Source organism: Scyliorhinus torazame, chromosome 5 (assembly GCF_047496885.1).
Source record: "Scyliorhinus torazame isolate Kashiwa2021f chromosome 5, sScyTor2.1, whole genome shotgun sequence".
In the NCBI taxonomy this organism is placed as follows: Eukaryota; Metazoa; Chordata; class Chondrichthyes; order Carcharhiniformes; family Scyliorhinidae; genus Scyliorhinus; species Scyliorhinus torazame.
In genome coordinates, this window is record NC_092711.1 from 156,751,434 (window position 1) to 156,819,633 (window position 68,200).

The 68,200-nt window shown below is 47.5% G+C and overlaps 1 protein-coding gene and 2 long non-coding RNA genes across 3 annotated transcripts; 2 read left to right on the forward strand and 1 right to left on the reverse strand.

Moving 5' to 3' along the window:
- Positions 1–25,490: 25,490 nt before the first annotated feature.
- On the forward strand, positions 25,491–32,718 carry LOC140420234 (uncharacterized). The gene is made up of 2 exons (XM_072504267.1): positions 25,491–25,641; positions 28,376–32,718. Exon 2 carries the CDS (start codon positions 28,743–28,745, stop codon positions 29,916–29,918), a length of 1,176 nt encoding a protein of 391 aa, XP_072360368.1. The 5' UTR covers positions 25,491–25,641; positions 28,376–28,742; the 3' UTR covers positions 29,919–32,718.
- LOC140420251 (uncharacterized) lies at positions 32,144–34,724 on the reverse strand. The gene is made up of 2 exons (XR_011946241.1): positions 34,513–34,724; positions 32,144–33,657 (listed from the first exon to the last, which is right to left on the reverse strand). It is a non-coding gene; the product is annotated as an uncharacterized lncRNA (long non-coding RNA).
- Positions 34,725–34,865: 141 nt separating this feature from the next.
- LOC140420253 (uncharacterized) lies at positions 34,866–46,865 on the forward strand. The gene is made up of 2 exons (XR_011946243.1): positions 34,866–35,530; positions 41,613–46,865. It is a non-coding gene; the product is annotated as an uncharacterized lncRNA (long non-coding RNA).
- The last annotated feature ends 21,335 nt before the right edge of the window (positions 46,866–68,200 follow it).

Genomic DNA, 68,200 nt, shown 5'->3' on the forward strand with positions numbered 1-68,200 from the left:
AATTTGAGCAAATAATCTGTTTCAGTGGAGCGTTTATCCATGCTGCTGGTCTCCCGCTCGCTGTCTCACTGCTCCGTTATCCTCCTCGCTGATCGAGCGATCGCTGCTCTCACCGCTCCGTTATCCTCCTCGCTGATCGAGCGATCGCTGCTCTCACCGCTCCGTTATCCTCCTCGCTGATCTAGCGATCGCTGCTCTCACTGCTCCGTTATCGTCCTCGCTGATCTAGCGATCGCTGCTCTCACTGCTCCGTTATCCTCCTCGCTGATCGAGCGATCGCTGCTCTCACCGCTCCGTTATCCTCCTTGCTGATCTAGCGATCGCTGCTCTCACCGCTCCGTTATCCTCCTCGCTGATCTAGCAATCGCTGCTCTCACCGCACCGTTATCCTCCTCGCTGATCTAGCGATCGCTGCTCTCACTGCTCCGTTATCCTCCTCGCTGATCTAGCGATCGCTGCTCTCACCGCTCCATTATCCTCGCTGATTTAGCGATCGCTGCTCTCACTGCTCCGTTATCCTCCTCGCTGATCTAGTGATCGCTGCTCTCACCGCTCCGTTATCCTCCCCGCTGATCTAGCGATCGCTGCTCTCACTGCTCCGTTATCCTCCTCGCTGATCTAGCGATCGCTGCTCTCACCGCTCCGTTATCCTCCTCGCTGATCTAGCGATCGCTGCTCTCACTGCTCCGTTATCCTCCTCGCTGATCTAGCGATCGCTGCTCTCGCCGCATTTTTCTGCTTACTGCTGGTCTCCGCAACGTTTAGGGAAAAGGGAAAATAAGAACATACAAGAATTAGATAAGCTCTGGAAAAGAACAGGAAAGAATCGAGAATAAAAACACTTGGGACCAATTTCAAGGGATTTAGAACCTATTCCGGATTAATTGCAACCAACGATTGGCAGCAAAACTGTAACAGAACAGTGCTCCCCTTCTAGAGATTAAATACTTCAGGCACCGTCAGTGTTTATTCGTACAAGAAGGAAAAGCAGGACAACTCGTTGAGCTCCCAGGATGATAAAAGAACTGAAGTGTAAGATGAAGCAGAAATAGGGTGGCTAACGTCAGCTTAATAATCAGGTGAAAAGCAAGATCATGGCTGATCTGATTGTAACCTCAACGCCACATTCCCAGCTGCCCCCAACAACCATTCACGTTGCTACTTGTCGAGAATCTATCCAGTTAGCTGTAAATATATTCACCGACTCTGCTTCCACTGCCTTTTGAGGAAGAGTGTTCCAATGACACATCCCGCTCGGAGAGAAAATACTTCTTCTCAAATCTGCCTTAAGTGGGCAACCCCTAAAGTTACTTGTATCCTTTCGAATGAACAATGATACAATTCTGTTCAATTCATCAGCCAGCTCCTTATTTTCCATTATCAATTTTTCACTCATTTTCTAGAGGACAAAAGCTCACGGCATTCACACATTTCACAGAGCAAACCCCAGACAGCACACAGCCATGTGGCCAAGGAGACCTGCACAGTGATTCAGGGATGCCGACCTCACCAGACTGTTGAACATGGTGGAGTCCACATAGGATAAATTGTTCCTCCAAGTGGTTGGAGGGTCAGCCACAGGTCAGCCAGTGCCGCCTGGGAGGCAGTGGCAGCGGCCATCAACTCAGGGGGTGTCACCAGGAGGACCGACACCCAGTGCCGCAAGAAGATCAACGACCTCCATCGGGCAGCAGGGGTGAGTTAGCATCCGCCACCTCGCACCAGTCTCACACGCCACCGCGGCTGCACCCCCTTATCCTCACGGCCCTGTGGTTTGCACAGCACCCCCACCTCCAGTACACCTTGGCACCAACCTGCGCACCCCACCCATCATCAGCAGCGGTGCCCATGCCTGTCACCCGCCACAGCTCCCCCTTCCACTGCCACTGAAGCTTTTATGTGGCTCACATTGCCCTCTCTGTCCCACAGGAGAAGTTGGCCCATAACAATTAACTCTTATTTTGTAAGAGTGTGCAGAAAGAATGATTCACTCCAGGAGTGACATCATAAAAACTACGGCTTGGCTATTGTTAAACAAAACTTTATTCTGAATCAGAATATTAAACTAGCTTTAACTTTAAACCTAAACTGAACAAGGTGCTGGGATGGCACTGCCGAGCCAGCAGGAGCACTGCCTGGTTGCCAGGGTTGCAGTGCAAGGGTGCCAGCTGGACAGTGCATAAGGCGAGAAAGGGCCCAGATGTTCAACCATCTTGTGGATTTAGTAAAGAAACATTACGACCCTAAACTGTCCGTAAACCTGTAGCGTTACCGATTCTACACGGCTGGGACGATCCCTGGGAATACCAGGACAGAATTCCCAATGAAAGCTCTCATGTGCCACACTCACCAGCAACTCGACATTCAGCAAGGACATTCTGGCATCTCTAGACAGACACAAAACCCTAGAAGTACTGGGCAAACCTTCCGGGAGGACGACAAATGTCAGCCGCAAGATTGCTGCAAGTGTGGCCAAAAAACATGAGCCAGTCAGAGCTGTCAGAATGAGCAATACTAAACTGCATCATCATCCCTACGGTGTCCCTGATAAAGATTACACTCTTGGTCAATGGCCATTCCCGAGAAATAGAGGCGGATACGGGAGCTGACGTCTCCACCGTCGGGGAATAAACATTCCGACATCTCCGGATGGGCATCTTGCCCCGAGCCCTGCGAGACTCCAGGGCCACGTTGGCCATATATACAGGGGAACCTTTGAAGGTTATGGGGATCACAATGACTCCGGTTACCTGTGAGCAGCAGACAGCCTCGATACTACGATCCTCGCCCCGGCCCCAACAGTGTCTAGGAAACTGGACCAAAACCCAATATTTTAGTTTATTTTGTAAGAGTGTGCAGAAAGAATGATTCACTCCAGGAGTGACATCATAAAAACTACGGCTTGGCTATTGTTAAACAAAACTTTATTCTGAATCAGAATATTAAACTAGCTTTAACTTTAAACCTAAACTGAACAAGGTGCTGGGATGGCACTGCCGAGCCAGCAGGAGCACTGCCTGGTTGCCAGGGTTGCAGTGCAAGGGTGCCAGCTGGACAGTGCAAAGTTGACTGCATACCAGGGATAAGGCCAGAGGGCGACCCTGCAGCTACCCTGACCACCCTGGAGTCTCTGATGACCCCCCTGGGTGCCGTTCCGCCTGGTCCACCCCAGGTTGTCTCTTCCAAGGGGCGAGAGGGAGCTTGCCCATAATATGAGGGTGGAGGGAGGGTTTGAAGGGAGGGGGAGTACAGGGCCCGTAAGTAGGGAGTGGGTGATGGGTGGGGGTCCTGAAAGGGAGACAGTGCTCTTCAAAATGGCAGCCCGATCTCTGAGTTCAGCTCCCAGTGCCAACAGAAATTCTGGGCATGATCTTCCGGCCTCATTACACCTGTGCTCAAGCGTAACGAGGCCGGGAAATAGTGGGCGAGGCCAAAAACAGTAACCGCGCCAGGTGCCAAACAGTTTGCGATGCAACCGGCCTGCTCCCGTCGGTGAATTCGGAATCCCGCCGTAGCGTGGCAGAAACCAACTATCACCGATTTAAGGCCCATTTCCATACAATTAACGAGAGCCACCTGTCATCCAACGGCCTCCTGTCATTTCCCGGCCTCCCCAGCAAGTGGTCACGCCGGCGCCCATTGACACTCCTTTTTCAAAACGTGCACCTGGCAGAAGGGTTTCCGTGGGGAGCCGAGAAGGGGAGAAGCAATCTTTGTGCACAGGAAAGAGACCGGGGAGGGGGGGGCTGGTCTTGCCACCCCAGTACTCGGCGGGGGGTGGGGAACCCTCGGCTGGGGGTGGGCCACCATGGGAGGGTGGAGGGGAAACGCTGGGGGGGCAATCCCTCGCAGCGCCACCATGCCAACCCTTGAATCCCAATCCCATGTGTCGTGCCAAGTGGCGCCATGTAGCATGTGGGAGTCATTGCCTCGTATTCCAATCGAACCTTGATGCCCGGAGACTGTGTGGGGGTCAACACCACACACGCAGCAGCCAACATCCGAACACCCAGGGGCTGGGACACAGCTCCCGGGAGATGATCACGGCCGGTGGGTGGGTTGGTGCCAGGGGGAGGGGGGATTGTCTGGAGAGACGGGCAAAGTGTCCGGGGGTCAGCCCGCATTGCGGAGGAAAGTGACAGAGGCATCAAAATGTTTGTGCAGAGAGTTGTTTAATGTGCTGCACAATATCCCATTTCCGAGAGAGCCCCCCCCCCCCCCCCCCAACCCTCCCGACCCCACTCCCTCATCACCCTCTACCTGGCCCCTCCCCCCTACCCCAGTGCCCTCTGATCCTCAACGTGCCTGGCCCTCCGAGCTCTACCTCGGCGAATCAACTGGCGAGCCGGCATTCGGGGCGGAAAGCACTATTGGGAATGGGATATTGTCCAGGGCCTCTGCGGATCTTCTCTTCAACTTCGGCTTTCCAACTTCTGACGCGAACTGCTGAGCGTTCAACGATGTTCCTGGTGTCTGAAGCGACTTGACTTTTTTTCAGTCCTTTCTTCACTGCATTCTCTCAACAGAATGTGTCAGTAATGGTCTCCGAATAGACTGCTCACTCTCAGTGTCACGCGGGAACTGCAAGCGTAAACGTCCGGTTAAATTGTAGGTCTCTGAGACCAACAGCGATTCCAGGTCAATGTTGTCCATTCCTCTCGCTGTGGTATTGTCCATTATGTCTCCCTCAATGTTGCTCAGCAGTGAGTCATTCTCACCGCTGCTCGGGAATTGCACGAATAAAAATCCGGAGGACCTGAAGCTCCTAGCGTCCGACGCGGATTCTAGATCGATACTGTCCATTTCTTCATCATCTATGAAGAAGATGGGGTATTGTCCACAGTGGCTCCCTCAGTGTTGCTGAGCAGTGAGGTTTGGTCCTCTGGATGATGATCGATGGCAACAGAGGAGACCTCACCGGCAGATCTGTCTTCCACATCACTACTGACATTGACGCTATTTTCCTGCAGTTCAATTTGGCATTCAATGTCATCAAGATTAACAGCTGGAGTAAGAGATTCAACCATTGGTTCAGGTGCGCTGCTTGTCCACGTCGATCATTTTACAGTCTCTCACACCTTCGCTGATCTCCAGGGAAACTCCCAGATCCTGCTGGTCATTCTGGCCGCTTGGTACCAGGATCACCCTCCTCCACAACAGCTGACCTTTGATCTCTGACATGAGGGCCTGGAGGTTCAGCTCCTCTTCTGGCTGTTCGGTTCCAACTTCGATCTCCTCTGCAGACACAACAGCAGCTGAGGTATTTTGACTGTTGACACATTGTGCCTGATCTCCACCGGGGATAATTTCTACAGTATTCACTTCATCAATCTTTGCGATAGAAACGGAACAAACTGCTCCGTGTATCTTACCATTTGCCCAACAATATATAATCCACGTAGTCACGATCATTGTTCTGAGTGCTTGGATAAAATGTTCACTCTTAGCAATCGTTTTCTGTGTGAGCAGTTGGCAGGTAGAAGACCAAATCAATGGTAAAGATTCTGTCAACAGCGAGTTAAACTGGGTAACTATGGAAACAGGTGATGCGGGATGACGTAAACAAACACGGTGGGTACCGTGACATCACAGAACTCTGTCACAATAGCATCATACCCGACAGTGTGATGTCACAGGGACCACAATTCCCCAATTTAGAGAATCAAGTCAGGAAGCAAAGAACAAGGGGCAGAATTCTCTGTTTGAGAGGCTAAGTGTAGACACCAGGACTGAATGGGAGGTGTTCCCCGATCCTGATGGGGGCGTGACTGCCGGAGCCGTTTAGTACATGCTAATGCGGCAGCATTCACACCACGTGGCACTAATGCAATTTCAAAGCAGGCCCCGAGATTCACGGATACAGAGCTCGAGCTTTTACTGGATGCCATGGAGGAGACGTGGGGCACGCTGTTCCCCGAGGTGGGAAGGAGGTTGTCACCCACAGATGTCAACCGGGCCTGGGCGGAGGTTGCAGAGGCCAGGATCGGATGGTCAGTAACTCGGGACCGAGTGGTTAGTGTCTACCTATATTTTCCAGTTATGGACACAGCGTACTCCCTATCGCCCCCCAAACTCCCCATCCCCCCATACTCCCCATCTCCATACTCCCCATCCCCCATATTCTCCATCCCCCCATAGTCCCCATTCCCCTCCGTACGCCTCCCCGCCCCCCCCCCCCCCTTCCCGCGATGAACGAAGCACGCAGCTCACAATGCCTCCTCTGTATGAGGCAGGAGAAGTTGGCCCACAACAGATGGGAGAATTGCCAGACAGGCGGTGGGGTGCCGGATATCAGAGTCCTCACATCCTACGAGGAACAGGCCCTGGAGGTTGCGGGGGATGACCTGTCACCCGTGAGTTGTTAATGCCATACAGCCTGACCCATCCCTCCCACTGACCACATATGTCCATTCTCCTGCAGGCTCCTCATCTGACGGTGCCGGCCCATTCAGGGTGGTACCCCCCCCCCCCCAACCCGGGTGTATCGAGACCAATGACCTTCACAATTAGATTACCACTTTGCAGTGGATTGAGCCAAGCCTCACCTTGATGGCTCATCACCGCACTGAAATATATCCAATCACATCCCAGTCTTGACTTGCGAGGAAGTGCAGCCGGGTCCGATGATGAAAATGGAGTAATGGCCTGTGGCAGTGTGACTGTTCTCAGTGTGGCTCCCACTTCTGAACACTTGTGCCCCTCCCTCTGTCAGATCTGGACAAGCTGCCTCCTGTTCCAATGACCAAGTCTCTCTAACACACTGCTGCTGCCTCACAGAGCCAAGGACCCGGGTTCGATCCCGGCCCCGGGTCATTACCTGTGTGGGGTTTGCACATTCTCCGCGTGTCAGTGTGGGTCTCATCCCCACAACTAAAAGCTGTGCAGGGCAGGTGGATTGGCCGCGCTCAATTGCCTCTTTAGTGGATTTTTAAAAATGTCTCTCTAACATTCTCCAACCCCTGATTCTATCCTCAGCTCTTGCAACCCTCCCCATAACTGCAACTTGATACAGAGCCAACGATCCTCAACAACTGCGTCAGCTTCTTCAGCCCTTATTACACTCCCTGGGCGGAATTCTCCATAGCTGACACCAAAATTGGGATCGGCTACAGGGTGGAGAATGGCTTCCGACGCCGGAGTCAGGGCAGGCGCCGGTTTGACGCCGGTTCACGATGCTCCGCCCCCTCCAAATTGGCACCATTGGGACGTGTAGCACACAGAGTCGCAAGGCCGTTGCCACATCATCAGCCGGCCCACCCGCGACGATCCGTCTCCGATGGGCCCAGTTCCAAACGGCACGGGCCACGTGTGGTCCCAGCGGTCGTGAACCTGGTGTGCCGGCTGCGAACAGTGTCCTGCGCCGCCACATTGGGCCAGGATCCGTGCCGCTGGCCGGGGGCGTCTGCTAGGGCTGGAGGGAGTGGTGGGGGGGTGGCCAGGGGGTGGGCTGTGGGGTTGAGGTGGGTGGGTATGCAGTCCAGCACGGCCGGCGGCATGTTTTCCAGCACGCCCGGTGCAGCTTGTCAGCCCTGCGCATGGGTGGCCCGGGACCCGGCCATTCTCCAGCCGGTTTCTGCACGATCCATGGGTGCTCCACGTGACGCTGGTGCTAGCCTCTCCCCGGGACCAGAATCGTTGAGGGGTTCGTGCCAATTTTCCCATCGTCAAAAATCTGCAGATCCTCCGTTGGCACCGGCACTTAGCCTCAGGAATGGAGAACTCCGCCCCCTATCTCTATTACCACCTCCAGACCATCGATCTCTGTTCCCAACTCCAACCACTACAACCCTCCCAATCAATTAACATTTTCACCCCTTGATCCCTCCATTTCTCTTTAAGATTCTCCAAACCTACGGCCCTTCTGATCTGCGTTTGTCATTCAGAGGCTACAACCTATATCCTCCAACTCCTACAACCCTTCCTAGCTCTGTAAAATCCGTCAATCCCTATAACTGTCTCTATTTCTGTAATCTCATTCAGAGACTAGAACGCTCTCTATCTTTGTAATATTCTGCACCTCCTACAACCGGTACAACATCTGCAATACTGTAAGAACACCCCCAGTTGTTTTAAGCTCTTCCTGCTTTGTGTATTCTCTTGTAGCTCTCCTCTGAGATAGCACATCCTATCTCAGCAATCTCCTTCAGATCCTATAACCCTACAGTCCCGACAACCCTACCTACCTCTGTAATCTTCTCCAGCCCCTCCAACCTTCCCTACCTCCCGTAAAATCGTCTAATTCCCCACAATGCACACAGTGCTGTAATCTTCCCCAGCCTCTAAAAATACTCACTATTGTTGTATCTCCTCAATTGCTTTCAAATGCTCCCCTTTGTCTGAAATCCCCAACAGCCATAAACCCCTCTCCATCCCAGTAACTGTCTTCGGTCTCTTAATACCGCCCAATGTCTGTAACCTTCTTGTCAAGCGCCCAGTATTTCATCCTTTATACTCCGTGCATGGTTTGGGTCCTGTTAGGCGGCCTTAAGGGCTCACGGAGTTGGGGGCAAGATGGTTAGAGGAGTGGTTAGAATAGTAATCAGAAACTGGGCATATGGAGAGCATTTCCAAGTTGGCAGACAGGAAACGTTCCGTACCACAAGAATCTGCTGGGTATCGGCTATTTACATTTATATTATTACTTAGAAAAAGAGACAGAGTAACGTATGTGTGATAAACCTCACGAGGACCACGGGGGATCGCTGATTGATCTCCCCATGGGATTTGTAGAATACAAGTTCCCGTGGTGAGTGGGCGGAGGCTGGCCCCACTGGGGTTCGTTCAGATCTTTAAATGTAGCCCCCAGAACCAGACCGACAGTTGCCGATAGTCCAGGGCTGGGATGTTTGTTTTGTGCTGTGATAGCGGTTTTATTTTCAGTTTAAAATGAACCCGTTTGGCCTTTCACTCCGCTCGTCCTGTAATTATTACAATGTGCAAGTTTTCTGATGATACAAAGCTCAGTGGAAAGGTAAGCTGTGGGTGGGTATGGAAACTGCAAAGAGACATGGACAGGTAAATGGAGTGGGCAACAAGATAGCAGATGGAGTATCATTTAGGAAAGTGTGAAGTTATTTACTTTGGTTGTCAGAAAAGAACAGTAATATATTTGTGAAGAGATGAGAAATTTGTATGTTTTGATGTTCATTGGGACTGGGGAATGCTGGGACAAGGAACACAGAAAGTTAGCGTGAAAATACAGCAAACAATTCGAAAGGTAAATGGCATGTTGGCCTTTGTTGCAAGGGAATTGGAGTTCAGGAATAAAGATGTGCAGGACTTTTATAGATCACATCTGGAGTACTGGGTGCAGTATTAGATTGCACATTTAAGAAAGTGTGTATTTGCATTGGAGACCATAATCATCCAATCACATCGTTGATACAACACAGAAGACGGCTATTTGGCCCATCATGTCAGTACTATCTCTCAGAATGGACATTTCAATTAATGCCATTCTCCTGCCTTCTCCCCATAACTTGGCAAATTGCTGCTTTTCAAATAACAATCCTTTTGATTGCATCGTTTGAACCTGCATCACCACATTCTCAGACAATGCATTTTAGACCTACTCTCTGCGGGGGAAAAGATGTTCTCATTATACTTGAATCTTGTAAAACTGTGAACCCTGTGCTATCTAAGTGAATTTTACTTTGATTCACTGAAGGTGGTGTGAATCTTATGGATTTTCTCATTATACTTAGCTCACCAACAAAGTGTCAGTAAATTGGTCCTTGTGATGCGGGTCTGAGTGTGTATTGGGCCTATATTGGGCAGATGATACTAAGCTAAGGAGAATAGTGAATTGTGAGGATGACGCTGAGCGACTTCAGAGGGACATTGATAAGTTGGCCAAATGGGCAGACACCTGGCAGTAGAACTTCAATGCAGTAAAATGTGAGGTAATGCATTTTGGTTGAAGAAACATGGGGAGACAATATAAGCTCAATGGTACAACTTTGAGGGGAGTGCAGGAGCAGAGGGACCTTGGGGTTAGAACATAGAACATAGGAAAATACAGCACAGAACAGGCCCTTCGGCCCACGATATTGTGCTGAACTTTTGTCCGAGGTTAAGAACAAATTAATCTACATCCCCTCATTCTACCGTAATCCATGTACCTATCCAGCAGCCGTTTGAAGGTCCCTAAAGTTTCCGATTCAACTACTTCCACAGGCAATGCATTCCATGCCCCCACTACTCTCTGGGTGAAGAACCTACCTCTGACATCCCCCCTATATCTTCCACCATTCAGCTTAAATTTATGTCCCCTTGTAATGGTTTGTTCCACCTGGGGAAAAAGTCTCTGACTGTCGACTCTGTCTATTCCCCTGATCATAGAATCATAGAATCATAGAAGTTTACAGCATGGAAACAGGCCCTTCGGCCCAACCAGTCCATGCCGCCCAGTTTTTACCATTAAGCTAGTCCCAGTTGCCCGCACTTGGCCCATAACCCTCTATACCCATCTTACCCATGTAACTATCTAAATGTTTTTTAAAAGACACAATTGTACCCGCCTCTACTACTACCTCTGGCAGCCCATTCCAGACACTCACTACCCTCTGAGTGAAGAAATTGCCCCTCTGGGCCCTTCTGAATCTCTCCCCTCTCACCTTAAACCTATGCCCTCTAGTTTTAGACTCCCCTACCTTTGGGAAAAGATGTTGACTATCTACCTTATCTATGCCCCTCATTATTTTATAGACCTCTATAAGATCACCCCTAAGCCTCCTACGCTCCAAGGAAAAAGTCCCAGTCTATCCAGCCTCTCCTTATAACTCAAACCATCAAGTCTCAGCAACATCCTAGTAAATCTTTTCAGCACTCTTTCCAGTTTAATAATATCCTTCCTATAATAGGGTGACCAGAACTGCACACAGTATTCCAAGTGTGGCCGTACCAATGTCTTGTACAACTTCAACAAGACGTCCCAACTCCTGTATTCAATGTTCTGACCAATGAAACCAAGCATGCCGAATGCCTTCTTCACCACCCTGTCCACCTGCGACTCCACCTTCAAGGAGCTATGAACCTGTACTCCTAGATCTCTTTGTTCTATAACTCTCCCCAACGCCATACCATTAACTGAGTAGGTCCTGGCCTGATTCGATCTGCCAAAATGCATCACCTCACATTTATCTAAATTAAACTCCATAATTCTTATAAACCTCTATCAAGTCGTCCCTCATCTTTCTCCGTTCTAATGAGAAAAGGCCTAACACCCTCAACCTTTCCTCGTAACACCTACTCTCCATTCCAGGCAACATCCTGGTAAATCTCATTTGCACCTTTTCCAAAGCTTCCACATCCTTCCTAAAATGAGGTGACCAGAACTGCACACAGTACTTCAAATGTGGCCTTACCAACGTTTTGTACAGCTGCATCATCATCTCACGGCTTTTAAATTCAATCCCTCTGCTAATGAACACTAGCACATCATAGGCCTTCTTCACAGCTCTATCCACTTGAGTGGCAACTTTCAAAGATCTATGACCATAGACCCCAAGATCTCTCTGCTCCTCCGCATTGCCAAGAACCCTACCATTAACCCTGTATTCCGCATTCATATTTGTCCTTCCAAAATGGACAACCTCACACTTTTCAGGGTTAAACTCCATCTGCCACTTCTCAGCCCAGCTCTGCATCTTATCTATGTCTCTTTGCAGCCGACAACAGCCCTCCTCACTATCCACAACTCCACCAATTTTCGTATCGTCTGCAAATTTACTGACCCACCCTTCAACTCCCTCATCCAAGTCATTAATGAAAATCACAAACAGCAGAGGACCCAAAACTGATCCCTGCGGTACGCCACTGGTAACTGGGCTCCAGGCTGAATATTTGCCATCCACCACCACTCTCTGACTTCTATCAGTTAACCAGTTTGTTATCCAACTGGCCAAATTTCCCACTATCCCATGCCTCCTTACTTTCTGCATAAGCCTCCCATGGGGAACCTTATCAAATGCCTTATAAAATCCACGTACACTACATCCACTGCTTTATCTTCATCCACGTTCTTGGTCACCTTCTCAAAGAATTCAATAAGACTTGTGAGGCAAGACCTACCCCTCACAAATCCGTGCTGACTATCCCTAATGAAGCAGTGTCCAGATGCTCAGAAATCCTATCCCTCCATACCCTTTCCATTACTTTGCCTACCGCCGAAGTACGACTAACTGGCCTGTAATTCCCAGGGTTATCCCTATTCCCTTTTTTGAACAGGGGCACGACATTCACCACTCTCCAATCCCCTGGTACCGCCCCTGTTGACAGTGAGGACGAAAAGATCATTGCCAACGGCTCTGCAATTTCATCTCTTGCTTCCCATAGAATCCTTGGATATATCCCGTCAGGCCCGGGGGACTTGTCTATCCTCAAGTTTTTCAAAATGCCCAACACAACTTCCTTCCTAACAAGTATCTCCTCTCCAACAATATGGCCCCTCTCATTTGTAAATACTGAAGAAAAGTACTCGTTCAAGACCTCTCCTATCTCTTCAGACTCCATACACAATCTCCCGCTACTGTCCTTGATCGGACCTACCCTCGCTCTAGTCATTCTCATATTTCTCACATATGTGTAAAAGGCCTTGGGGTTTTCCTTGATCCTACCCACCAAAGATTTTTCATGCCCTCTCTTAGCTCTCCTAATCCCTTTCTTCAGTTCTCTCCTGGCTATCTTGTATCCTTCGAGCGCCCTGTCTGAACCTTGTTTCCTCAGCCTTACATAAGTATCCTTCTTCCTCTTAACAAGACATTCAACCTCTCTTGTCAACCATGGTTCCCTCACTCGACTATCTCTTCCCTGCCTGACAGGGACATACATATCAAGGACACGTAGTATCTGTTCCTTGAACAAGTTCCACATTTCAATTGTGTGCTTCCCTGACAGCCCATGTTCCCAACTTATGCACTTCAGTTCTTGTTTGACAGCATCGTATTTACCCTTCCCACAATTGTAAACCTTGCCCTGTTGCACACACCTATCCCTCTCCATTATTAAAGTGAAAGTCACAGAATTGTGGCTACTATCGCCAAAATGCTCCCCCACTAACAAATCTATCACTTGCCCTGGTTCATTACAAAGTACCAAATCCAATATGGCCTCTCCTCTGGTCGGACAATCTACATACTGTGTGAGAAAAGCTTCCTGGACACACTGCATAATCACCACCCCATCCAAACTATTTGATCTAAAGAGTTTCCACTCAATTTTTTGGAAGTTGAAGTCACCCATGACTACTACCCTGTGACTTCTGCATCTTTCCAAAATCTGTTTCCCAATCTGTTCCTCCACATCTCTGCTGCTATTGGGGGGCTATAGAAAACTCCCAACAAGGTGACTGCTCCTTTCCTATTTCTGACTTCAACCCATACTACCTCAGTAGGCAGATCCTCCTCCAACTGCCTTTCTGCAGCTGTTATACTATCTCTAATTAACAATGCCATCCCCCTAATCTTATTGAAACATCTATAACCAGGAACCTCCAACAACCATATCTGCCCCTCTTCTATCCAGGTTTCCGTGATGGCCACCACATCGTAGTCCCAAGTACCGATCCATGCCTTAAGTTCACCCACCTTATTCCTGATGCTCCTTGCATTGAAGTATACACACTTCAACCCATCTCCGTGCCTGCAAGTACTCTCCTTTGTCAGTGTTACCTTCCCCACTGCCTCACTACATGCTTTGGCGTCCTGAACATCGGCTACCTTAGTTGCTGGACTACAAATCCGGTTCCCATTCCCCTGCCAAATTAGTTTAAACCCTCCTGAAGAGTACTAGAAAACCTCCATCCCAGGATATTGGTGCCCCTCTGGTTCAGATGCAACCCGTCCTGCTTGTACAGGTCCCACCTTCCCCAGAATGTACTCCAATTATCCAAATACCTGAAGCCCTCCCTCTTACACCATTCCTGCAGCCACGTGTTCAACTGCACTCTCTCCCTATTCCTAGCCTCGCTATCACGTGGCACCGGCAACAAACCAGAGATGACAACTCTGTCTGTCCTGGCTTTTAACTTCCAGCCTAACTCCCTAAACTCGTTTGTTACATCCACACCCCTTTTCCTACCTTCGTCGTTGGTACCAATGCGCACCACGACTTCTGGCTGCTCCCCCTCCCCCTTAAGGATCCTGAAGGCACGATCCGAGACGTCATGGACCCTGGCACCCGGGAGGCAACAAACCATCCGAGAGTCTCTCCCGTGCCCACAGAACCACCTGTCTGTACCTCTAACTATTGAGTCCCCTATAACTACTGCTCTCCTAATATCTCCCCTTCCCTTCTGAGCCCCAGAACCGGACCTCGTGCCAGAGACCCGGTCACTGCAGCCTACCCCTGCTAGGTAATACCCCCCAACTGTATCCAAAGCGGTATACTTATTGTTGAGAGGAACGACCACAGGGGATCCCTGCACTGACTGCTTCCTCCTCTTCCCACCTCGAACTGTTACCCAGCTACCTTTGTTCTCAGGTGTAACTATGTCCCTGTTGCTTCTATCTATCATCCCCTCAGCTTCCCGAATGACCCTCAGTTCATCCAGCTCCAGTTCCCTAACACTGGTCTGTGAGGAGCTGGAGATGGCTGCACTTCCCGCAGGTGAAGTCAGCAAGGACACCGGTGGTCTCCCTTACCTCGGACATTCTGCAGGAGGAACATTCCACTGCCCTCGCTGCTATCAACTCTACTTAGTCTCCCAGTAAAAATGAAAGAAAAAATAGCTTACCTGCTCACAGCACTGAGTCTTTTTTTTTTAGGTTAGAGGAGGCGGGAGGGTGGGAGACACTACACATGTAATGTCTCTGGTTTCCTCACCTTTCAAATTTATTGGGTAATACAACCTTCCCAGGTCTCCCCACGGCCGACTTCCGGTTTCCTGCTCCGAAAAAGTAAGTTAAAAATCAAAAACACAGCTTAGCTTCCAGCTCTCCCCTCCAAAAATCGCTCCCCTCTCTGCCCGCTCTGCTGGAAGAATGAGCTTCCAGCTCATTCAAGTCCATAATTCTCTGAAGGTGGCAAGGTAGGTTGAAACAGGTGTTAAGAAGGCTTATAGCTGGTGCGGCGCATGGGCTAGAGGCGGGCCCAAGAAAGGGAATGGCTGACCAGCGGGGGGCCTTTGCCCCTTTGTGTGGGGGGCCCTTTGCCCCCCAACTAGGCTGGTCACCTGGAATGTCCAGGGGCTAAATGGGCCGGTAAAGAGGGCACGTGTGTTTGCGCATCTGAGGAGACTGAAGGTGGACGTGGTGATGCTGCAGGAGACACATCTTAAAGTAGTGGATCAGGTCAGGTTGAGGAAAGGTTGGGTTATCAGGTTTTCCACTCAGGGCTGGATTCAAAGACAAGAGGGGCTGCGATTCTGATTAACAAGCGGGTGGCATTTGAGGTGGGGAGGATAGTCTCGGATGTGGGAGGCCGATATATCATGGTTAGTGGCAAGCTGCACGGGATGAAGGTAGTGCTGGTCAACGTATACGCGCCACATTGGGACGATGGGGATTTTATAAAGAGGGTGCTGGGGAAGATTCCAGACCTGGAATCGCACAGACTGATTATGGGTGGGGATTTCAACACGGTTATTGATCCATGCCTGGATCGGTCATGCTCGAGAACGGGCAAGGTGCCAGCAATGGCAAAGGAGCTGAAAGGGTTCATGGAGCAGATGGGGGGGGGGGGGGGGGGGGATCCATGGAGATTTAGGCAGCCGAGGGCCAAGGAATTTTCTTTTTTCTCCCACGTACACAGGGTGTACTCCCGAATAGATTTCTTTGTTGTGGGCAGGGCTCTGATGGCGGGGGTGGTGGACACAGGTTATTCGGCGATTACGATCTCAGACCATGCTCCGCACTGGATGGACAGGTCACTATGGATAGCAAGCAGCACGCGCAATGGAGGTTGGATGTGGGGCTGTTGGTGTGCGAGAGGTTGAGGAAGTGCATGCTGAACTACCTGCAGGTAAACGACACGGGGGAGGTCTCAGCAGCGGTGGTCTGGGAAGCGCTGAAGGCAGTGGTGAGCTGATCTCGATCCGGGCTCACAGGGACAGGACGGATAGGGCAGAAACGGACCGACTGGTAAAAGAGATTCTGCGAGTGGATAGGAGGCATGCGGAGGCTCCAGAGGTAGGGTTGTTAAGGGAACGCCGGAGGCTGCAGGCGGAATTTGGTTTGTTCACCACAGGAAGGGCAGTGCAGCAGCTCAGAAAGGCGAAGGGGGTGATTTACAAGCATAGGAAGGCCAGTAGGATGCTTGCACAGCAGCTCAGAAAGAGAGAGGCAGCTAGGGAAATAGGGAAAGTTGTTGACGGGGATGGGAACTCGGGGACTCGGCAGGAGTGAGCAAGACCTTTTGTGACTTTTATAGTAGGTTGTATAGGTCGGAACCCCCTGCGGGGCCGGATGGGATGAGGCACTTTCTGGATGGGTTGACTTCCCCGAAGGTGGATGGGGAGCTGGTAGAAGGGCTGGGGGCCCCGATCAGGCTGGAGGAGATAGTGGAGTGTTTGAAGGGCATGCAGTCGGGTAAGGCCCCGGGACCGGATGGGTACCCAATCGAGTTCTATAAAAAGTTCTCCAGAATATTGGGGTCTGTACTGTTGAAGGTCTTTAATGAGGCTAAGGAAAGAGGGGTTTTACCCCAGACAATGTCACAGGCCATGATCTCGCTCATTCTCAAAAGGGACAAAGACCGGAGCTGTGTGATTCTTATAGGCCAATAGCCTTGCTGAACGTGGATGCCAAACTTCTGGCCTCTAGGATTGAGGACTGTGTACCGGACGTTATAGGGGAGGACCAGACAGGGATCGTTAAGGGTAGGCAGCTGGGGGCCAAAGTATGAAGGTTGCTAAACGTGATCATGATGCCCCTGGAAGGTAGGGAAGTTGAAGTGGTGGTTGCGATGGACGCGGAAAAAGCCTTCGACCGGGTCGAGTGGGATTACTTATGGGAGGTGCTGGAGCGGTTCGGGTTTGGAAGGGGCTTTGTTGACTGGGTTAGATTGCTGTACCAGGCTCCGGTAGCTCGTGTATGGACAAACAGGACGACTTCAGAATATTTCAGGCTACACCGGGGGAAGAGACCGGGATGTCCCCTCTCCCCACTGCTGTTTGCGCTGCCGATAGAGCCGCTGGCAATTGCTCTGAGGGCCTCAAGGGGCTGGAAGGGGTTGTTCCGGGGTGGGTGGAGCACAGAGCCTCGCTGTATGCGGATGACCTACTGATGTATGTCTCAGACCCAATGGAGGGGATGGGGGAAATTATGGGAATCTTAGGGGAATTCGGCCGGTTTTCGGGGTACAAGCTAATATGGGAAAGAGCGAGTTGTTTGTGGTTCAGGCGAGAGGTCAGGTGAGGCGACTGGGGGAACTGCCGTTTAGAGTGGTCGGGGACAGTTTTAGGTACTTGGGTATTCAGGTGGCGAGGGATTGGGACAGGCTACACAAATTGAACCTGGCCCGGTGGGTGGACCAGATGAAGGAGCATTTCCGAAGATGGGACACGCTCCCGTTGTCTCTGGTGGTCGGTCAAAATGATGGTCCTCCCGAAGTTCCTTTTCGTTTTCCAGTGCCTCCCCATCTTCATCCCGCGGTCCTTTTTTAAGTGGATCAATATGATTATGGTGGGCTTTGTGTGGGGGTGGCAAGCCGCCGCGGGTGAAGAGGGCAATGCTCGAGCGGAGTCGGGTGATGGTGGGCTGGCGCTGCCGAATTTCAGCAATTACTACTGGGTGACTAACATAGCCATGGTTTGGAGGTGGGGGGGGGGGGGGGGGGGTGAGCCGGCGTGGGTGCGCATGGAGGCGGCTTCATGTAAGGGCACAAGTTTAGGGGCATTGGTGACGGCGCCGCTGCCGTTCCCGCCGGCGCGGTACTCCACCAGTCCAGCGGTGGTGGCAGCCCTGAGAGTCTGGGGGCAGTGGAGGAGACATGTGGGAGCAGAGGGGGCATCGGTGTGATCCCCAATCTGCAACAACCATCGGTTTGCCCCGGGGAGGATGGACGCGGGGTTCTGAATTTGGCGGAGAGCGGGGATTGAGAGGATGGGTGACTGGTTCTTGGAAGGTAGCTTCCCAAGTATGAGGGCGCTGGAGGAGAAGTTTGCATTGGCTGGGGGAAATGAATTCCGATATTTACAGATACGGGACATTTTGCGGAAGCAGGTACCAACCTTCCCACTCCTGCCGCTAAGGGGGATTCAGGATCGGGTGGTCTCTAGAGGATGGATAGGGGAGGGGAGCGTCTCGGACATATATAGAGAGCTTATGGGTTCAGAGGAGACGCAAACCGAGGAGCTGAAGCAAAAGTGGGAGGAGGAGCTAGGGGAGAGATAGAGGAGGGCCTCTGGGTGGACGCGTTAGGAAGGGTCAACACTACTGCAACGTGTGCCAGGCTCAGCATTATCCAATTTAAGGTTGTTCACCGGGCTCACATGACAGCAGCCCGGATGGGGTGGAGGGCAGGTGTGCGAAATGCGCGGGGGGGGGGGGGGGGGGCAGCGAATTATGTCCATATGTTCTGGGCATGTCCAAAACTAAGGGAATTTTGGCTGGGGTTTGCCGATGCCATGTCCACAGTATTAAATATGAGGGTGGCAATGAGTACGGAGGTGGCGATTTTTGGGGTGTCGCTGGATCCGGGAATCCAGGGGGAGAGAGAGGCGGATGTTCTGGCCTTTGCTTCCCTGGTAGTCCGGAGGTGGATATTGTTGGCATGGAGGGACTCAAAGCCCCCGAAATCGGAGACCTGGCTTTCGGACATGGCTGGCTTCCTCTGCCTGGAGAAAATTAAGTTCGCCATGAGAGGGTCTCTGCTGGGGTTCGCCCGGAGGTGGCAACCATTCATCGACTTCCTCGCAGAGAACTAATCGTCAGCAGAAAGGGGGGGGAGGGGGTTAGGTTCGCGTAGGTTCGGGGGGTAAGTAATGGCAAGACCTGTGGGAGAGGAAGGTGGAATTTGCACCATGTTTATATTTTTCTTGTTATGTATATTGTTGATTTTGTTGTTGCTGAAATGCAAAAAAAAAACCTCAATTAAACGTTTGTAAAAAAAAAATTTTTTTTAAACTTTGTATTGGATGTGAGTTGTCAAGTCTTTGACATCTTCTGGATTATGCGCAAAAGCTTGTTGAAAGGGTTAATTTTCCTGCAGAAACAAAAATGGACGTATAATGGGTGGATACCTTGGAATTATGCCATTTGCATCTCAACGTTTTTTAAAAATGTCACTCAAATGGACTGGGAGTAAAAGTTGGATTGCTGCCAAATTCCCTTATCAAGTGTCTTCGAACAATGTGTTCTCTCCATGGATTTGTTTTTAATCAGAGTTACTTTCCTTAAAAACACCTTACACATTGTCTGAAGTTTTAATTTTCAAGCTAATTTTAAACATTTATTTTAAAATATCAAACACAATTTATTGAACATATGACTGAACCAATCTTGCGCTGAATGAACTTGGTTTTCTGTATATCAATTCATCGATTCTGTTAAAGGGAGTACTGCTAACAAGATTTGTTAATTTCCTAAAATTAACAAAGCAACATTCAAAATAATGAGTTTTCTCAAGTTAACAGTTCTTGGCAACTTTTACGATACGTGACTTGGGGCGTATCCCTGTAGCCAGGGGGCGGGCCTTCATCATAGGAGACCAGTTTGTAATCATGAAATATGAAACTCGCAAAATGGCCGTCTTCAACACGAGAAAGGAATTTCATATCTCTTATGGACAGATTTGTCGGTAACGGAGGAGGAGAGGCGGTTTCTGACTGAGGTCTGGGTAGGATCAAGTTTAAAGCTGCAGACAGTTCTGGTTTTAAACCAGTGACAAAATGGGTTTTTGATAGATCTTTTAAATGGTTTACAACCTAGGTTGTTGTCTTTATCACTTCATCTCCAAGTTGTTTGGTGCTTAATGGGTTAAGTTGTTTGCCATGAGGCCACTTTGTTTGCCATGAGGCTCGTTGCTTAACCGAATGGGCTTTTCTTGTTTAAAAATCTCACAGTCTATTAAAGCTGCCATGAGAAGCTTTTGGATTGGTGCCAGCAGCATTTTGTGGTCGGTCTCAAGAGTAAGAATTAGGTTTGTTCTGTGGTAAAAGTGTCCTTGACAGATAGTTCATTTTGCTAGACTCCCCCTGTGGAACTTCGATCAGTGTATTCATTGTTTTCATGTCAGTAGCAGCTTGCAATAATATAGGATTTGGTTTAGATATCACTGGTATATCTTGGGCCTTAGTTAAAATCATTTCAACTCTTCCCGTTGGTGTCGCTGTTTGCTTTGGAGAGTTCAGCTGATTTATTAAAGACAGATTTGAAGGCTTTTGAGCTGTTAATTTGTCTGTCAGTAATTTGTTCTGACATTTCATGGTGTCCTTGTCATTTTCCAGCATACATTTTTCCTCAAATAACTGGCAATTTTGACTTTTAAGACCATCATTTTCTGATATTAACTGTTGAAGTTTGGATTCTGAGTCAGTATCTTTCTTTTGGAGTTCATCAATTTGAAATGATTGTTGTTGAACTTTAAAGGTTTCATTTTCCAATAATGTTTTAATCTGATCACATTGTTCAAGTTTAGATTTTGCATCGCGTAATTCTTCAACAACTGCTGCTAGTTGGTCTTTAGTGAACTTAAGGTCATGATCGAATTTAGCTTTTGCGATTGTCTCTTGATGTTTTTGGAGTTGTGCCATTACTGCAAAATACCATTTCATACGTTTTCCTCCATTTAGACGTGTGGTTTTTCCCCATGCCTTCTTGATATTATCAAGGAACCACTGTCCTATGGGGATATCATATTTTGATTCAATCTTTCTTGCAACTTCAGACAGTCCATATTATCGACAAATCAAAGATCTAAGATAACCCAATATATCGTCAATAGAGACATCCGGTACAGCGCGACCTCCCTTGGACATTGTGGGAACTTGTTCTCTACCATTTGAAGGTCCTGAATCTATTTTAGGAGTCATGTCTGCCATAAACTCAGCCTTACTTTTTGGTCGCCAACTATGTTTGTGTATCTGTGTACACTAGCCCGACTATTCTTTCAGTCCTGTTTTATTTTAGTTTTAACGACCAGCACCCGATTGAATTAACACAGTCTATAAAAAGGTCCTTTCTAGGGGTCGAAGCACTGCTTGAGGCGGCTTTAAGACTTTTAATGGGTGAAAAAGATATTTCTTACCGCAGTCTAGCCGTTTTTATTTGGGTCTTCCGTCCTTCTGGTCTTTCTTCAGTCTTCTGATTTCATCCTGGCTGGCTCCTCCCCTTTTGCCAAACGACGCCAGTTGTAGAGACCTACCATGTGGATTTGGTGGCACTTGCGACACTAAAACTCAGTAGAAATTTGAGTTAAAATTTATTGGGTGCAAACAAGAATCGTTTATTGCCTCTATTTGTTTACAATTGAGAACCACTTAAATCTTATTCTCTAATAAGTCCGGCTAGCAAAAAGGACTTAAAAAGAAGCAACTTGTACACAATTTAACTTTGAAATAATACAGAAATGGTTTCTTGCTTACGGCAAATCAGATTGCATTTACTTCAACAGTTAGAGTGGAAAAGTGAAAGTATAGAGACAGCGAATAATTTAGATCAAAGTATCGATGATTCATGAATAAAGATGGCCATACGGACCCGCACGGTTATACAAAATCATATCAGTCTTTAGCCATCTACACCCCTATGTAATCCCAATTGGTTTAGGTTAGAATCAAATGAGTTTGATTTGACGATTAGCTGTCAATCTTCAATGTGCAACATTAGCTTTAAATGTTTCATATCTGAATACTTGTGTATGTTATGGAATGCGATTCTGTGCGATTATCACAACCAGTTTAAACTAGACTTAGAATAATAGAATTTACAGTGCAGAAGGAGGCTATTCGGCCCATCGAGTCTGCACCGGCTCTTGGAAAGAGCACCCAACCCAAGGTCATCACCTCCACCCTATCCCCATAACCCAGAATCCCCACCCAACACTAAGGGCAATTTTGGACACTAAGGGCATTTTATCATGGCCAATCCACCTAACCTGCACATCTTTGGACTGTGGGAGGAAACCGGAGCACCCGGAGGAAACCCACGCACACCGGGGAGGATGTGCAGACTCCGCACAGACAGTGACCCAAGCCGGAATCGAACCTGGGACTCTGGAGCTCTGAAGCAATTGTGCTGTTCGCAATGCTACCGTGCTGCCCTCGCTATTTTGCACATTGTGGACACTAGTGTCAGACTTCTGCTGACTTTGCTATTTTGCACATTGTGGACACTAGTGTCCGACTTCTGCTGACTTTGCTATTTTGCACATTGTGGACACTAGTGTCCGACTTCTGCTGACTTCGCTATTTTGCACATTGTGGACACTAGTGCCTGCCCTGTCCTTGGAATGATACCTGGTACGGCTTGTGTTTTAATGTCACACTGTCTTACAAATGTATTTGTTAGAACAATGGAGCTCAGTAAAAGTGCTGTTTTGATCTATAATGGAATTATGCTGTGTCGTGCTGTTTTGTGTCTCTGTTCTGTTGAAGCTATATGTTTTGAGATGACCTGAGGTTATGAGTGTTGAAATCCTTAATTTAAAATGGGTATTTAAAACTGGGGCTTAATATTAACGTTAACTAGCTATCTTTGAACTATCAGGTGTATTAGAAAATAGTTGGTTTCTACAGAAGCCATGTTAAACTCTAACGTGTGACGAGATCTTTATTTCAGAAATTAATACTGTATAAACGTGAATGCTTCGACGCTGCTGAGTGAGCATTAATTGTTGAAATAAATAAATTCTTCAATAATTTTGACAAGAAAGAGAACATTAAATTGTGCCAATATCTGGCTCAACCACAAGGCTATTTGTTGAATCCAATCAAGATGAGTAAGAAATAAAGCTATTGTCTTTCACAAACTGTCTTTTTGAATCAATGTACCTTGGAGTGACCAAATATATTAATTAAAGATTACTGTTTTATTTAGCCACCAATCAGTAACAGCTGATTGATCCTTAATTCAGTTACAATGAATGAATCAATAATGAATCAGCAGTTCTCGTAAAAGACTGATTTTTATTTGCTGTAAAAATGCAAAAGCAGGGCAGCAGAGTAGCACAGCGGTTAGCACTGCTGCCTCACAATGCCAAGGTCCCAGGTTCGATCCAAGCTCTTGATCACTGTCCGTGTGGAGTTTGCACATTCTCCCCGTGTTCGCATGGGTTTCGCCCCCACAACTCAAAGATGTGCAGGGTAGGTGGATTGGCCACGCTAAATTGCCCCTTTGTTGGAAAAAAATGAATTGGGTACTCTAAATTTCTTAAAAAGCTTAATTGCTGTATATGTAAAGAATGTTTTGGGCTGCATGGTGGTGCAGTGGTTAGCACTGCTGCCTCACGGTGCCGAGAACGGGTTAGATCCCGGCCCAGGGTCACTGTCCATGTGGAGTTTACACATTCTCCCCGCGTCTGCGTGGGTCACACCCCCACAGTCCAAAAAGATTGTGCAGGATAGGTGGATTGGCCACGCAAAATTGCCCTTAATTGGAGAAAAATAGTTGGGTAGTTTAAATTTATAAATTTTTAAAGAAGGAATGTGTAATGAAGGTAAAAGTACTGGCAAGAGAGACCTTCAAGGTCAGATTAACCTCATCATATGATATTGTAAAATAAGGGATTATATAGAAGCAGATAAAAGGACAGTATGAAACAGTTCTATTGTATTTCTGCCTAAGTTAATGAGAGAAGGAGGTGTCAGTAATTGGGGATCCAATTCAATTAATCTAGTGACCAAATTGACCAATTGTCATGTTATGAGGTAATGGTCACTTTGGTGATAAAAGTAGAGGTTCTGAACGCCTTCCTTGCTGGCCAAGTACTGAAGACTCCTGAGGCCGAGTTCCAAGGAAATGACTGTCAAAGAAGGAGCCAGAGAGGGTTACGCTTCTACAGACTGATCCCCCACATGAAGTTGGAAAAGTCAATGCCTTAAAGTTCAGTAAACCTTTTTCTTTTCATAAACTTATTTTTGTATTTACTATCCAGAAAATTCTGCCTTTGTCTTAATTGATTTAAATGCTGTCCAAACTAAAGTGAATTTATTAAATGGTAAGTTGGGGGTGGCTGAAATTAATTATGTTCTCGATGACAAGATCAGTATCTTCAATTAAAAACCTTGCATTTCTATAGCACCTTTCACAACCATAGGGCGTCCCAAAGTGCTTCACAGCCAATTAAGTACTTTGAAGTGTCATCACTTTTTGTAATGTAGGAATCGTGGCAATCAATTTACACACAGCAAGATCCCACACACAGCAATGTGATAATGAGCAGGTGATCTGTTTTTAGTGATGTTGATTGAGGGATAAATATTGACCAGGACACTGGGGTAACTCCCCTGCTCTTCTTCAAAATAGTGGCCGTGGGATCTCTAACATCCATCTGATAGGGATAGACAGGGCCTCAGTTGAACATCTTATTTAAAAGAAGGCTGTTCTGACAGTGCAGCACTCCCTCAGTGCTGCGAGGAGGAATATTGGATGTAATTTTTGTCCTCCAGTCCCTGGACTGGGACTTGAATCTACAGCCTTCTGACTCAGAGGTGAGAAAACTGCCCACTTAGCCACGGCTGATACTATAGACAATACAAAGTTAGAAAGTGAAAGCTACCCTTTAAAGCCCCCATCCTTTGCCTCCAGTGCCTAAATGTAATAATAAAAACCCCAGTATAAATAACATGGATTTGACTGACAAATGTTGAGGTGTTGGTTTCGAGTCGCAAGGTTTGACTTCCCATTTGAGCTTCGGGCACCTTTCTGTCTCTCTGTTGCTCATGTCAATGACAGACAGCGATGGAGCTGAGGACTGAATTTAACTGAGAATAACGCTCCAGTTGGCAAATTTCCATGAATGTCACACAATTTATGTAAAGGGCTAAATCCAGATTTAGAGAAGACAGATTTTTAATGGGTTGAAGGGTAATGGAGAACTGGCAGTACGGTGGAATTAAAGCCAGGATGAGCACAGCCATGATAGAATTGCAGAGCAAACTGGTTGGGCCAAATGGCCTAATTCTGCTCCTATATCTTATAACTTATGAAAGGGGGAGACATTGATTTGCTCCCAGATGTTGCCCAGAGGAGGAAGTTTTCGTCTGACACTCATTGTCGAACCTCCACGTTATGACATCACAAAGGAGCTCGTCCTCTAAACCAGCCAATAGGAATAAATCCGTTCCGCAGTGCCGTCACTGCATTTGAGCGCACAAGCCCGGCGCGCGGCCACCGCCCAGGGTGCCGACCCCCCCACCGTCTGTTCCCTCTTCCCCCAGCACATCGTCGAGACGGTTTCCAGGCAACCAGCTGACAGCTCCGGCCAGAGCGAGAAGCCCCTCCCCCAACCCAGGACTGCGCATGTCTCGGGGAGAGGGGAATCTGCGCATGTGCAGGGTGAGCTCAATCCCGCTGGCTTTACCGCTGACTTGTGCCCAATGGGAAGATTGGAGGACCGGAAGGACTCTGTTTCTCCGCCAATCAGAGCTCCCCCATTGTCTCAATGCGGAAGCTGGACATGGAGGTTTCTGCCGAGCAAAGCCGTTGTTCCTCCAACCCTGAATGAGCTTGAGCCGCACACAGACCCCTGTCTCCAACATCTGTGAGTAAAACACTTTCTTTTCTCCCCCTTTCCATTTCTTTTCTCATTCTGACCTTCAATTGGTCACTTGCAGCAACTGAAGGGAAAGGAAGTGATTCCAGGGAGGGTGCAGACTCTGGAAAGCTTGGCCCAGGTCTCTCTCTCTCTTCAAGACATTGACATCCTTTGCTCCCTCAGCTTGACACATTTATTTGTCTGGCTAAAAGGATGGTCTCTTTCCTAATGTTCACAATTAAAGGGCTGGTTTCCCCAGGAGATGGCTGACATTTAAGGGGACAGTAAGCAGGGCAAATCCAACTCAGCCAATTACTTCTCTGTGGGTCTACTGTCTATCATCAGCAAAGTGATGGAAGGAGTCATCAAAGTTGCTATTAAGTGGCACTTATTCTGCAATAACCTGCTCCCGGACGCTCAGTTTGAGTTCCGCCAGGGTCACTCAGCTCCTGACCTCATTACAGTTTTAGTTGAAACTTGGACGAAAGAGCTGAATGCCAGAAGTGAGGTGAGAGTAACTGCCCTTGACATCAAGGCAGCATTTGACCGAGTATGGCATCAAGGAGCCCTAGCTAAACTGGAGTCAATGAGAATCTGGGGATAACTCCACTGGTTGGAGTCACACCTGGCACAAAGGAAGATGGTTGTGGTGATTGGAGGTCAATCATCTCAGCTCCAGGACATCACTGCAGGAGTTTGTCAGGACAGTTTCCTCAGCCCAACCATCTTCAGTTGCTTCATCAATGATCTCCCTTCCATCATAAGGTGAGAAGTGGTGATGTGCAGTCATCCACAATGTTCAGCACCATTCTCAACTCCTCAGATAATGAAGCAGTCCATGTCCAAATTCAGTAAGACCTGGACAATATCCAGGCTTGGCCTAATAAGTGGCAAGTTACATTTGTACGACACAAGTGCCATGCAATGACCATCTCCTACAAGAGAGGATCTAACCAACACCCCTTGACATTCAGTGGCATTTCCATCGCTGAATCCCCCACAACCAATATCCTGGGGGTTACCATTGATCAGAAACTGATCTGGAATAGCCATATTAATACTGTTGCTCCCAGGGCAGGTCAAACGCTGGGAATCCAAGGTGTGTAACACACCACCTGAAGCCCCAAAGCTTGTCTACAAGCACAAGTCAGGTGTGTAATGGAATACGCTCCACTTTGCTGGATGAGTGCAGCTCCAACAACATTCCAGAAGCTCGACACTATTCAGGACAAAGCATTCAAACCTTCCATCACCGAAAAACAGTAGCAGCTGTGTATACCATTTACAAGATACACTGCAGTAACTCATAAAGATTCCACAGACAGCACCTTCCAAACCCACAACCACTACCATCTAGAAGGACAAGAGCAGCAGATACCTGGGAACCTCACCACCTGGAGGTTCACTTCCAAGTTACACACCACCCTGACTTGGAAATACATTGCCGTTCCTTCACTGTCCCTGGGGCAACATCCTGGAATTCCCACCCTAACAGCACAGGGGATGTAGGGCAGCATGGTGGAGCAGTGGTTAGCGCTGCTGCCTCACGGCGCCGAGGTCCCAGGTTCAATCCCGGCTCTGGCTCACTGTCCGTCTGTAGTTTGCACACTCTCCCCTTGTTTACGTGGGTTTCGCCGCCACAACCCAAAGATGTGCAGGGTAGGTGGATTGGCCACGCTAAATTGCCCCTCAATTGGAAAAAATGAATTGGGTACTTTAAATTTATAAAAAACAATTTTTTTAAAAACAGCACAGGGGATATATCTACACCTCCAGGCTGCAGCAGTTCAAGAAGGCAACTCACCACTACTTCGGAAGGGCAACTGGGGATGGGCAATAAATGCTGGCCTGACCAGCATTGTCCACATCCCGTAAATTGATTTTTAAAAATTTACTATCGGACAGAAATATGTCTAGTGTTGTTATGTGGTATGTATTATATATATTATTGATGGTTCTGTAATAAAATACATGGATTATTATTTCTAGTTTTGTAAATAGTACTGGACCTACATTATATATTTCCAGTCATACAGTCATTGCAGCACTGACAGAATCCATTTGGGAACTCAAGTCCATGCTGACTCTCTGTACAGCAATCCAGTCAGTCCCATTCCCCCTCGATATCCCTGTTCACCTGCAAGTTTATTTTCTTCAAGTGACCATCCTATTTTATTTTAAATTATTGATCATCTGGACTTCCACAACCCTTGTGGGCAGTGAGTTCCCTGTCATGACCACTCCATGACTAAATAAAATTCTTCCTCAGAATTTCCCCATCTCTAATCAGTAAATGTACTTATATGGAGATTCTCTACGGTTGTACAGGTTTTAGTGAGTTGAGATTTGTTGATCAGCACCTTCACGAAAATTGGGAGGGAAAGTAAGTGAATACAGGCTGTATATTACACACATTTTTCATCCAGTAATATAGACATATATCTGTCTGGCAGCCTGCATGAAGATTTCAGGTCTCTGTGTCCAGGACAGGAAGCAGTGCACTCTTGAGGTTGGCCTGGTTAAAGTCCTGGATCTGTCAATCAGCCTGAATCATCACCTTCAGGAGAATTGGGAGGGTGAATATTAGATACAGCAGAGTGAGAATGCAGGGAGAGTGTGTGGGTTGGAGATTGAGAGCATTTCAGGGAAAGAGAGAGGAAAGAATGTTCAATAGAAACTAGAATTGTCTGTTCTGAGTTTCTATCCTGTACTGACAATGATTTGTAAAATCTGATTGCAGGAAGTTCGAACGAGAGGAGTTTGAGGCGGATATCTCAAACTAAATATCACGTCAAGAACTGACTGAGTCACTCAATTCTTGGGAACCGGAGATCATCGGCCTTTGAATCTAGAAGGAGAAATGTTTGTCTATTCTGTCTACTTCAAGAGATTTTAAACATCAGTGTGTCTGGAAAAGCACTGAGACACACACACACACCCGTGTGAGACTGTTACAGAGCACTGACTGTGGAAAGAGCTTTAACCAGTGACACAGCCTGAAAAAATACTGCACCATTAACAGCAGGGAGAGACTGTACAGGTGTTCGGTGTGTGGACGGGGCTTCAACTGATCGCCCAACGCAGTGAGACGCAAGATCACCCGGACCATGGAGAAACCATGGAAATGTGAGGATTGTGGGAAGGGATTCAAAGGCCCATACGGGCTGGAAAGGCATCAACGCAGTCACACTGGAGAGAGGCTGTTCACCTGTTCTGTGTGTGGGATGGGATTCACAGCCCCGTCCAAGCTGGCAAGGCATCAAAGCAGTCACACTGGTGAGAGGCCTTTCACCTGCTCTCAGTGTGAAAAGGGATTCACTGACATTGGCAACCTGCGGAGACACGAACGAGTTCACACTGGGGAGAGGCCTTTCACCTGCTCTGACTGTGGGAAGGGATTCACTCAGTTATGCAACCTGCAGAGCCACCAGAGAGTTCACACTGGAGAGAGGCCTTTCACCTGCTCTCAGTGTGAAAAGGGTTTCACTGACATTGGAAGCCTGCGGAAACACGAACGAGTTCACACTGGGGAGAGGCCATTCACCTGCTCTCAGTGTGAAAAGGGATTCATTAACATTAGTAGCCTGCGGAAACACGAACGAGTTCACACTGGGGAGAGGCCTTTCACCTGCTCTCAGTGTGAAAAGGGATTCATTAACATAAGTAGCCTGCGGAAACACGAACGAGTTCACACTGGGGAGAGGCCTTTCACCTGCTCTCACTGTGAAAAGGGATTCATTGACATTGGCATCCTGCGGAGACACGAACGAGTTCATACTGGGGAGAGGCCTTTCACCTGCTCTCAGTGTGAAAAGGGATTCACTGACATTGGCAACCTGCTGAGACACCAGCGAGTTCACACCGGGGAGCGGCCATTCATCTGCACTGTGTGTGATAAGGGATTTACTCAGTTACCCCACCTGCAGAGACACCAGCGGGTTCACACCGGGGAGAAGCCGTTCATCTGCTCTGTGTGTGATAAGGGATTTGCTCATTTATCCAACCTGCTGAAACACAATGTCACTCACACCAAGAGCAGGCCCTTCAAATGCTCTGACTGCAGGAGGGGTTTCAAAAGCTCACAGCTACTGATGTCCCACCAGCGCGTTCACTCTGAGGAGAGAACGTTCAGCTGCTCTCGATGCACGAAGAGGTTTAGATCCTCATCCAACCTGATGAAACACGAGCGAGGTCACACCGGGGAGAGCCCGTTCACCTCTCCGACTGGGAAAAGTGTCACTCGGTCATCACTTGCTGAGCCACAGTGTCACTCACAGCAATGAGAGACCCTTTAAATGCTCCGACTGTGGGAGTGGGTTTAAAAGCTCTCAGGTACTGATGTCCCACCAGCGCATTCACACTGAGGAGAAACTGTTCAGCTGCTCTCACTGCGACAAAGAGGTTTCAAACATCATCCACATTGCGGAGACACCAGCGAGTTCACACTGGAAAGAAGCCATTCACCTGCTCTCACTGTGGGGAGGGATTCACTCAGTCGTCCAACATGCTGAGACACCAAAGGGTTCACAAGTGATGTCGGGTTAGATTCTGCTGTTATTCCTGCTGTTAATCACATCCAGGACTGAACCTGGAGTGGGTGGAGGGGTTTGTCTCCTCGTCAACTCCTGGTGCTAGCACGTGGTGACCCTGGCGAACTACTGCTCTCCGGATCTGGAATACCCGACTGTGAAGTGCCGTCCATACTACCTTCCACGGAGTTCACTTCTGCCATCATCATGGCGGTCTACATCCCACCCCAGGCGGAAGTGAAGAAGGCGCTTAATGAATTGTAACCGCTATCAATAACAATGAAGCAGAATATCCGGAGGCCTTGTTCATCGTGGCCGGGGACTTTAACCAGGCCAACCTCGAGTGCACTGCCAAAATTCCACCAACACATCTCCTGTCCCAACAGGGGCCCCAACATCCTTGACCACTGCTACACAAACATCAAGAGCGCCTGATGATCCATTCCCTGACTGCACTTCGGAAAATCGGACCACAAGACGGTGCTCCTTCTCCCGGCATACAAGCAGAAACTTAAGCTGGAGAATCTGGCTATGAAGGTTGTGCAAATGCTGGTCTGAGGCAACAGAAGAGCTCCTTCTCGACTGGTCCATATTCAAGAACTCAGCAGTCAACCTAAATATGTATCCCAGCACCATCACAGACTTCATCAGCAAGTCTGTAGAAGATTGTATGTCAAAGAAGGTAGTACGTACGTTACCCAACCCGAACCCATGGTTTAATCGGGAGATTCACTCCCGACTGAAGGGCACGTCTGAGGCATTCAAGTCCGGCAACCCTGACCTATACAAAAAAATCTAGGTACAACCTCTGCAAAGCCAACAGGGATGCCAAGCGACAACAGAAGAGTTGTCCGGAATAAGCGAGAATCATGGACTCTCATCGATTGTGGCAAGGCTTAAACAACATAATGCACTAAAAAGCAAAGCTGAGTAGAATCTTTTGCAACAGCGCACCCCTTCCTGACAAACTCAATGCATTTGATGTTTATTTCGAGCAGGAAACCAACAAACCTTTGTCATCTGCCCCAGCTGTCTTGGGCACACCCATGCCCACCGTCACAGCCTCCAAAGTCAGTTTGGCCGCCTTGAAAGTGAACCCTTGGAAAGCGGCGGGTCCTGACTGAGTCCCTGCCATGCACCCAGATCCTGCGCGGGCCAACTGGCGGGTGTGTTCGTGAACATCCTCAACCTCTCTCTACTCCGTTCTGAGATTCCCACCTGCTTCAAGAAGACCACCATCATACCAGTGCCAAAGATGAACCAGGCAGAGTCTTTAAATATTTTGAAGACGGAGTTGAATAGATTCTTGATAAGCAAGGGGGTGAAAGGTTATCGGGGGGTCAGTGGGAATGTGGAGTTGAGGTTACAATCAGATCAGCCGGGAACTTATTGAATGGTGCAGCAGGCTCGAGGGGCCGAGTGGCCTACTCCTGCTCCTAATTTGTATGTTATCACATCCTTTATAATAGATTGTAGCATTTTCACTCCTACTGATGTCAGACTAATGGGTCTGTGGTTCCCCATTTTCTTTCTCCCTCCTTAAATATTGGGGTTACATTTACCACCTTCCAATCTGCAGGAACCATTCCAGAATCTATTGAATTTTGAATGATGATCACCAATGTATCCACTATCTCTCCAGCCACCTCTTTCAACACTCTGGGATGTGGAGCAGCAGCTGCCCATATAGTTAAGTGTGTAATTGTAAGGTTGAATTGAGTAGTATCTGTAATATGTAACTGAGTTTAGTGTTGGGGCCTTACTTAATAGACAGGTGACTGGGGATGCGGGGCAGGTATTGGTTCTAAGTCTGTGATCTACCACGCTTCGCGTTCAGGATCAAGAGGAGGGATATGTGGCCGCCTAAAGTGGCGTCTGGCAAAGGATGCTGGGAAAAGTGGCCAAGTTCAGGGACAGACAGGCTGCAGCTTCCAAATAGACAAAAAGCTGGTTTGTCTAACAACCGAGGAAAAAGGCCATTGAAAGGCCATCCCGGGACAATGGGCTTAAATGGAAATTGACAAAGTGGCAGATTTGGTGGCGTCAGTTTTCCTCATTTGGGAAGGCATACGTGCCTCGGACACCAACGGACATGGCCGGTCAGGACAAGCCCCGCAAGGTAGCGGATTTAATTGAACATTATCGATCAAGGTGATCAAGCCCTGATCGATTGATTGGGCCTTCACCTGGGACCGCCCAAAGGGGCTCAAACTCCTGGGGATAAAAGGTGCTGCGCAGCCCACCATTCGCTCTCTCGACAGCAGCTCTCAACAGTAACCAACAACAGTGACCCTTCACCGACCGAAGAGGAAAACCATCCACGCCATCGACGGAAGGACCCGAGCCGAGGATAACAACGACCAGCAACAGACTTTCAACACTGCCAGACTGCGGACTCCAGATAAGGCCATGTCTGCCCCGTACTTGCCAGTCACTTGAAAGTTAAGTTAAGGTCTTGTGTGCATTAGCTTAGAGTTCAACTTGCATGTGTGTGTGATTAATTAACAGTAACAATTGTGTGATCGTAAATAAAGTATATTATTGTCTGATACAACTTATGGTAATTTGTCCAGCGTATAAGGGTTAGAGACACACTATGGTTTTGGTACAACAGATCCTTGTGAAATTTGAAGCCATGTATTCGCAACAAGGCTCAAAGAGCAACAGCCCACTGCAGGCAAAGTCGGGAGATCGGCCAGTCCAGCAGAAAGAAACCCTCCGACCCTCCCCATTGACCAATTGTCAGAATGAACAAAATGCAGTCCTGGATGTAATTGAAGCAGAAACAATAACAGCAAATTCCAACCCTTGTAATCACTTGTGAACTTGTTGGTGTCTCAGCAGGTGTGATGAATCACTGAATCCTTTCCCACATTGAGAGCAAGTGAACGGCCTCTCCCCAGTGTGAACTCGCTGATGTCTCTGCAGGGTGGAGGAATCACTGAATTCCCTCCCACATTGACAGCAGGTGAACGGCTTCTCCCCAGTATGAAGTCCCTGCAGGCTGGATATCTGAGTGAATCCCTTCCCATAGAGAGAGCAGGTGAATCCCCAGTGTGAATGTGTCGATGAGCTTCCAGTGCAGATGGGGCCTTGAATCCTTTCCCACAGTCCACACATTTCCATGGTTTCTCCATGTTTTGGGTCTCCTTGTGTCTCTCGAAGTTGGACAATTGAAGCCTTACCCACACAGGGAACACATGTACGGTCTCTCCCCGCTGTGAATGCTGCAATGTTTTTTCAGGGTGCGTAACTGGTTAAATCTCTTTCCACAGACAGTGCTCTGGAACACTCTCACTCGGGTGTGTGTGTGTCTCGGTGCTTTTCCAGTCACAATGGTGTTGAAAATCTGTTGATGCCGACAGCTCAAGCAAACATTTCTCCTTCTAGATTCAAATGCCGAAGATATTCAGATCCCAAGGAATCGAATAACTCTGTCAGATCTAGATGTGACGTTTGAGATTTCTCTCTGAAATTCCTCCACTTCTAATATCTTGGAAAAACAATTTACAAAAGTCAGCACTGTCAGTACAGGATAGACATTCAAAACAGACAATTCTGGTTCCTATGGAACATTCTTCCCTCTCTCATTCCTCAAAAGCTGTAAATATCCATCCAACACACTCTCCCTCCGTTCTCCCTCCCAATTCTCCTGAAGGTGCTGATTGACAGATCTATGCTCACTGCTTCCTGTCCTGGACACAGAGATCATAACAAATAGGAGCTGCAGTCGGCCATTTGGCCCACTTGCCCCATCCTTTAATGAGCTCAATGGCCAATCGACCTCAGCTCCATTTACCCACACTACCCTCATATTCCTTGGTGACTTCAATGTTTTTGGGGGGGGGGGTGTCACAATCAAACCCAGTGACTACCTGCATGTACTTTGTGTCAGGTTGAGGTCAATGCCACCCCCCCCACTCCCCCCACTTTTCATCCCAGTCCCAGGAGATTAGATATTGGGCTCCAAACAATTCCCCCGTGCTGGAGAAACTGCTCTATCTGCCATGCAGGCAGATGGCCCAGAAATGCACATGTCCAAGGGATGGGGGCCCTTAATTGAAAAAAAAAAAGACTGGGCTCTTTAAATTGAAAAACTAAATCTGTCTAACTCATCCTTGAATATATTCAATGATCTCTAGACTCCACTGGTCCCTGTGGAAGAGAAATCCCGAGATTAACAACCCTGTGAGGTAACAGATTACTGAAAATATATGATGTAGTTACAGTACAATATTACATTACTAGAAATAATAATAAATGTACTTTACAGAACCATAAATAATATATCTAATCTGTACCATATAACAACACTAGACCTATCTCTGGCTAATATTAATTTACTGACCCTTAAATGTCAGCCATCTCCTGGGGAAACCAGCCCTTTAATTGTGAACATTGGGAAAGAGACCATTCTTTTAGCCAAATAAATGTGTCAAGCTGAGGGAGCAAAGGATGTCAATGTCTTTAAGAGAGAGAGAGGGACCTGGGCCAAGCTTTCCAGAGTCTGCACCCTCCCTGGATTCACTTCCTTTCCCTTCAGTTGCTGCAAGTGACCAATTGAAGGTCAGGATGCGAAAAGAAATGGAAAGGGGGAGAAAAGGAAGTGTTTTCCTCACAGATGTTGGAGACAGGAGGACGTTTCAGTCTGTGTGAAGCTTCATTCAATCTTCATTCACACAAAGGCAGTGCTCTGATTGGCTGGAGGACCAAAGTCCTTTTGGTCCTCCCAGTTTCTCAATAGCCAATACCTGAGCAGGAAGGTCAGAGGGTGGACTCTCCTCTGCACGGCGCAGTTCCCTACCGCCCTTGGACATGCGCAGTCCCGGGCTGGGTGGAGATGGAGATCACTGGGCTAGTTCTCGCTCTGGCCGGAAGCGTCAACCGGTTGCCTGGAAACCTTGTCTGCTGGATGTGCAGGGGAAGGGAGAGGGGGAACAACAGGAGGGGTCGGGGCTCTCGTGCCCGCCCGCCGGGCCTGCGCACTGGAACCCGGAAACGTCACCGTGGAACAGAGTGATTCAGGCAGGGCTTCTTTGGGACGTCACAATGACCCAGAGGGGCGTTCTCAGCACTCTGAGAGCAACACCCTGGTCACAGAAACAAAATACTCCGGATTGGACAGGAGCTCAGCGTCGGGAGGTCAAATACCCGCCCACCCCACGTGCGCCGAGGTCCGTCCCCTCATTGTCTCCATGACGGAGATTGGCCAATGGGAAACTGTGGACGACTGGACAGGCGCTGATCCTCCAGCCAATCAGAGTCTGGGGCCTGTGTCACTGGCTGCACGAAGCTTCCTTCACTATCTGCCCAGCAAAGCTGCTGCTCCTCCAGCTTCACACAGACTGAAACTTCCTCTCACGTCTGTAAGTAAAACCCTTTCTTTTCTCCCCATTAAATTTATGTTCTTATTCTGCCCTTTATTGGTGACTTGTTTAAATCCCCAGGCCCAGATGAGATATTTCCAGGTTGCTGTGGGAAGCAAGACAGGAGATTGCAGACACTGACAATTTTCAAATTTTTCTGGCCACAGGAGCGGTGCCAGAGGACTGGAGGACCGATAATGTGGTTCCATTGTTCAAGAAGTGAAGTAGGGAAAATCCAGGCAATTGCAGACCAGTGAGTTTAACTTGAGTGGTCAGGAAATGATTGGAAAATATTCTGAGGGACAGAATTAATCTCTGTTGCGAAGGCAAGTACTAATTAAGGATAGTCAGCATGTCTGTGTGGGTTTCACCCCCACAACCCAAAGATGTGCTGGTTAGGTGGATTGGCCACGCTAAATTGCCTCTTAATCGGAAAAAAAATAATTGGGTACTCTAAATTTATTTTTAAAAAGGCTAGTTAGCATGGCTTTGTCAAAGGAAGATTATGTCTTATAAAGACCTACCCAAACAAAGACTGTAACAGGTTTCAGAGCAGCAATAGCAGTGCCTCTGGTTCTGCACCAGAACAAGGAGATGGAGCTGAGGTTGTGGACAGGGCACGTTCTGCACAATGTCCTCTGCCAATTTGGAGACTTGGAGCCAGACCTCTACATGCTGCTTGACAGTGAAGAGGAGACTGTCTGACAAGCCAGACAATCCACCCAGCATCTCAATATACACCCTCATCAGTGCCTATTAAAATCCTCATCTGATCCACCCAAAGCAGCACCCATCTCTGACCACACCCTCCAATGAACTGGCAAGCAAACTATATTTCACCCTGTCCTGGATCCAGTCCAGTGTGTCACCACAGCTGATCCCAACTCTATAGTGGCTGCTAAGTTTGTGCAGTGTTGTATCTGAGCTGGTAGCAGTGAGGGTCATATCAAATGGCTACCTGTCTTCATGAAGTGCTGAGCTGTTGCTCTCTCTTTTCATCTTTGACCTGCTGTGGCTGAACAGGCAGCATTTTCACGATGGGCCAAAGGGCATCTTTCTGTGCTATAAAACTCTCTGACTCTAAAGCAGGAAATCAGAAGGGGAAAGTTGGTTTGAAGGAAGAGGGTGGGGAATTGGAAAGGAAGAGATCTAAGGTATACACTGTGTGGAATTTGCTCGTTCTCCCCCTGTCTGCATGGGTTTCCTCCGGACGCTCCAGTTTCCTCCCACAGTCCAGAAGATGTGCAGGATAGGTGGATTGGCCATGAACAATTACCCCTTAGTGTCCAAAAGGTAGGTGGGTTTAAGGGGATAGAGAGGAGGAGTGGACCCGGGTAGCATGCTCTATCGGAGGGTCAGTGCAGAAGGATTCTGTGGATTCTATTTCATTTGCATTTTCCGTGGAGGTGACTAAGTGTGTCGTTGAGGGTAGTGCAGTTGATAATCTTTATTGTCACAAGTAGGCTTACATTAACACTGCAATGAAGTTACTGTGAAAATCCCCTAGTCGCCACATTCTGGCGCCTGTTCAGGTGCACTCAGGAGAATTCAGAATGTCGAATTCACCTAACAAGCACGTCTTTCGGGACTTGTGGGAGGAACCCAGAGCACCCGGAAGAACCCCACACAGACACGGGGAGTACGTGCAGACTCCATACAGACTGACCCAAGCCGGGTATCAAATCTGGAACCATGGCACTGTGGAGCAAAGTGCTACCAACTGTACTTCCGTGCCAGTCACATGTAGCCCGGAAAAACTTCAGTAAGGTTTGTGACAAGGTCTCACATGGGGGACTGGTCAAGATGGGCTCCAGGGCAAATTGATACCAAAATTGGCTTCCTGGCAGCAGGCAGAGGGTGATGGTCAAAGATTGTCTTTGTGACTGGAAGCCTGTGTCCAATGGTGTTCCACTGCGATCGGTGTTGGGTTCCATGTTGTTCGGAGCGTACATCAATGATCTGGATGTGAATGTTGGAGATATGATAAGATCGCAGATGACACAAAAATTGGGGGTGTGGGAAATGGTGAAGAACGCCTCAGATTTCAGGATGATATGGACGGGCTGGTTAGATGGCAGAACAGTGGCAAATTGAAATTAATCCTGAAAAGTGAAGAGGTCAAATTTGAGTAATCTCTCCTAACTCAGCAACTGGAGTTGTGTATATAGTTAATGTTAAATAAAATAAGTTTTGTTTGTCTACAACTCGGTGTTATACTCTTCATTGTCCCGTATTAAATACCCATATCCCCACACTCTCCTGCCACTCAGCCAATTTCCTAACCGTGTCAATAATTTGCCCTCAACTCCGAGGGCTTCCACCTTAACTAACAGTCTCTTGTGTGGGACTTTATCAAATGCCTTCTGGGAGTCCGTATAAATGACATCCATAGACAGTCCCCTATCCTCTACTTAGTCACGTCCTCAAAAGATTCAGTAAAATAAGTCAGGCTGGCTGTCCCTGATCGAACAATGTTTTTCAAAGTGTTCAGTTACCCTATCCCTGATTATACATTCCAGCAGTTTCCCCACCATAGATGTTCATAACAATCTTTATTAGTGTCACAAGTAGGCTTACATTAACACTGAGGGACTGAATTCAGACTGTCCGATTCACCGAACAGCTCGGCTTTTGGGGTCTTGTGGGAGCACCAGGATAAAACCCACGCAGACACGGGGAGAACGTGCAGACTGCACACAGACAGTGACCTAAGGCGGGAATCGCACCTGGGTCCCTGGGGCTGTGTAGCAACAGTGCTAACCATTGTGCTACCATGTCGTGTTTGGCTAACTGGTCTGTAATTCCCTGTTTTTCCCCTTTCACCCTTCTTAAAAAGTGAATCCCTTCCCACACTAAGAGCAGGTGAATGGCCTATCCCCAGTGTGAACTCGCTGGTGTATCCGCACTTCAAAAAGTGAAATTTTCCAATCCAGAGGGACTACTCCTGAATCTAGGGAACTCTGGACGATTATCGTTGGGGCATCTACAATGTGCTCCCCGACTTCCTTTAACAGCCTCGGATGGAAACCGTCAAGTCCTGGGGATTTGTCACTCTTCAGTTTCCTAGTTAGTGATGGTATCGGTATCATTATGTTAATTGTATCAAGTCCCTGTCCTCTATCGACTATTAATTTTTTCGGGACTTATGGCAAGTTATCCTCCTTTTCAACTGTAAATACTGAGGCAAAGTAATTGTTCAGCGTGTCTGCCATTCCCCCATTATCACTGACAATATCTCCATTTCCAGCTTTTACTGGGCCTACATTGCTCTTCACCACCCGCTTTCCCTTTATATAACGAAACATTTCTTCTCAGTGATATTGATGAACCTTGCAAGTTTCCTTTCATAATCCCTTTTAGTCGCTCTCACAAGCTGCTTTGTGATCCTTTGCTGGTCCTTGTACCTATCCCATTCGTCTGGATCTGTCCTGTGTCTTGTATTTTTGTGCGCTATTTCTTTTAGTTTTAAGCTGTCCCTAATCTCTTTATTTGTCCGTGGCTGTTTTTTTTTTGTGAAATGGAGCCTTTTCCTCTCAGGGGTATATACTTGCTCTGTATCTCGTTAAATGTTTCTTTAAATATGCTCCACTGATCTTCAGTTGTTTGACCCATTAACAGATCTCCCCAGTTTACCGTGGACAGTCTCTGTCTCATCCCGTTAACGTCAGCCTTACCCAAGTCTAAAATTCTACTGTCTGTAACGTGCTTTTCACTTTCAAACACTACACTGAATTCAATCATGTTGTGATCAATGTTCGTGCACAGATAGGCTGCTAATTAAATTGGGCTCATTACTCATAACTAAATATAATATTGCCTGTCGCCTTGTTACATCTGGAACATATTGCTGCAGGAAACTATCCCAGACACATTCCAGAAATTCACTCCCTTTCTGACAGTTGCTTGTCTGCCCCTCCCAATCTGTGTGTCAGTTATAATCCCCCATTAATACTACTCTGCCTTTGCTACACACTCGCCTAATTTCGGCCTTTATACAATCTAGCACCTCCGAGCTAACCAGACGGTCGATACACAACACCCATTACAGTTTGAGATTTTTTTGTTCCTCAGTTCCACCCATGTGGGAGGGGATTCTCCGTCCTGGCAGCTGGCCAATGGGGTTTCCCGTTGTGGGCACCCCCATGCTGTCGGGAAGTCCGCGGGCGTGAGTGTGCTGCCGGAAAGCGGAAGATCCCGCCGACGGAGAATCCAGCCCATGGTCTTCGCTGGATCCTTCCCCTCATTATATCCTCCACAGCAGACTCCATCTCCCTGGCGCTACACTCACTTGGAGCATCTCGACAACAAGGACTCCGACATCAGTCTCCTATTCATTGACTACAGCTTCAAATTCCGAGGTGTGCACATCACCAACAACCTGTCCTGGTCTACCCACGTCAACACTACGACCAAGAAAGTACAACAGCGCCTATACTTTTTCAGGAAACTAAGGAAATTCGACAGGTCCACATTGAATCTTTCCAACTTTTACAGATGCACCATAGAAAGCATCCGACCTGGCAGCATCACAGCCTGGCCTGGCAACTGCTTGGTCCAAGACTGTAAGAAACGACAGAGAGTCGTGAACACGCCCAGTCCATCACGCAAACCCGCCTCCCATCCATTGACTCTGTCGACACCTCCCGCTGCTTTGGGATAGAGGGCAGCATAATCAAAGACCCCTCCCACCCGACTTGTTCACACTTCCAACTTCTTCCATCGGGCAGGAGATACAAAAGTCTGAGAACACATCCAAAGACGTGCAGGTTAGGTGGATTGGCCATGATAAATTGCCCTTAGTGACCAAAAAGATTAGGAGGTGTTATTGGGTTATGGGGATAGGGTGGAAGTGAAGGCTTAAGTGGGTCGGCGCAGACTCGATGGGCCGAATGGCCTCCTTCTGCACTGTATGTTCTAACAGATTCAAAAACATCTTTTCCGCTGTTCCCAGACTCCTAATCGACCCTCTTATGGACTGACCTGATCTCTTCACACATCTCCTCCACTGAGTAGTGCTACACTCCTGTATGCTTCACCCGATACCTGTGTCTATGTATTTACATTGTGTATTGATGTTTGCCCTGTGTATTCTCATGTATGGAATGATCTGTCTGAACTGTGCACAGATCAATACTTTTCACTGTATCTCGGTACATGTGACAATAAACAAATCCAACCCTCACCATTGAGGTGATAGTATTTCTAATCAGTAAGGCTACTCCACCCCCTCTGCCATATTCTCTGTCCCTCCTGTAAACTTTATAACCGGTATATTTGGTACCCAGTCCAGACCATCCTGCTACTTGTTTTTGGAACTGTATTGAGTTCCCCTGAGGCCTTCCTCTCCCCCACCATTTGTTAGTTTAAAGTCCTTCTGACCTCCCTATTTATCCTTTCCACGAGGACACTGGCCCCAGATCGGTTCAGGTGGAGACCGTCCCAACGGTACAGATCCCTCCTGTCCCAATACTGATGCCAGTGCCCCATGAAATGGAACCCCTCTTTCCTGCACCACTCCTTTAGCCACGTGTTTACTTCTCTAATTTTCTCATCCCTATGCCAATTTGCACGTGGCTCAGGGAATAATCCAGAGATTATAATCCTTGGGACCTGTTCTTTAATTCTGTTCCTAATTTCTGATATTCCCAAACAGGTCCTCTTTCCTAGTCTTGCTGATACTGTTTGTCCCAATGTGGACCACAACAACTGGATCCTCCCCCTCCCTCTCCAATATCCTTTCAAGCCGGTTAGAGATGCCCCTCACCCTGGCACTGGGCAGGCAACATACCATGTGGGACTCTCGGTCCTGCTTCCAAAGGATGTTATCAGTTCCCCTAATTATAGAAACCCCGACAACGACCACTTCCTCCCCCCGCTTGAATGGCCTCCTGTACCAGGGTGCAGTGGCCAGCCAGCTCATCCTTCCTACAGTCACTGCTCCGATACCCTGCCCCTCCGAGTCCGCTCCCTGGAGACGAGGTATTGGGGAATGAGAGGAAGGAATGTTCCATAGAAACTAGAATTCTCTGTTCTGAATTTCTATCCTGTACTGAGTGTTGACTTTTGTAAACTCCTTTTACAGATATTACAAGAGGAGGAATTCCAGACAGAAATCTCAATTGTCACGTCTCGGTCTTACAGAGTCACTCGATACCTTGGGATCTGAGTATCATCGGCCTTTGAATCTAGAAGGAGAAATGTTTGCCGAATCTGTCAGCATCAAAATATTTTAAACATCAATGTGACTGGAAAAGCACCGAGACACACACACCCGAGTGAGAGTGTTCCAGAGCACTGACTGTGGAAAGAGCTTTCAACATTTACACAGCCTGAACGAACATTGCACCATTCACAGCGGGGAGAGACCGGACACTTTGTGTGTTCTGTGTGTGGACGAGGCCTTAACTGATCGTCCATCCTGGAGGGACACGAGGAGACCCAAAACATGGAGAAACCGTGGAAATGTGGGGACTGTGGGAAGGGATACAGATTCCCATCTGAGTTGGAGACTCATCGACGCATTCACACTGGGGAGAGGCCATTCGCCTGCTCTGTGTGTGAGAAGGGATTCACTCTGTTCTCCAGACTGAAGAAACACCAGCGAATTCACACTGGGGAGAGGCCATTCACCTGCTCTCAGTGTGGGAAGGGATTCACTCAGTTAACCCACCTGCAGAGTCACCAGCGAGTTCGCACTGGGGAGAGACCGTTCACCTGCTCCCAGTGTGGGAAGGGATTCACTCAGTTATCCCACCTGCAAAGTCACGAGCGGGTTCACACTGGGGAGAGACCGTTCATCTGCTCTCAGTGTGGGAAGGGATTCACTCAGTTCTCCAATCTGCAGACACATCAGCGAGTTCACACTGGGGAGAGGCCATTCACCTGCTCTCATTGTGGGAAGGGATTCGCCCAGTTATCCCACCTGTGGACTCACCAGCGAATTCACACTGGGGAGAGACCGTTCATCTGCTCTCAGTGTGGGAAGGGGTTCAGTGAGTCATCCAAACTGCGGACACATCAGCGAGTTCACACTGGGGAGAGGCCATTCATCTGCTCTCAGTGTGGGAAGGAATTCACTGACTTATCGAACCTGAAGAGACACCAGCGAGTTCACAATGGGGAGAAGGCAATCACGTACTCTGAGTAGGGGAAGGCAATTAGTGATCCATCCCACCTGCAGACACACCAGCGGGTTCACACTGGGTAGAGGCCATTCCCCTCTGTGTTAGAAGGGAATCCATGATTCATCGCACCTGCTGAGACACCAACAAGTTCACAAGTGATTACAAGGGCTATTGCTGTTATTGTTTCTGCTCTCAGTTACATCCAGGACTGTATTTTGTTCATTCTGTCAGTTGGTCAATGGGGAGGGTTGTAGGGTTTTGTTCTGCTCGACTTGGCAGTCCTATGGCTTTGCCTCCAGATGGCTGATGCTCTTTGAGCCTTGTTGCGAATACCTGGTTTCAAATGTCACATGGATCACTGAGTGAGGCGGTGTTTCGAAGAGAGAAGATATTCAGTTTGCATTTCTGTTTGGATCCCCGTAAATCATGCCACATTGCCATGAAGATGGACATTGGTGGTTACATGTTTTTTGTTTAATTTATCTGGGTGAACACCCAATCAGGGTATGAGGGACATGTTGTCTGAGGTAGACTGGGAAACCACATTAAATGGTATGATGGGAGACAGGCAATAGCTAATATTTTCAGGCATTATTATTCATCTACTGGGGGAGTCAGTTAGCTCAGTTGGCTGGATGGCTGGTTCATGATGCAGAGTGACTCCAATAGCAGGGATTCAACTGTCGTACTGGCTGAGGTTATCCATGAAGGGTCCACCTTCGCAACATTGCCCCTCGCCTAAGGTGTGGTGACCCTCAGGTTAAACCACCAGTTGTCTCTCTCTCTCGCTCTCTCAAAGGGGAGAGCAGCCTATGGTCTTCTGGGACTTTTGCAACTCATTTCACATATATACACCAAAATTGATTCCTTTAGGGAAAAAAATCCAACAGGAAAAGTGATGCAACCGCGGCTAACAAGAAAAGTTAAAGATTCCATTAGATCAAAGGAAGAGGCTCATAAAGTGGCCAAAATAGTAGTAAGCCTGAGGATTGGGAACTGAATGAGATTAATAAGTAAAAAAGTAGTCCTGGAGAAATTAATGTGGTTGAAAGTTAATCAACCCTCAAACGTGATGCTCGACATCCCAGAGTGTTGAAAGAGGCGGCTGTAGAGATAGTGGATACACTGGTGATCATCTTTCACAATTCTATAGATTCTGGAATGGTTCCTGCAGATTGGAAGGTGGTAAATGTAACCCCACAATTTAAGGAGGGAGAGAGTAAACGGGGAACCACAGACCCATTAGCCTGACATCAGAAGGTGGGAAAATGCTACAATCTATTAATGGGGTGGCACGGTAGCACAGTGGTTAGCACCAGGGACCCGGGATCGATTCCAGGCTTGGGTTACTGTCTGTGCGGAGTCTGCACGTTCTCCCCGTGTCTGCGTGGGTTTCCCCCGGGTGCTCCGGGTTCCTCCCACAAGTCCCGAAAGACATGCTTGTTCGGTGAATTGGACATTCTGAATTCTCCCGCGGTGTACCCAAACACGTGCCGGAATATGGCGACTGGGGGATTTTCACAGTAACTTCATTGCAGTGTTAATGTCAGCCTCCTTGTGACAATAATAAAGATTATAATTATACTATTAAAAGAACTCAACCCATGTCAATAGAATTTGGTTCACGTGAATTGATATCTTCAGTCTGGATAGGCCCAGTGGACCAGGCTATTCTGGGTCTGGATATTTGATCCTAATTGAATTCTCCCTTAAGCTTTGAAAATGGGACAGTAACATGGTCAATCAGAACCATCAGGAAAGATCAGCTTTATGAACATCCAATGTGGCAAAAGATAAGAATGATTGTGGCCAATTACAGATGGAACCAGCATCATTCACTGGTAATGTTCCACCGTGTACCAAACAATACCCATCAACCCGTCCCCAACCAAAGGGATTTTACCCACAGTAGAGCAACTGGAGGAAAGAGGGATGTTAATTAAAACACGCAGTTCGTCAAATAGTCCAGTTTGGCAAATGGTACAGAGCGTCTGACCATTGACGACTGAAAGGCAAACCTATATCAATCTGGTATCCACCTGTGTTCCAGTGAAAGTCTGGAATGTTTAGATGGGATTAATAAATTGATCACTTTCTCCTGGAAATATTTACATCCTGGCCCATGAACTTTGTTTTAAAGAAATCCACATTTGAAAGCCCAGCCACAACATGAAATATCAGCACCATAACAGGGCAGATAAGAAAGACAGACACTCACTTTGATCTTCAGCGCATCTGAGAGTTAAAAAAATGTGACATGATTTTGGGATACCGGTGTGGGTGTGCAGTTGTGATTTGTTCCATGTGAAAAATAACAAGCCTAAATTCACAGTGAAATGGACTGAAGACCGGGTCCCAAACACACACAGCTACTGGAGACACAGCAGGAGATGAAATGGTTAATGTGGCCAGGAGATTGAGACACCATTGTGACATCATCAAGACATTGACACACACTCCAGAGAGAAACTGACTTTAAAACAATCCGGATAGAATTAAACACACTGGACATGGGCAAAGTGGGAGTGAAATTAAAGCGATAATGGGACAATGAAGGGCTTGGGAGAAATAATACTGAGTAAGAACTGTCCACAAAGAGAGAGCTGGAGAATCTTTTACATCCATGTTTGATCTGTTGCTTGAAGCATCTGTCCTAATGTACCAGTAACCTGGAACTCATGGTGCTCCTTCAGGAGAAGAAAATATGGAGTAGATGTTACCCCAGGCGGAGCCAGAACTGGACAATAATGGAGTGAAATTGAGTGAGGTTTTGTGGAGAGAGTTTTGTAAATTCTGAATGGGATGTGGAAGTCGCTGGACCAGAATTTATTGCCCTTGAACTGAGTGGCTGCTTGGACATTTCAGATTTTAACCGGGTCTCCCCGATTTCTAGTCTCTGCCACAAGGGAAACATTCTCTCAGCATTCTCTCTGTCAATTCCACTCAGGATCTCACGTGTTTCAATACGATCATCTCTCATTCTTCTCAACTGTAATGGATACAGTCCCAACCTGTCAAACCTTTCCTCAGACGATAACCCCCTCATTCCAGAATCTGGGAGTCAACCTCCTCTGAACTGCTTCTAATGCAATTATCTTATTTCTGAAATAAGGAGACCCAAACTGTACACAGTGCTCTAAATATGGGGCGAGATTCCCCGTCCTGTGGCGCGCCCTCACCAGCTGCGGGATTCTCCGTCCTGCCAGACGGACAATGAGTTTCCCATTGTTGCCAGCCTGTCGTCTGGAAATCCCCGGGTGTGAGTGCGCTGCCGGTGCAATGGAGAATCCCGTCAGTGGAGAATCCAGCCCATGGTCTCACCAAGGCCCTGTACAACTGCAGCAAAACACCCCAACTTTTATATTCCAGTCCCTTTGCAATAAATAACAATATTCCATTCACCTTCCTCATCACTTGCTGTACCAGCTGTAATTTCTGCCGTTACATTTTTGGTCCATGGATGATTAATGGACATGTCACTTTAAGGCAAGCAGCCTGTATCTTTAATTCAAGCAGAAGAATCCAGGTGCCTGTACTGGTTTAAACTGGAGCTGAAGATCTTTCGGCACCAGTGTGAGAATTGGGGTTGGGACTCGGTTTGATTGATTCGCTGGTGGCCAATGAATTGGTCCAAACGGCTGTGCTCCTAGGTAACAGGCGGTGATTGGATCCTATCCCACTGGGATGTTTTTCAGAGTCCCAAGCTTTCAGTTTGATTCTAGCAGCACAAGAGGCAGAACTGACTAACTCTCTCTCCAGAAGGCAGCTGTGAGTGCTATCTCTCTTCCCAGATAGCCTGTGGGTGCTATATTCCTGAAACCACGGAGACCTGAATACAAACCACAAACTGAAAGAAAAGTTTGAACAGAGGTGAGGTGTGTCTCCAGAAAAGTGTGAGTACTGCATTTCTAAACTACAAAGAACGTGAACAAATTAACCTACAGAGAAGATCACTACAGACTGTAAACTAAAGACTTTAACCTGCAAGCTTGCTGTGAAGTAAAGTGTGCTAAAAATCATCATCTGAAAAAAAGAATTTCTTTCACTTCTGATCTTATCCCTTTCCACCCCTCGGTGTTTGTATGTCTCTGTGTGTGTAGAGGTTGGGGGCAGGTTAAAGTGGGAATTAGGAATTGGCTTATTGTAAATCAGTTGTGTTTGCTGCATATTTTATTATTGTTCTTGTTATAAATAAACAGTAATCGTATTTACATTTGCAACCATGGTGACTGATTATTGGGCAGCCAAGGGCCAAAGACATAGGGTATTTTTGTAAGAATTATTGGTTAATTGACTAGTGCTGTGACTCTGGGGCACGTGGGGCTGGAATTGACAGCGCACTAGCCCAGGGTGTCGTAACACAGCAAACTAACTTGTGATTCCTGTATCAGGACACACAGATCCCTCTGCGCCTCAGAGTTCTGTAATCTCTCTCCCATTTAAATAATGTGGACACATTCACATTTTCCCAAGTTATTCTCTATCTGTCAATTTGTTCCCACTCACTTAACCTATTTGATGTCCTTTGTATTCTCCAAGTCCACTTGACAAATTAATTTCCAATCCCTCTTTGTGTCATCAGCAAATTTAACCACATTCAACTCATTAATATAGATTGTAAATAGTTGAGGGCCCAGCACTGATCTTGTGATGCTCCACTTGTCACATCTTACCAACCCAAACATGACCCATTTATACCCACTCTCTGCTTCCTATGAGCTAACCAATCCTCTATCCCTGCTGACATGTTGCCCTCTACACCATGAGCTCTTATGTTGTGCAGAGACCTTTGATGTGGCACCTTGGGAAATACCTTCTGGAAACCTGAATAAACCACATCTGCAGGTTCCCCTTTGTTGACATCCCATGTTACTCCCTCAAGGAGCCTCAATAAATGAGTCAATCAGAACCTGAACCGCATTTTGCATGTCAAAAGAAAAATCACATCTCCTCTACCCCTCTGGTTCCTTTGCCAATCGCCTTAGAGGGACTCACTTTCTGTTAAAGAGCCTGTCAACCTCTCACCCACTTTCCCTGAACTACATCAATCTAATCATGAAAAATCCAACAAAATCAAATATTTTGACTGTTAATTGTTTATTAATGAAACAACATGGATAAAAAAACTAACAGAAAATTACTTGAGAATAAATAGCAAGCAGAGTAAAAGGATGTTCACAATGTTCAGAACCCAAGTGGTTTCTCTTTACTCTGTTCCCGTGACTCCCCACTTTGGACACCGGGGCACTGAATACCGGGGGGTCACTACCAGCCCTGGTCACCTCCTTCTGTGTCCTAATTGGTTGGAGGCCCATTTCCCAGTCAGTCCTCCAACACCTTCCTGTCTCTCTATTAGTGCGACGCCCATTGCAGTTTCCCAACTGGGGTGCAGGCCCCATTATTAGTAACTAAATTCAGCCCTCAGCTCCATCTCCTGGCTGTCACTGACACAAGAAAAGTGAGCCAGAAAACTGCCTGAGGCTCAAATGGGAAGTCAAAACTTGTGGATTAGGATCTCTGTACAGATCAATAACTTTAAAAAAAAATCAATTCCAAGTCAACAATGTAAAGGATCACACAACAGGAGTTAAGGTTTTGTGGCTTTTACTGCAGCAAACAAACTAGAAGCAACATTTTGTTTTTAATTTTTCCAATTAAGGGGCAATTTAGCGTGGCCAATCCACCTATCCTGCACATCTTTGGGTTGTGGTGGTGTGGCCCACACAGACACGGGGAGAATGTGCAAATTCCACACGGACAGTGACCCGGGGCCAGGATTGAACTCGGGTCCTCAGCGCCATGAGGCAGCAGTGCTAACCACTGCACCACTGTGATGCCTTAGAAGCAACGTTAACTCAACACTATTTTTGCCAGAAACCTCCATCTTTATTTATAAAATAGAACTTTGTCCTTTTACACAATCTAAAATTCCACTCCACAGTTATACTTTACTCTGCACCAGAAATCCAAACTTATGTGTCTCAGGACCAGTCAAAAATGATGATATAAAGATAGTGGATACATTGATGATCATCTTCCACAATTCTATAGATTCTGGAATAGTTCCTGCAGATTGAAGGCAGCAAATGTCACCCCACTATTCAGGAAGGAAGGGAGGGAGAGAGAAAATGGTGAACTGCAGATCTGTTAGCCTGACATCAGTATTGGGAAAATACCAGAATCTATTATAAGGGATGTGATAAATGGACACCTGGATAATAATAATTAACCTGGATTTATGATATGGAGATGCCGGCGTTGAACTGGGGTGGGCACAGTAAGAAGTCTTACAACACCAGATGAAGGAGCTGCGCTCCGAAAGTTAGTGATTCAAAACAAACCTGTTGGACTTTAACCTGATGTTGTAAGACTTCTAACATGGATTTAGGAATAGGTAATCATGTTTGACAAACTTTTTGGAGTTTTTGAGGATGTTATTAACAGAATTGATATTGGGGAGTCCGTGGATGTGGCGCACTTGGATTTTCAGAAGGTTTATGATAAACACCCGACAGGAGGTTAGTCAGCAAAATGAAAACACATGGGATGGGAGGTAATATACTGGCATGGATTGAGAATTGGCTAACAAGCAGAAAACAGAGAGGAGGAATAAATGGGTCATTCTCACCTTAGCAGTTGGGACGAGTGGGTTACTGCAAAGATCAGTACTTGGGCCCCAGCTGTTCATAGTTTATATAATGATTTGGATGTGGGGACGAAATGGAATATTTCCAAGTTCACTGATGACACAAAGCTAGGTGGGAATGTGTGTTGTGAGGAAGATGTAAAACGGCTACAGGAGGATTTGGACAAACTTAGTGAGTGGGCAAGGACATGGCAGATGGAATATAATGTGGAAAAATGTAAGATTATCACTTTGGTAGGAGGAACCGATGAGCAGAGTATTTCTGAAATGGTCAGAGATTAGAAAGTGTAGATGTACAAAGGGACCTGGGTGTCCTCATCAATAAGTCACTGAAGGCGAACATACAGGCGCAGCAAGTTATTAGGAAGGCTGACGGGATGTTGGTCTTCATCACAAGAGGATTTGAGTACAGGAGTAGTGAAGACTTGCTTCAATAGTGTAGTACGTTGGTTAGACCACAGCTGGAGTATGTGTGCAGTTTTACTGCCCTTAACTTCGGAAAGGTATTATTGCCACAGAGGGAGGGCAATGAAGGTTCACCAGACTTGTTCCGGGGATGGGAGGTGTTGTGTCTATAAAACCTCAGACACTTCGACCAGTTTATTAAACAAATGTTTTACCCAGGTATCTTTATTGACCAGGTAAACAAAGGACAACGGAGTGTAGAAATCACATAACTTTATTCCACAAGCAGTAAAACAGTTACCCTTAAATTATCCCACTAATTACAGTTCCAAGATTCTGAATAGTACCCGAGCCGATGAACTCATTCGAGCTGCGGGTTTGATTCTGTATCTCAATCTCCTCAGGGTCTTCTTCCGAGAAGATGGGTCTCGCCGCTGCTTCTTTCCGTCTCTGGTCAGCCGGCTCGATTACCTCTGCGTGGAGTCTTCACTGCTGGGCGGTCCGAGGGTTCGATCGTTATACCCTTTCTGTGTCCTTCCAGAATGTTCTCTGACCCCAGCCGATGAGGTCACAGGGTGGGAGTGGCACCACCCAATGGAGTTACCAATGGCCACTCAGCAGGACACCGGGAATCTGTCCACAGGAGTCCATTTCCCGGTGCGTTGTTTGTTATGTAACTTTGTCTATTCAAAACAATCAATCGATGAATAGAGCCAATTATCTCTTGATTGGTGATTGATGGAGCAGAGCAGCTCCAGACATGTGCTGGCAGCTTGTCGGAGTTCAGTGTATTCAGGCTGGTTGCTGGAGCTGGCTGTGGCTTGATTTAAAATGTCCAATTTTTAATTTAAAGTGTCTGATTTTATCGAGTCTAAAATACAGGCCACGGCACATTTTACCACCGAGGACTGTCCTATGATGAGACATTGGGGAAACTGGGCCTGTATTCACAGTTGTCTGTGCTAGATTGGGAAATTACAATAAAAGCTCGGACGATAGACAGGCAATCACAAATATTTGAGGAATTGTTACATATTTACAAAAAATATAGACTCCCTTAATAAACAAAACTCCAACAGAGGTTTTGCAACCGTGGCTAATAAGCAATGTTAAAGATTCCATTAGGTCAAAGGAAGAGGCTCATAAAGTGGCCAAAATCATAGTAAACCTGAGGATTGGAACTTGGTCTTCCTTTGCTGAAAACCAAACCAAAAGACTGATAAAGAAAGAGAAAATAGAATGTGAGAGCAAACAGGCGAGAAACATAAAACCGACAGGAAAAGCTCCTATAGGAATGTGAAAAGGAAAAGATTAGCAAAGACCAATGTGGGTCCATTCCAGGCAGAGACAGGAGAGTTTATAATGGGGAATAAGGAAATGGCAGAGAAACTAAATAATGTGAGTCTGTCTTCACGGAGGAAGATACGGAAATTTCCCCCAAACATGAGAACACCAAAGGACTAGTGAGCCCGAGGAACTGAAAAAGATTAATATCAGTGAAAAACTAGTACTGGAGAAATTAATGTGATTGAAAGTTAATAAATGGTATTTTTTCCCTGTATGGAGTGATCTGTCTGGACTGTACGTAGAAAAATACTTTTCACTGTACCTCGGTACACGTGGCAATAAAGAAATAAATCAGAAATCCCCAAAAGCTGATGCTTTACATCCCAGAGTGCTGAAAGAGTTGGCTGGAGAGATAGTGGATACATTGGTGATCATCTTTCAAAATTCTCTAGATTGGAAGCTGGTAAATGCAAACCCGCGATTTAAGGAGGGAGAGAGAAAACAGGGAACCAGAGACCACAGGGGATGGCAGGACTGTCCTATGAATAGAGATTGGGGAAACTGGGGCTGTATTCACTAGAGTTTTGAAGAATGAGAGGCAATCTCACCAAAACCTCTAAGATACTGAATGGAATAGACAGGGGAGGTGCAGGTGAGATGTTTCCCCTGGTTGGGGAGTCTAGAACCAGGGGACACAATTTCAAAATAAGGGGGAAGCCACTTAGGATTGGTCTCGGAGGAGACATTTCTTTACTCACAGGGTTGTGAATCTTTGGAATTCTCTACCCCAGAGGGCTGTGGGAGCTCAGTCATTGGGTGTGTTTAAAGCAGAGACTGACAGATTTCTAAATCCCAATAACACAAAGGGATATGGGGACAGTGTGGGGGAAAAGGCATTGAAGTGGATGATCAGCCATGATCGTATTGAATGGTGGAGCAGGCTCGACGGGCTGAATGGCCAACTCCTGCTCCTATGTTCCAATGATATAAAGATAGGTAGGAAACTAAATTGTGAAGATGACATAAGGAGGTTACAAAGGGATATAGATAGGTTACGTGAGTGGGAAAAGATCTGCCCAATCGAGTATTATGTGGGAAAACATGACATTATCAATTTTGGCAAAAGAATAAAAAAGCTTATTATCTAAATGGTGAGAGATTGCAGAGCTCTGAGATTCAGAGGGATCCGGGTGACCAAGAGCATGAATCACAAAAGGCGAGTGTACAGGTACAGCAAGTAATTAGGAAAGCTAATAGAATGTTATTGTTTATTGGGAGGAGGATTGAATACAAAAGTAGGGAGGTTATGCTTCAGTTATACAGGACATTGGTGAGACCACATCTGGAGCACTGTGTGCAGTATTGCTCTCATTTAAGACTGGACTTGTGAGTGATGAAATGTAGGTGACTTGATTGAAGCGTACAAGATCCTGAGGGACTTGACAGGGTGGATGTGGAAAGGATATTTCCTCTTGTGGGAGAATCTAGAAATTGCAGTCACTTTAAAAGTTAAAACTTGCCCATTTAAGGCAGAGGAAAACTTTTTTTCTCTGAGGGTTGAGAGTCTTTGGAACTCTCGTCCTCAAAGGGCAGTGGAAGCAGAGCCTTTGAATATTTTTAATGCAGAGCTGGATAAATTTTTGCCAAGTAAGAAGGTGAAAGGTTATCGGGTGGTCGGCTGGAGTGTGGAGTTGAGGTTAAAGTCAGATCAGCCGTGAACTTATTGAATGGTGGAGCAGGCTCGAGGGGCCGAGCGGCCGACTCCTGCTCCTAATTCGTATGTTATCACATCCTTTATAATAGATTGTAGCATTTTCCCTCCTACTGATGTCAGGCGAATGGGTCTGTGGTTCCCTGTTTTCTCTCCCTCCTTAAATTGTGGGGTTACATTTACCACCTTCCAATCTGCAGGAATCATTCCAGAATCTATAGAATTTTGAAAGATGATCACCAATGTGTCCACTATCTTTACAGCCACATCTTTCAACACTCTGGGATGTAGAGCAGCAGCTTTTGGGAATTTATTAACTTTCAACCAATACTACTTTTTCACTAATACTAATCTCTTTCAGTTCCTCGTGCTCACTTGTCCCTTGGTTCTCTCGTGTTTTTGGGACAATTTCTGTATCTTCCTCCGTGAAGACATTATTTAGTTTCTCTGCCATTTCCTTATTTCCCTTTATAACCTCTCCTGTCTCTGTCTGGAATGGACCCACATTGGTCTTTGCTAATCTTTTCCTTTTCACATTCCTATAGGAGCTTTTCCAGTCGGTTTTTATGTTTCTCGGTGATTGTCGCAGATTGGGGACCAGACCGATGCTCCCACATGCCCCCTCCACTGCCCCCAGACTCTCAAGGCCGCCACCACCATGGGACTGGTGGAGTACTGCGCCGGCGGGAACGGTAGAGGGGCAGTATGCCGACCCCCCACCCCCAGCCACTTCCTAACCATGGCTATGTTAGCCTCCCAGTAATAATTGCTAAAGTTCGGCAGTGCCAGCCCGCCCTCCCCCCGGCTCCGCTCAAGCATTACCCTCCTCACTCGCGGGGACTTACCCCCCCATACCGAGAGCGGCGGGGACACAGGATAAAAGAGCGCGAGGAGAGCAGCGGGGACACAGGATAAAAGAGCACGAGGAGAGCGCTGGGGACACAGGATAAAAGAGCGTGAGGAGAGCGGCGGGGACACAGGATAAAAGAGCGCGAGGAGAGCGGCGGGGACACAGGATAAAAGAGCGCGAGGAGAGCGCTGGGGACACAGGATAAAAGTGCGCGAGGAGAGCGGTGGGGACACAGGATAAAAGAGCGCGAGGAGAGCAGCGGGGACACATCTGCCAGAGAAGCGACCTTCAGATTGTCGGCGGGAGCAGTGGCCAGGGGTCTGTCGGGAAGGTAAGTTTTCCTCTTTAAAAACTTACCTTGAAGAGTGACATCACAGCAAAGCAGTGACCGGATTGGCTGGTAAGGAAAGTGCTCCAATTAGCAGTAGCTGGGAGAAATTAAACTCTTCGTGTGTTGGTAAGTATTGTGATTGATAAGTAAAATCTTTATTCCTTTCACTTATTCATTATTTGATATTATATTTGAAATCAGTTAAGGTAAAAGTGTAAAAATGCCAGGAGATCCCAGACCCATGTTATGCTCCCCGTGCTCAATGTGGGAGTTCAGGGACGCGGCTGATGCCCCTAATTCTTTCATGTGCGGGAAGTGTGTCCAGCTGTAGCTCCTGTTAGACTGCGTGACGGCTCTGGAGCTGTGGATGGAATCACATTGGAGCATCCGCAATGCTGAGGAGGTCGTGGATAGCATGTTCAGTGAGTTGGTCACACCGCAGATTAGGGTTGGTGAGGGAGACAGGGAATGGGTGACCAAAAGGCAGCAAAAGAGCAGGAAGGCAGTGCAGGTGTCCCCTGCGGTCATCTCCCTCCAAAACAGGTATACCGTTTTGGATACTGTTGGGGGAAATGACTCACCAGGAGAAGGCAGTAGTAGCCAGGCTCATGGCACCGTGGCTGGCTCTGCTGCACAGAAGGGCGGGAAAAAGACTGGCAGGGGTATAGTTATAGGGGATTCAATCGTAAGGGGAGTCGACAGGCGTTTCTGTGGTCGAAAACGAGACTCCCGAATGGTATGTTGCCTCCCGGGTGCACTGGTCAGGGATGTCTCAGATCGGCTGCAGGACATACTGAAGGGGGAGGGTGAACAACCAGTTGTCGTGGTGCATATAGGCACCAACGATATAGGTAAATAACGGGATGAGGTCCAACAATCAGAATTTAGGGAGTTAGGAGATAAGTTAACAAGTAGGACCTCAAAGGTAGTAATGTCAGGATTGCTACCAGTGCCACGAGACAGTCAGAGAAGAAATTCAAGAATAGTCAGAATGAATACGTGGCTTGAGAGATGGTGCAGGAGGGAGGGGTTCAGATTTTTGGGACATTGGAACCGGTTCTGGGGGCGGTGGGACCATTACAAATCGGATGGTCTACACCTGGGCAGGACTGGAACCAATGTCCAAGGGGGTGCTTTTGCTAACACTGTTGGGAGGTTTTAAACTAATGTGGCAGGAGGATGGGAACCAGATTAGGAAGTTAGAGGTCAATAAAGAGGCAGCAACTAAAGCCAGTAAGGTACTAGATAATAAACTCAATGTGACTAAGGGGAAAGAGTAGACAGGGAAGAGATGATGAACGCAAAGGGACAGGTGGTCTGAGGTGCATTTGTTTCAATGCAAGAAATGTAGCAGGTAAGGCAGATGAATTTAGGGCTTGGATTAGTACCTGGGAATATGATGTTATTGGTATTACTGAGACTAGGTTGAGGGAAGGGCAAGACTGGCAACTAAATATCCCAGGGTATAGATGCTTCAGGAGGGATAGAGAGGGAGGTAAAAGGGGTGGAGGAGTTGGATTACTGGTCAGAGATGATATCAAAGCTGTGATTAAGGAGGGCACGATGGAGGATTCGAGCACTGAGGCAATATGGGTAGAGCGAAGAAATAGGAAGGGTGCAGTAACATCGTTGGGACTTTACTACAGGCTTCCCAAAAGCGAGCGAGAAGTAGAGGTACAAATATGTAGACAGATTATAGAAAAATGTAGGAGCAATAGGTTGATTGTGATGGGAGATTTTAACTTCCCCAACATTGAATGGGACTCATGTAGTGTTGGAGGCGTAGATGGAGCAGAATTTGTAAGGAGCATCCAGGAGAGGTTTTTTTAGAACAGTGTGGAAATAGTCCAACTCGGAAAGGGGCCATACAGGACCTGGTATTGGGGAATTATCCCGGCCTGGTGGTTCAAGTTTCAGTCGATGATTACTTTGGGAATGGCGATCACAATTCCGTAAGTTTTAGAATATTCATGGACAAAGACGAGAGTGGTCCTAAAGGAAGAGTGTTAAATTGGGGAAAGGCCAAGTATAACGAAATTCGGCAGGAGCTAGGGAATGTGGATTGGGAGCAGCTGTTCAAGGGTAAATCCACATTTGAAATGTGGGAGTCTATTAAGGAAAGGTTGATTAGAGTGCAGGACAGACATGTCCCTGTGAAAATGAGGGATAGAAATGGCAAGATTAGGGAACCATGGACGACGGGTGGAATTGTGAGACTAGCTAAGATGAAAAGGAAGCATACATAAGATCTAGGCGACTTAAAACTGATGAAGCTTTGGAGGAATATCGGGAAATTGGACAAATCTCAAACGCGCAATAAAGAGGGCTAAAAGGGATCATGAAATATCTTTGGCTAACGGTTAAGGAAAATCCCAAAGCCTTTTATTCATATATAAGGAGCAAGAGGGTAACTAGAGAAAGGATTGGACCACTCAAAGACAAAAGAGGGAATTTATGCGTGGAGTCAGAGGAAATGGGTGAGATTCTTAATGAGTACTTTGCATTGGTATTCACCAAGGAGAGGGACATGACTGATGTTGAGGCTAGGGATGGATGTTTAAATACTCTAGGTCAAGTCGGCATAAGGAAGGGGGAAGTTTTGGGTATTTTAAAAGGCATTAAGGTGGACAAGTCCCCAGGTCCGGATGGGACCTTTCCCAGGTTACTGAGGGAAGCGAGGGACAAAATAGCTGGGGCCTTAACAGATATATTTGCAGCATCCTTGAGCACGGGTGAGGTCCCGGAGGATTGGAGAATTGCTAATGTTGTCCCTTTGTTTAAGAAGGGTAGCAGGGATAATCCAGGGAATTATAGACCTGTGAGCTTGACATCAGTGGTATGCAAACTGTTGGAGAAGAGACTGAGGGATCGGATCTATTCACATTTGGAAGAAAATAGAGTTATCAGTAATAGGCAGCATGGTTTTGTGCAGGGAAGGTCATGTCTTATAAATCTAATAAAATTCTTTAATGAAGTGACAAAGTTAATTGATGAGGGAAAGGCTGTAGATGTGTTTGATAAAGTTTCCCATGGCAGGTTGATTGAAAAAGTGAAGTCGTATGGGGTTCAGGGTGTACTAGTTTGATGGATAAAGAACTGGCTGGGTAACAGGAGACAGAGAGTAGTGGTGGATGGGAGTGTCTCAAAATGAAGAAAGGTGACTAGTGGTGTTCCACAGGGATCCATGCTCGGACCACTGTTGTTTGTAATATACATAAATGATCTCGATGAAGGTATAGGTGGTCTGATTAGCAAGTTTGCAGATGATACTAAGATTGGTGGAGTTGCAGATAGCGACGAGGACTGTCAGAGAATACAGCAAAATATAGATAGATTGGAGAATTGGATAGAGAAATGGCAGATGGAGTTCAATCCAGGCAAATGCAAGGTGATGCATTTTTGAAGATCCAATTCAAGAGCGGACTATACGGTCAATGGAAGAGTCCTGGGGAAAATTGATGTACAGAGAGATCTGGGAGTTCAGGTCCATTGTACCCTGAAGGTGGTAACGCAGGTCGATAGAGTTGTCAAGAAGGCATACAGCATGCCTGCGTTCATCGGACGGGGTATTGAGTATAAGAGTCGGCAGGTCATGTTACAGTTGTATAGGACTTTGGTTAGGCCACATTTGGAATACTGCGTGCAGTTCTGGTCGCCACATAACCAGAAGGATGTGGATGCTTTAGAGAGGGTTCAGAGGAGGTTCACCAGGATGTTTCCTGGTATGGAGGGTGCTAGCTATGAAGAAAGGTTGAGTAGATTAGGATTGTTTTCGTTGGAAAGGCAGAGGTTGAGGGGGGACCTGATTGAGGTCTACAAAATTATGAGAGGTATGGACAGGGTGGATAGCAACAAGCTTTTTCCAAGAGTGGGGGTGTCAATTACAAGGGGTCACGATTTCAAGGTGAAAGGGGGAAAGTTTAATGGAGATATGCGTGGAAAGTTTTTTACGCAGAGGGTGGTGGGTGCCTGGAATGCTTTGCCAGCGGAGGTGGTAGAGGCGGGCACGATAGCATCATTTAAGATGCATCTAGACAGATATATGAACGGGCAGGGAACAGAGGGACGTAGATCCTTGGAAAATAGAAGACAGGTTTAGATAAAGGATCTGGATCGGCGCAGGCTGGGAGGGCCGAAGGGCCTGTTCCTGTGCTGTAATTCCTTTTGCTCTTTGTTCATACAAAGCCCGCTATAACTTTATTGACCCGCTTAAAAAAGGACCGCTGGATGAAGATGGGGAGACATTGAAAAACAAACAGGGATCTCGGGAGGACCGTCATTTTCACCGCTTGGACTCTGCCCGCTAGAGACAACTGGAGCGCATACCATCTCCGGAAGTCATCTTTCATCTGATCCACCAACCGGCCAAGTTCAATTTGTGTAGCCGGTCCCAATCCCTCGCCACCTGGATACCTAGGTACCTGAAACTGTCCCCTACCACTCTAAACGGCAGTTCCCCCAGTCGCCTCTCCTGATCCCTCGCCTGGACTATAAACATCTCGCTCTCCCCCATATTAAGCTTATACCCCGAAAAGCAGCCGAATTCCCCTAAAATTCCCACAATTTCTTCCACCCCCTCAATTGGATTTGAAACATACAAAAGCAGGTCGTCCGCATACAGCGAGACTCTGTGCTCCCCCCCTCCCCCGGACGAGCCCCTTGAGACCCTCAGAGCAATTGCCAGCGGCTCAAGAGCCAGTGCAAACAGCAGTGGGGAGAAGGGGGATCCCTGTCTCATCCGAAGTCGTCCTGTTCGTCCGTACACTTGCCACAGGAGCCTGGTACAGCAACCTGACCCAGTCAATAAAGCCCCTCCCAAATCCAAACCGCCCCAGGACCTCCCAAAAATAATCCCACTCAACCCGGTCAAAAGCTTTCTCTGCATCCATTGCGACCATTACCTCCACCTCCCTACTTTCCGGGGGCATCATGATCATGTTTAACAGCTTTCTTACATTGGCCACCAGCTGCCTGCCCGTCTGATCCTCCACAATGACGTTCAACAAAATTTTGACCAGCAGTTTGGCATCTACGTTCAACAGGGAAATCGGCCGTAGGACCCACAGTGCTCCGGGTTCTTGTCCCATTTCAGGATAAGCGGAATCGTGGCCTGTGACATCATCTGGCGCAGAACCTCCCTTTCCCTTGCCTCGATAAACACCTTCATCAGCACCGGTCCCAATATCCCGGTTCCGACCTGTACAACCTGCTGTAGAAATCCTGAAACGTCTTACAACCCCTACCGAGTCCCCAACTAAGTTCCCATCCCCGTCGATAACTTTCCCTATTTCCCTAGCTGCCTCCCTCTTTCTAAGCTGCTGTGCAAGCATCTTGCTGGCCTTCTCACCATGCTCGTATATCGCCCCCCTCGCCTTTCTGAGCTGTTCCACTGCCCTCCCTGTGGTTAACAAGCCAAACTCCGCCTGTAGCCTCCGCCGTTCCCTTAAATGCCCTATCTCTGGAGTCTCGGGGTACCTCCTGTCGACTTGTAGAATCTCTTTTACCAGTCGGTCCGTCTCTGCCCTGTCCGTCCTGTCCCTATGAGCCCGGATCGAGATCAGCTCTCCTCTCACCACTGCCTTCAGCACTTCCCAGACCACCGCTGCTGAGACCTCCCCCGTATCATTTACCTGTGGGTAATGCAGCATGCATTTCCTCAGCCTCTCGCACACCGCTTCGTCCGCCAACAGCCCGACATCCAACCTCCGTTGCGGGCGCTAATTGCTATCTTTACTCACCTGCAGGTCAACCCAGTGTGGAGCATGGTCCGAGATCGTAATCACCGAATACCCCGTGTCCACCACCCCTGCCAGCAAGGCCCTACCCAAAACAAGAAAATCGATCTGAGAGTATACCTTATGTACGTGGGAGTAGAAAGAAAACTCCTTCACCCTCGGCTGCCTAAATCTCCATGGATAACCCCCCTCCCCCCATCTGCTCCATGAACCCTTTCAGTTCCTTTGCCATTGCTGGCACCTTGCCTGTTCTCGAGCATGACCGGTCCAGGCCTGGATCAATAACTGTATTAAAGTCCCCTCCCATGATTATCATAGAATTTACAGTGCAGAAGGAGGCCATTCGGCCCATCGAGTCTGCACCGGCTCTTGGAACGAGCACCCTACCCAAGGTCAACACCTCCATAACCCAGTAACCCCATCCAACACGAAGGGCAATTTATCATGGCCAATCCACCTAACCTCCCCCGTATGGTCAGTTTGTGCAAGTCCAGGTTCTATTTTCTCTTTTATCAGTTTCTTGGTCCTCCTTTGCTGAATTCTAAAATAAGTTCCCAATCCTCAGGCTTACTACTATTTGGGCCACTTTATGATCCTCTTCCTCTGATCTAATGGAATCTTTAACTTTTCTTGTTCACCACAGTTGCATCACTTTTCCTGTCTCACATTCCCTGAGAGAGAAAAAGAGAGAACAAAATGCAGTCCTAAATGTAATTGAAGCAGACACAATAACAGCAGAATCCATCACTAATCAATTGTGAACTTGTTGGTGTCTCAGCAGGGACGTGGAAACACAGAATCCCTTCCCACACTGAGAGCAGGTGAACGGCCTCTCCCCAGTGTGAACAAACTGGTGTTTCAGCAGGCTCGATGAAGTAGTGAATCCCTTCCCACACTGAGAGCAGGTGAACGGCTTCTCCCCAGTGTGAACTCGCTGGTGTCTCTGCAGGGTGCTTGAGTCAGTGAATCCCTTCTCACACCGAGAGCAGATAAACGGCTTCTCCCCAGTGTGAACTCGCTGGTGTTTCCTCAGATTGGATATTTCAGTGAATCCCTTCCCACACGGAGAGCAGGTGAACGGTCTCTCTCCAGTGTGAATGCGTCGGTGAACTTCCAGCACAGATGGGGATCTGTATCCCTTCCCACAGTCCTCACATTTCCACGGTTTCTCCATGTTTTGGGTCTCCTCGTGTCTCTCCAGGTTGGACAATCAGTTGAAGCCTCGTCCACACACAGAATACGTGTACGGACTCTCCCCGCTGTGAACGGTGTGATGATTTTTCAGGCTGTGTAACTGGTTGAAGCTCTTTCCACAGTCAGTGCTCTGGAACACTCTCACTCGGATGTGTGTGTCTCGGTGCTTTTCCAGTCACACTGATGTTTAAACTTTGTTGAAGTCAACAGGCCGGGCAAACATTTCTCATAGATTTAATGGTTGATGAACCGAGTGACTCTATCAGATCTAGACGTGATGTTTGAGATTTCTGTCTGTAAATCCTCTCCTTTGGAGTTTACAAAAGACATCACAGTCAGTCCAGGAGAGAAATTCAGAACAGATTATTTTAATTTCTATGAAACAGTCTTTCCTCTCTCGTTCCCCAAAAGCTGTAAATCTCTACCCCCACACTCTCCCTCCATTCTCACTCTGCTGTATCTAATATTCACCCTCCCAATTCTCCTGAAGGTGCCGATTCAGGCTGACTGACAGATCCCTGCTCACTGCTTCCTGTCCTGGACACAGATCATAACAAATAGGAGCTGCAGTCAGTCGGCCATTCAGCCCATCAAGCCTACTCGACCATTCAATGAGATCATTGGCCGATCTACCTCAGCACCATTTTCCCACACTATCCCCCATATCCCTCGATATCTTCATTATCGAGAAACCTATCACTCTCGGTCTAAAAATACTTGATGACTGAGGCTCCACAGTCCTCTGGGGTAGAGAATCCCAAAGCTTCACCACATTGTCTTTAAATTCATTGCTGGGGGCAGCACGGTGGCGCAGTGATTAGCACTGCTGCCCCTCAGTGACGAGGACCTGGGTTCGATCCTGGCCCCGTGTCACTGTCCATGTGGAGTCTGCACATTCTCCCTGTGTCTGCGTGGGTCTCACCCGCACAATGTAAAACGATGTGCAGGGTCGGTGAATTGGCCACGCTAAATTGCCCCTTAATTGGAAAAAAAAGAATTGGGTACTCTAAATTTATTCTTTTTGAAGGACAACTAAGTTTTGCATCCAGAGGTGTAATTAAAGCATCGTAAAAAGTGTGGGCTAATGGAATGATGTTTGGATGAAGGGGATTCCCTGTGGAGTTAATTAGATTTCAGCTTGGTAAGATGATGACAGTACTGGGAGGAGCCACGGTTTCAGGCTTTTTGCAGCAAAGCTGTGTTTTAGTTGAGAATTAGTTCAAGATGTGAGCAGAGGTCAAGCATCTCCGTTCAGTTGAAAATATATGTCTGCAGCTAGATTAGCAGTTTCTTTCCAAGCAGTTCAGAAGAGTGTCATTCGAAGGCGAGCTGAAACAAGCTGAAACAGCTTCCCAAGTTTCTTCATGGTTCTGACAGGTTTGAGATCTTGTCTTTAAAGCGGTGACACTAGAGCTCTCTTTCCTCAAAGAACATCTGTGTAAAGCAGGTATTGCTGAGGGCTAACTGTGTTTAACGGTGGATTGAGAGCTGACATGGTGTTTTTGTTGTTTGAGTGGGAATAAAGGTAGCAGTTAAGGGTTACTGTATTCACTGTATTGATTAGCATTGTTTAAGGGCTAATTGTCAGCTGTTTTCTGCTGTGCTGTTATATCTTTGAATATTGTGTCAATAATAAAGTTTGTTTTCACATAGCATGGCCCTATTTTGTGTGAAATCACTCCTGGAGTGAGGTATCCTTTCCTCACAGTCTGACAAAATACAAATAAAATATTGGGGTTTGTGCCCAGTATCCGAGCCACTGTTGGGGTCTGGTCCGGGATCATAACCGTGAGGAGGTGGGTTATGTGGATGTTTAGAGCACTTTGTACCTGAGGAGCAGAGATTTTACATTCTTTCCAGCCCCACAGCAATGTCAGACTAGAATCGACAACTTTTTTTGTGTAGAGGACGATCCTACACCTGGTGTCCACTTGCACCACAGGGAGCATCGTAATCATGGACCTTCCCCCGTTTGTCTGGAGTTTTTGCTCGAGAGCTCACCCCCAGGTCGAGAATGTGGAGGTTTGGAGCCTCCCGGAGTTCATTTATTATGCACTTTCGGGAAGAGTTTGAGTTCTTCCTTTTGGTTAACTCGACTCCTTGTATTTCCTTCTCCATTTTGTTGGAGACATTTACGGTTTATGCTCGGGGGCTGATCATTTCTTACACTGCTAATAAAAGGTGCAGGATGCTGGAGAACCAGCAGCTTCTGGAGGTTTGTTTGGCGACGGTCAAAGAGAATCATATGGAGGGCCCGAGTAAGCTATTGCTGAAGGAGGTTCACGCAGCAAGAGTGGCTTTGAACTCCCTATTTACTCAGCAGGTCGAGAAAAGTTGAAAGTTAGTGAGATCGAAGTTGTACGAGTTTGGGAATAAGCCGAGCAAATACTTGGCCTGTTTGACAAAGGACCTTTGTTCTGCAGCCTAGGGGCAGCACGGTGACACAAGTGGATAGCACTGTGGCTTCACAGCGCCAGGGTCCCAGGTTCCATTCCCCGCTGGGTCATTGTCTGTGCGGAGTCTGCACGTTCTCCCCGTGTCTGCTTGGGTTTCCTCGGGTGCTCCGACTTACTTCCACAGTCCAAAGACGTGCCGGTTAGGTGGATTAGCCATGATACATTGCCCTGCGTGACCAAAAAGGTTAGGAGGGGTTATTGAGTTACGGGGATAGGGTGGAAGTGAGGGCTTAAGTGGGTCGGTGCAGACTCAATGGGCTGAATGACCTCCTTCTGCACTGTTTGTTCTATGTTTATGTCAAACCAGCTGTCTAGCCCACTGAGCTAAACCAGCCCAAACCGATCAATGACGGCTTTATGGGGCCAACTTTACACAGCTGATGGTGACTATTAGGTGGGACCATGCCCGGTGGTCGGCTGTTCCGATTTCATGGTGAGTGAGGATCCCCTTCATTAAAATGTGTTGCACAGACTGTTGTACCCTCTGCAGATGCTGCCTATACTACTGTCAACCAGAGTTGTTAGGGAAATTAATCAAATCAGGGCAAGACCTGCTCAGTTAATGGTAGGGAGTTGGGGAGAGTTACAGAACAAAGAGATCTAGGAGTACAGGTTCACAGCTCCTTGAAGGTGGAGTCGCAGGTGGACAGGGTGGTGAAGAAGGCAGTCAGTATGCTCGGTTTTATTGGTTAGAATATTGAATACCGGAGTCGGGATGTCTTATTGAAATTGGACAAGACATTGGTAAGACCGGACATGGAATACTGTGTTCAGTTCTGGTCACCTTATTATAGAAAGAATAATGTTAAACACAAAAGAGTGCAAAGAGATTTACCAGGATGCTGCGAGGACTTGATGGTCTGAGTTATAAGGTGAGGCTGGGACTTTTTTCCCTGAGCGTAGGAGGCTTAGGTGTGATCTTATAGAGGTCTATAAAACAATGAGGAGCATAGAGAAGGAAGATAGCCAACATTTTTTCCCTGAGGTAGAGGAGTCTAGAACTAGAGGACATAGGTTTACGGTGAGAGGAGAGAGATACAAAAGAGACCAAAGGGGAAAATTCTTCACACCGAGGGTGGTGAACTTCTGGAATAGGCTGCCAGAGGCAGTGTAGAGGCGGGTACAAATTTGTCCTTTAACAAGCAGTTAGAAGTTACATGGGCAGGGTGGGTAGAAGGATATGGGCCAAATGCTGGCAAGTGGGACTAGCTTAGTGATAGAAACTGGGCGGCATGGACAAGCTGGGCCGAAGGGCCTGGTTCCATGCTGTAAACATCTATAACTCTACCTGGAACAAAATGTTTGTTCAGCTCCAATCACCAAGATAAGGGAGGGTATGGTCTTCCGAAAATCAGGCTTCATCAATCGGCCTCTCGTCTTAGGTTCATAAGGGATTGGGTTAGGATGGAGCCAACATTCATCTGGCTCAATACAGAAGCAGACCAGTCAGTTCTCCCTCGATCCAAAACCAGCATAGGCTGATTATGGGAATGCATCTCCATGCAATTTTTAATGTCCGTGATTCATTCTGAGTCTTATGCATTGGGTAAAGGATGGGACTCCTACATTTGACTGACTTGCTCCTCCTGGGCTTTCCATGAGTGAATTCAATTCAACTTAGGCCGGGAGTAGGGCACAGTGATTAGTGCTGCTACCTCAGCGCCAGGGGCCCAGGTTCAATCCCAGCCTTGTCTGCATATTCTCCTCGTGTCTTCGTGTGTTTCCTCCGGGTGCTCCAGTTTCCTCCCACTGTCCAAAATGTGCAGTGAAAGTGGATTGGTCACGCTAATTTGCCCCTTTGTGTCCAAGATGTGTAGGTTAGGTGGGTTGACCATGATCAATGCAACGGGTTACGAGGATAGGATGGGGAATGGGCCTCAGTGAAATGCTTTTTCTGAGACTCAGTGCAGACTTGAAGGGGCGAATGGCCTTCTGCACTATAGTTCTATGTTATCCGTGTTGTGTTATTCATTTTAATTTGATTATGCTGTTAGTCTGCTTGTAATATTTTGGGATTTACAAACTGAATTGTTATATAATCTTACCCTCTTTCCCCACTCACGACTTTAACCTGTAAACTGGTTCTTCAATTAATCTGGCATTTCATCTCGAGGCTCTGCTCCCTCAAATATCCTGTTCCAAATTAATTCTGCAATGTGTTGCTTGGATGTATGTTGGCAATATCTCTTGTTCCGCTCTGTACCCATTTGCCACGATTTTTTCTGTTACTCTGTTGCATTCAGTGTTTAAAAATGATTTAAAACAAAACAATTTATTAAAAATCTGTCCAACTCATCTGTGAATATATTCAATGACTCCACACCCCACTGGTCCCTGTGGAAGAGAAATCCAGAGACTAATAACCCTCCAAGGGAAGAGATGACTGGATTGCACTTTATCGCAGAACCATAAATAATATATCTGATGTGTACCATACAAGACATGCCTCTGTCTGGTATTAACTTACTGTCCCCTTAAATGTCAGCAATCACCTGGAGAAACTAGCCCTTTATTGTGAATATTAGGAAAGAGACCATCCTTTTAGCCAGACAAATAAATGTGTGAAGCTGAGGGAGCAAAGGATATCAATGTCTTTGAGAGAGAGAGAGAGAGAGAGACCTGGGCCAAGCTTTGCAGAGTCTGCACCCTCCCTGGATTCACTTCCTTTCCCTTCAGTTGCTGCAAGTGACCAATTGAAGGTCAGAATGAGAAAAGAAATGGAAAGGGGGAGAAAAGAAAGCGTTTTACTCACAGATGTTGGAGACAAAAACAAGTTTTCAGTCTGTGTGAGGCCCCAGTTTTGCTCATTGTCCAGCTTCCGCATTCAGAAAACGGGAAACTAAGTGGATGGTGGAAGAGTCCTTCCGGTTCACCAACTCTTCCCATTGGTCAACAACTTTCCTCCGCCTCACTCATTGTTCCCCCTCCTCGAGACAAGGTTTCCAGGCAACCGGCTGCGGCCAGAACAAGAAATCTCTCGGTGATTCCCCTCTCCCCACCCCGGGACTGAGCATGTCCGAGGGAGAGCAGAGATTGCGCATGTGCGAGGGAAAGCTCACCCTTGACCTTCCTGCTGAGGCGTTGACCAATGGGAATGGTTGGATGACCGGAAGGACTCTGGTCCTCCAAGGCAATCCGCGCGGGCTTTGTGTGAATGGAGCTTGGACGTCACAGACTGAACCTTCCTCCTGTCTCCAACATCTGTGAGTAACTCTTTTATTGTCGTCACAATTATTACAGAAACCAATTTACAAGGCTCCAGGCCTCATTACACTTCAAATTGATGATTAAACAGTCACTTAACACAAAACAGCTGCAAGGCACAAGGCCCAATTCCATTTCACAATAACGTTGGAACAGTCATTGAACACAAATAGCTGCAAGGCACAGGGCCGAAATACGTTTCCAGATACCAATTAACCAGTCACTTATCACAACCAGCCACAAGGTACAGGCCCTACACATAGTTCAAGTAACAATCGAACAGTCACATCACACGAACAGTCGTGAGGCACAAGGCCTCGAAACCCAACGACCATTCCAAAGAAAAAAGGAACAAAAAAACCACAAGACACGAGTACATTTCGAGGTAACGGCCTCTAAACACACAAGACAAGCAGTTGCGAGGCACAAGGCCCTGATACAATACGGCCGCTTCGGAAACAAATATGACCCACAGGGCCTCGATACATTTTAACAGTGTCATATCAAACCCAATCATCAGGCACCAGGCCTCAATTCACCCCAGAAAAGATTTAACAGGATAGAATCAATCACCGAACACTAATCCCCGCTCACCCACCCCCGTTCACCCCGCCCTGCAGCCGACACCCTGGGGGAAAGGCCCCTCCTCGCTAAGAGCACAGACCACCGGAGAGCCAGACCCGGGCGCGGCAGAGGAGAGAGGGTTCCCCCCTCCTGGACCCCGCCCAAAGGCTCGGGACCATTCGGAGGGAGAGCAGTTTCGCACCAACTAGCGTTCCACCACAATTACTAATTACCATTTCAGGGAAACCCGAAATGAGTTGAATGTCATAGGCTGCTAAAGAAAACGAAAGCAAAGAAAACATGAAAACAAAATCCCTTAGTACTCATAGAAAAGTCCATAAAAAAAAAAAGTCCATTAATTTTGCACGTTCCACATCATGACCCCAGCGCTCCAGCCAAAATTTCACAAGGAACAACATGTCCTCAAAGTCCTCCAATGGCAGCGGCCAGAGTCGCTCCAATGTTGGCAACAGTCGACAACAGGGAAGAAAGTCCCAGAGTCAGTCCCAACCGCCCACAGGGCGTCCAGGGGGGCCGAACCCCCGGAGACCCCAGGAACGGCAGCAACCCACCCCGGGCTGCAGGCCGCGGGCCGCCCATCGGGTATCCACTCCCGGTTCCAACCCGCCGCTTCCAGCAGCCTATCCAGCTGCCATCCTTCCTCCATTCCTTCGTCCTCCATTGGGCGAACTCAAACCCGCCGACAGCAAACCTCGCAGTCCGAAGCAGTGCCTCCGCAGCTCAACCGCTGACTTGAAACACGACTGGTCGCAGTACTCCGAAACCGGTCTTCTCCCCTTCCCTCGGGGACCAGGAGCAATGGGCGCCGAGTTGCTGTTTCACCCCATCCAGGAAGCTCCCAGAGGCGGCCTGCCTTTCGAATCGGCCCGGGGGCGGACACCAAGCTCGCACACAACCGCCCAAGCCTCCTCCACTTTTCACCCCAGGAGTTTGGACAGTGTCGGCCGTAGCTCCCACAATCCCCCGCACGGGCGGGTGATCAGGTACTGCGCATGTCCAAGGGTGAGGGGAAGCTGCGCATGTGTGGAGGAAAGCCCAGCCCCTGACCTTCCTGTGAGGTGTTGGCTAATGGATAGAGTTAGGACCGGAAGGACGCTGGTCCTCCAATCAGCGCGGGCTTTATGTGAAAGGAGATTGGGCTT

Coding starts and splice junctions, on each gene's coding strand:
- LOC140420234 (XM_072504267.1), top strand. CDS start 28,743: ATGGAGAAACCATGGAAATGTGAGGATTGTGGGAAGGGATTCAAAGGC.